Source organism: Peromyscus californicus, unplaced genomic scaffold, assembly GCF_007827085.1.
Source record: "Peromyscus californicus insignis strain IS unplaced genomic scaffold, ASM782708v3 Scaffold_7__1_contigs__length_154581171, whole genome shotgun sequence".
Lineage (NCBI taxonomy): Eukaryota > Metazoa > Chordata > Mammalia > Rodentia > Cricetidae > Peromyscus > Peromyscus californicus.
Window position 1 is genome coordinate 36,039,147 of NW_026294595.1, and position 72,089 is coordinate 36,111,235.

General features: G+C 42.7%; 2 protein-coding genes across 25 annotated transcripts in view; one reads left to right on the plus strand and one right to left on the minus strand.

Moving 5' to 3' along the window:
• Nucleotides 1-21,699: 21,699 nt before the first annotated feature.
• Nucleotides 21,700-50,751, plus strand: Upp2 (uridine phosphorylase 2). The gene is made up of 6 exons (XM_052725887.1): nucleotides 21,700-22,033; nucleotides 30,339-30,497; nucleotides 33,101-33,215; nucleotides 36,865-37,074; nucleotides 39,024-39,170; nucleotides 50,323-50,751. Exons 1-6 carry the CDS (start codon nucleotides 21,899-21,901, stop codon nucleotides 50,493-50,495), a joined length of 939 nt encoding a protein of 312 aa, XP_052581847.1. The 5' UTR covers nucleotides 21,700-21,898; the 3' UTR covers nucleotides 50,496-50,751.
• A 9,787-nt stretch (nucleotides 50,752-60,538) lies between these two features.
• The window catches only part of Ccdc148 (coiled-coil domain containing 148), a 310,826-nt gene continuing 299,275 nt past the window's right edge, over nucleotides 60,539-72,089 (minus strand). For 22 of the 24 annotated variants that reach the window (XM_052723811.1, XM_052723812.1, XM_052723810.1 and 19 more), the window contains one exon: nucleotides 71,978-72,089. This exon is cut by the window's right edge and continues 3,406 nt beyond it. Coding sequence is in view for 2 of the 24 variants with exons in the window: in XM_052723791.1 (XP_052579751.1) it covers nucleotides 61,184-61,222; nucleotides 63,396-63,500 (144 nt within the window). In the remaining 22 variants the exon portion in view is untranslated. Of the gene's footprint in view, nucleotides 61,223-63,395; nucleotides 63,501-71,977 lie in introns of those variants that run through there. The other 2 variants (XM_052723791.1, XM_052723800.1) reach the window with 2 other exon arrangements.

Here is a 72,089-nt window from a genome sequence, read left to right on the forward strand (position 1 = left end):
TCTGAAATACTTCTGCTTTCTAGACTTTGGGATAAGAGATACTCAATCTGCAGTCTGATATAAATGCTATATATAATATATAGTATACAGTAACATCTGTAATGCTGTCTAAAACATTATAGTTAATATATAATATGTACACATATATCTTCAACCTCGTCATAAGTTAAACGTAAATACTGACAAGTAATTTCCAGTCTCCTCTCATAAGGATGCTTACAAACCTCCCCTCTACGGAACAAGGGTCTTTTCAGGGAACGTGTAAAGTTCATGTTCAGTAGGGAATACCGTGAGAGCTGTGGAAAAAAAAAAATCTTTCTTTTTAAAAATAAATCTTTCATCACATAGGGCAGATTGTTAGCAGGATATAATCTGTGCGCTAACTACACAGATAACTATTAAATATCTATTTCTTTGTGTTTTAAATCTTTTAGAGCTGGACGTTCGCAATGTGGGAATGCATGATAGGAACACCAATAATTATCGAAAGAACAGAAAATAAAATGCAAACCAAGGTGAAGTACTAAAAAGCCAGCCGTGAAAGGTCATGGCATAACGAAGGCAGAGGGAGCACTGGGAGCAACCGGAGCTCAGCCATGGTTGGCTAACGAAGGGCTCTCCCTCCTTAGAAAAGAGTTAATGTTTAGCCAACATGTTGCTCTCACTAGTGCTGAGGGAATGCCATAAAACACGTTGTTCTCAAACCCAAACTAGAATCAATTGGCTTTGGAATGTCATAACCCCACAGTGTTAGCTGCAGTGGGCAGTAGCAGCGCAAATCTGAATTATGTGTTTGCGGTTACCGCCGACTTGAGTCCTAAGAAAATTCGCCCCCTGTCCTTGCAGAGGTCAGTTACCAGCCGTATGGACTCACCGGTTTCTTCCCAGCCTGAGGCTGACTGCCCAGGACACTGAATGTTCCTGCACGAATCGCTGAAAACAAACAGGGGCTCCGGTCTCTGGAAAGGTGAGGACAGCCAGCAAGCTCGTGAAGAGGTCACAGAAACAGCCTCTGGCTGTGTGTCTCCGACTCACCTGTCAGTGTCCCGCAGAGAACAGACCATGCCGCAGGTGGTGTATTGAACCAGGCCTGGCTTTTGACATAAAATCTCAGGAAGTGTGCTCCAGACACGAGTTAAACATCAGGTGCCCGGATTTTAAATCGAAGGTCGATTTAAAATCTGGCGATAAGCTGATTTTGAAGTCAGCTTTCCTACCGGGCCTTCCTTTTAACGGGACCGTTTGCTTTCTCCGTGCCTGGAGAACACATATCCACCATGACCCAGCCATGGCTTCTTTTTCTGTAAATGAGTTGAGTAAATTCTTGTGACTCCCCGGGTAAAATGTTGCAAAGACTAACCCAGAATTCAGATCCTTGTAAGCGAAATCCACGAGAGTCTGGGTATCAGGGTTTTATTAAGATATGAAATGGAGGAGTACTCTCACAAATATGGGATATGGTAAATCCAGATGCAGAGTCCCTGGAAAGCTGGGGACAATCACACAGTACTTCACCACCCATGAGAGCTCATCTCAGCTCTTAAAGGGCCACTTCGGCAGAGAGAAAGCCATGCCCTAGGGTTTGTACCCCCAAAGCCATCAGCAGAATGAGTTTCCGCAACAGATCCTACTTCACCGTGAGGACCCTGAATAAATTCCTGTCATTTGCAATGTCTTTGGCCTCCTGTCCTTGACAGATTGTTACTGACTGAGTGGGCGGGGCTTCTGTGGGTTTGTATTATTTCAGGAGTTCCATCGCCTCATTCAGCACCTCCTAGCTTCAACTTCCTATCTGAAAGCTGGAAAAATAGTAATAGTTATTTCACAGGGCTGTTATGAGGATTAAATGAGAGGTGGCATAGAAACTACCCAGGCCCCAGCCCAGCCCAGGCCCCAGCCCAGCCCAGGGGGATCTGAGGCAGGCACTCTCCCTAGTCCTTCAGATTTCCATTCTAGATTGAATGTGGTTATTATTTTTGAAAGTGGTTATTTTGAGCTTAGTAAAAAAGCTTTAAAATTCAATTCCCTACCGCTATTGATTTCAAATACCATGCTTGTTTCAGGCAGATTAACTTTTTTTTTTAATCTTTCATACCCTGTGCCTCATACTTCCTTTCTCAGAATGTGAGAACAGAACAGCTCTAAACACGAAAGACTTGCCTGTTCTGAAGGCCAGCATTTTCAGTCTTAAAAGGTCACTCTGTTGACCATGCTAGACGGGGTTCTGGTGATACCGCCTTTTGAGTTGTCTGCCAGTTTTCTGTGCTACTGTGTGTGCTTTAAAGTGGTCCATTAGAGCATAGGAATTTTTAAAAAGTATTTATTTATTTTTTTTATATTCTATGCATGAGTGTTTGCCTGAATGCAAATTAAGTGCCCTGTGCTCACAGAGGCCACCTGAGGGCGTCAGATCGTCTGGAAATGGAATTACAAATGGTTGTGAGCTACTATGTGTATGCTGGGAACTGAATCTGGGTCTTCTTCAAACACAGCAAGTGCTCTTAACTGCTAAGCTGTCTCTCCAGCCCTGAACACAGGGTGGGTGTTTCAAGTTTGGCCACACTCTGAACTCGTGATTCCTAGTAAGGAAAGCCAGTAAAGAAGCCAGGGTAGTTGTGAATCACACTATGTTCATTTGGATGTTGCTGGAACAAGCTTTTCCTCTACCTTCTCAACTCAACTCTAAGCATAATCGATTGTATTTTTCATCAGTCTGACCACAGTATCTGATATAAACAGCTTAAGAAAGGAAGTGCTTTAGTCTGCTCACAGTTTCCATGAATCATGGTAGGAAAAGCAAAGGCATCAGTTTTATTCACAATGGTGAAAGCACTGTGCACAGGTTGCTCAAAACGGTCCACGAAGAGGAAAGCAGAGCAGGACCTGGGCCAGGCTATGTGACCTTCAAAGGTCCATCCCCAGTGATCTGCTTCTACCAGCTAGGCCTCCCCAACTGAAGGCTCCATACCCCACCCCCACAAGAAAAAGCAGCACCAGTTGGAGACCAAGCATTTAAATCATGAGCCTGGGGAGGGGAGGCTGGAGAGATGGCTCAGTGGTTGAGAGCACTGACTGCTCTTCCAAAGGTCCTGAGTTCAATTCCCAGCAGCCACAAGGTAGCTCACAACCATCTGTAATGGAATCTGATGTCCTCTTCTGGCATGCAGGTATATATGAAGACAGAGCACTCATACTTGAAAAATTAATTAAAAAATACATGAGAACATTTTAGATTCAAAACAAAATATCCCATTCCTAGTCTTCAAAGACTCCCATAATATAAAGGACGACCCCAGCTGAGACTTCTAGCAACAGTGGATAGGTAGCCTGAACTGGCCATCACCTGTAATCAGATATTAACTACCCAATTACCATCAAAGAGCCTTTATCCAGCGACTGATGGAAGGATTGAACGAGTCAGGGGGGTCAAGGTCATCACAAGGGAACTCTCAGAAAAAAACTAACCTGGGCTCATAGGAACTCACAGACTCTGGACTGACAGCTGGGGAGCCTGCATGAGACTGACCTAGGCCCTCTACATACATGTGACAGTTGCCTAGCTTGATCTACTTGGGGGACTCCTGGGGGTGGAAGCAGAGCCTGTCCCTAACACTGTGGCTGGCTTTCAGGAACCTATTTCTCATACTGGGTTGCCTTGCCCAGCCTCATAGTACAGGGGGAGGAGCTTGGTCCTACCCAACTTGATATGCCATGCTTTGTGGATCCCCATGGGAGGCCTGCCCCTTTCTGAATGGAGACAGAGGAGGAGTGGGTGAGGGAGGGGCAGAAGGGAGGTGGGGGGAAGGAATGAGAAGAGAGGAGGGAGGGAAAACTTCAATCAGAATGTAAAATAAATGAATAAATTTAATAATAATAATAATAATTTTTAAAAAGCACTTAAATACAATGAGGGAGCCCACAGAGGTTTCTTCCTAGTGAGATCTGAGCCTGCTTTACCAGCAGGGCTGCATAAGAGGATGACTGGACCACAGGCCTGGGTACCAGGTGTTTGGAAGGCTCTGCACTTGGCTGTATCTAGCAGGGAGAGGTCTTTTGCCTCACCCCTTGGCATTGTTATAAAAAAAGCCCTTTTGAATAACGTTCAGTGCTGGTGAATTTTGACCTAGGTCCTCCCAAAGCTATCCTGTGTTTCCGTCTGTCTCATTTCTGCTGTCTTTCTATCTACTAATTCCTTATGCCTCTCTCCTCCTCATTGGAACCCTGTAAAATGTGGGGGCGGGCCCTTCACAATACAGCTTAAAGAGTCCCCATAATTTTAACAGTTTCAACACTGTTTAAATGTCAGAGTTCAGTTTTTTTCCTAAGGTTCAAGGCAAACGCTGGATCTGTGAGCCTGTGTAAACTAGAAAGACGTATTTTTCCAATATACAATGACATGGGGTGACCTTTTCTATTCTAAAATGAAGGAACAGGAGACTAGCAAGGAAAGGCTGGACCAACATAAGACCAAAACCTAAAAGGGAAGCGTTAAATCCTGGAGCTTTCCTGACTGTCATCCTGGGAATGTGAAGATGTGACATGAGCTCCAATAGGCTTGAATGACCCTCTAGTCCACACGGCCTTTCTGGTGGGCTGACTCCACCCAGTTTCTGGAGTTCTCCTCAGCAGATATTCTACCCTCCTGGCACCTCCAACTTACTGGTGTCTCCACTGCAGCCTGGGATTCACCCTCACATCTGTATGCAGCAGCAGCCTCCCAGGCTCTTCCTACTGGGAATCTGAGCTTGTGTGCATTGTCTGGAATAGACTTTCCTTAAAGATCTTGGTGCAAGCCTCCATGACCAAGTAATTCTCATTTCCGAATGTCTAAAAAACCAGTCCCATGTGGCCAACACCAAGTCACTACTAGCTGGAACAACAGCAGGACCCTCTTGAAGCATGGCTGCAGTGGTCACTGAATGCCTGGGTGGCTGGGTCTCTCAAGAGTCTTGCCACTTCCTTAAGTGTGCTTAGAGCATCTTTCCTATCATTTCAGTGCAGATCACCTGGATTGTCGCTCATGACGTTCATCTAACCCCTGACTCTTTTAAAACATATTTTTCTCCTCCACATTTTGTTCCAAAGTTTCCCCTTAAATTTACTTAAAAGCAGTCACAAATACCTAGGTCATAGATTGCACTCTGTGCTGCCTTGAGATCGCCTTCACCAAAGTATTTACCTTTGAGTTCAGCCTCACTCAAAATGTTAGAATATAGACAATATGGACAAATAGTTTCCAGAATGGAATGCAAATGTCCACCAGTCGAGTTCCCAGCAGAGTCCTTTGCATCTGAAGTCTTTTGAACCTGGCCCTGACTGCTCACATTTTCAGCAATCTGATGCTATGAGCTCCAATAACTGCCCGTTAATCTTTGCTTACGGCATTCTAAGGGTTCCCTAGTTTGCATCCCCAGACTTCAGATTCTCACGTGTTAGTTCTAGAGGTCTAAAATCCACATGGTCAGGCTTGCTCACGACAATAGGAGCCACTTCTTTGGTCCCAAATTTCTATATTTGTCTCTTTTGTGTCACTGTGATCACAGTGCCAGACGAAAATAACAAAAGGGACAAAGATCTGTGTGGGCTCATGGTTTCCAAGAGTTTTGGGTTGTCGTGGCAGCAATGGCATGGAGCGGCAACTCAGTTTATGGTTGTGGGAGAGAGAAGCAACAAAAATAATTTTATGGTTGGGGGTCAAGGGTTGCAGCATTAGAAAGGTTGGGAACCACTGCACTAAGGCTAGACAGCCTAGCTGTCTCTCAGAACCCATAGACTACATCCAAGTAGCCCCAGATTCCTCACAAAAGCCACAAACAACCTTTGACATGCCACCTGACCACAAAGAAATCGAAGAGCCCTCTTCCTCACTGTCGAGAAAACAAGGAAACTCCTTCACACCCACATCACTCAATTATTGTCATCTTGAAGTGACTTTAATAGTGTGTGGGAGACCAGCTCCCATTCCCTCTTCCCTCAGGATACTCTTGAGGAGTGAGGGATAAGAGATTTAGATAGGAATATGGAGGCGAGAGAGATAGAAACACAGGATAGCCTCGGGAGGGCCTGGATCCCAATCCACTGCTGCCTTCTGTCTCTGCTAAAGGACTTTTAAAGGAATGCCCAGGGGTGGGACAAAAGACCTCCCCCTAGCACAGCCAAATGCAGACCCTTCCAAACACCTGGTAACTATTGACCACCTGGTGGTCAATCATTCCCCGTATGCAGCCCTGCTGGGAAAAGCAAGCTCTGCTTTCACTAGGAAACATCTATGGACCCCAACAATAGTGGAGTAGTGTCAGGGGGAAGCCAGATGTACTAGCATTTCTCTTAAAGAAAGTGAACAGGAAGTTGAAAGTCACTTCCCTGACTTCCAGGAGGATGGAAAATGGCGAGAAAGACTAAATGGGTAGTAGAAGATAAGGGATCTTCGGGAGGCTTTGTGTCCAGCACAGATAAAATGCATTAATAAAGGAGTTAAGGCATCCATTCATTAAGTGTGACTATTGCAAGTGTATTATAATCAGTGAAACCTTGTTTTGGCATTTAATTTTTGAAATTCGATTTTTCAAAAAGGTCACAGTGCTGTTCTGTAGCAAATGGCTTGGGCATGAAAACCGTGTAGCACTATTAATGGGGTTTCTGGAGTTTTTAAGGCAAAATAATGTCATGGCATTAAGCTGCAATGCATCTACGATATATGGGAGAGAACCATGGATGAAGTAGGAAAGGAAGATCCAAAGATCAAGAAAGCTTTACCACTTGACACAAGGAGGAGCTGCTGCAGATACAGCCACCACATGTGCTGTGACACTAGGAAGGCCAGCTCGAGAAAGGTGGAAATGCCTGTCTTCTCTGTTCACGGAATGCAGCTGTTTTTGCCAAAGAAACCAGAGAAGTAAGAACCGCCTTACTCATGCCTTTATCTGCAGCATTTCCTGGGCATCTTGGGCACAGTATGTACTCAGTTACTATTACTGAATGAAAGGGGGAAAGTGTAAATAAACTGCACAGCCCCAGAGCGAAGAGACTAGGACATTTTTAGAGCTCCTTTAACCATTCACGATCAGTTGGGGAATCTGGTTTGAAAGGGGACGTTTTCACTGCTGCCCCATGCCTGCTCTTAGCCACTTGTCCTGAAGAAGGAAAGCAGGATTGGAGTACTGTACATTGCCATTATGAGGGCAAGCATTCAAGCTTATTCGTGCACGTCAGGGGTGTTATTTCTAAGACAGGGGTAACTTGCTGAAGCCTACCATCTACCTGCACAACCAAGCTGAGCACCTTGAGAAGCATCATGACAATTGTGACTCATAGCACAGTAAAAACGTATTACTAAAAGAGTTAAGGTGGCCATTATTAGGTGTGATTATTGAAAGTGGATTATAGTCAGTGGCATATAATTTGGCACTTGATTTTTAAAATACTAGAACTCCCCCCCCCAACACACACACACACAGTCACTAGAGCTGTTCTGTTGCAAATACTTAGATATAAAAACCTTATAGCACTAACAGTGTTACCAGAGTTTGGAAAGCAAACTCCTTTTCAGGGTGACAGAACACTGCCTTAGGAGGTGGGTAGGCAGGATTTTAACTCCACATGTATAAGTTTCCTAGACTCAGTAGAAGCTGCAGTTGCTGAGGAGAGACCTAAAGTCAGCCAGCTGAATATCAGGGGTCCAGAGGCTGAACTAAGCCTGGGAGGAAACAGTCTAGGATGGAGGATTTCCAGGTTCTGGCATAGCACTGTGGAGGAAGACTGGAAGAAGTGTCCGCTGCAGCTCAGACACCACAGAGCAGACTCTGGTGGAGCTAATGCAGGACCTTCCTGATCCATGCTGTAAGGCGTCATAAGGCTTTGCTGGAACATGGTCTGTGTTTGCACAACACCAGGGCTGTGCCCGAGTTGACCTCTTGCATGCTTTCCAAAAACAAAACTTTTCCCCTTCCTGTTAGACTGACAGGCCTTCAGGTAACAGCGCACTATAAGAGTGTGAATTAGTCTATAGAAGACTGAAATCAGGAGAGAATAACTTCCACTTTCTCAAAAGACATCAGTTGATACTGTCCTTTCACAGACTCTCCAAGTCTGTTCTAAACCCCCTTACATGATGACTACTGATCTCAACGACCAGGCGCAGAGGAGAGTTGTTATAATGGAGCACGTATACTTTAGCTTGTTCTATCTGACATTATTAGTGACCAGGATCACTGGTTGACAGAATCTGCACTGGAGATAGACATGTTAATTACTCTAATTGGTTCACAGAGGTAATTAATTACATAATGGCTAATTAGCTAATGCTTTCACCTGTCAGAAGCAGTGGTAAATGCCAAGTGTAATTTGGTGGTCTTTCTCGTTATCCCCTAAAGATAAATGAAGAGATATGGTATATGTAAAACTAAATGAAGGGCTGGGTGGCAATCAGTGGACATTAGAGTCTCAATGTTGTCAACGACTGTTGGGAAAGAGCAGCTGGTATACTAGGTTGCAGTGTCAAGAGGCTTGAGATGTACAAATAATTATAAGCTACAGCAAGGAGCTAAGGTCCCAAGTTCCAAGACAACGGGTTTATTTTGTCTCATAGCTATCATTACCTTTTCTAAGATAACTTTCATAATGGTTCTTGGAAAATTTGGGTAAAATTGTAAATGCCTGGTGGGCAGTGGCCATGGCAGAGCTTATGTTACTTTGGTTATTCCCCAACATGCATTTGCCTTCCCATTCTGAAAACTTTGTTGGCTGTCTACCGTGAACTAAAAGAAGCAACAAAAAAAAAGTTTTGAGGGCTTTCACAAAATAGTTTGCACCTTAAGTTAAGATCCCGGATATTCAAAATTAATCAAGACCAGATAAACAATTTAAATAGACCAATAACCCCTAAAGAAATAGAAGCAGTTATTAAAAGTCTCCCAACCAAAAAAAAAAAAAAAAAAAAGCCCAGGGCCAGAGGGTTTCAGTGCAGAATTCTACCAGAATTTCAAAGAAGAGCTAATACCAATACTCTTCAAATTGTTCCACACAACAGAAATAGAAAGAACATTGTCAAATTCTTTTTATGAGGCTACACTTAGCCTGATACACAAACCACACAAAGATGCAACAAAGAAAGAGAATTACAGACCAATCTCACTCATAAACATTGATGCAAAAGTACTCAATAAAATACTGACAAACCAAATCCAAGAACACATTAAAAAAAATCAACCACCATGATCGTGTAGGCTTCATCCCAGAAATACAGGGATGGTTCAATATACAAAAATCTGTCAATATAATCCATCATATAAATAAACTAAAAGAAAAAGACCACATGATCATCTCATTTGATACTGAAAAAGCCTTTAACAAAAACCACACCCCTTCATGAAAAAGGACTTGGAGAGATCAGGGATACAAAGAATATACCTAAACATAATAAGGGCAATTTACAGCAAGCCAACAGCCAACATCAAATGAAATGGAGAGAAACTCAAAGTGATTCTACTAAAATCAGGAACAAGACAAGGCTGTCCACTCTCCCCATATCTATCCAATATAGTACTCGAAGTTCTAGCTACAGCAATAAGACAACAAAGGGAGATCAAGTGGATAAACCTGGGAAGGAAGAAGTCAAACTTCTCTATTTGTAGATGTTATGATGATATACATAAGTGACCCCAAAAATTCTACCAAAGAACTCCTACAGCTGATAAACACCTTCATTAATGTGGCAGGATATAAGATAACTAAAAAAAAAAATCAGTAGCTCTCCTATATACAAATGATAAATGGACCAAGAAAGAAATCAGAGAAACATCACCCTTTACAACAGCCACAAATAATATAAAATATCTTGGGGTAACTCTAACCAAACAAGTGAAAGACCTGTATGACAAGAACTTTAAGTCTTTGAAGAAAGAAATTGAAGAAGATATCAGAAAATTGAAAGATCTCCCATGTTCATGGGTAGGTAGGATTAAATGGCAATCTTATCAAAAGAAATCTTCAGATTCAAAAATGCAATTCCCATCAAAATCCCAACACAATTCTTCACAGACCTCAAAAGAATAATACTCAACTACATATGGAAAAATTAAAAAACCAGGTTAGTCAAAATCATCCTGTACAATAAAAGAACTTCTGGAGGTATCACCACCCATGACTTCAAGCTCTACTACAGAGCTATAGTATAATAAAAACAGCTTGGTATTGGCATAAAACAGACATGCGGATCAATGGAATCAAATTGAAGACCCTGATATAAATCCATACACCTCTGAACACCTGATTTTTGACAAAGAAGCCAAAATTATACAATGGAAAAAAGAAAACATCTTTAACAAATGGTGCTGGCATAACTGGATATCTACATGTAGAAGAATGCAAATAGATCCATATCTATTCCCTGCACAAAACTCAAGTCCAAATTGATCAAAGACCACAATATAAATCCAGTTACATTAAACCTAATAGAAGAGAAAGTGGGAAGTAGCCTTGAACACATTGGCACAGGAGACTACTTCCTGAATATAGCATCAATAGCATAGACACTGAGATCAACAATTAATAAGTGGGACCTCCTGAAACTGAAAAGTTTCTGTAAGGCTAAGGATACTGTCAATAAGACAAAATGGCAGCCTACAGAATGGGAAAAAAATCTTCACCAATCCCACATCCAACAGAGGGCTTATCTCCAAAATATATAAAGAACTCAAGAAACTAAACACCAAAATTTCAACTAATCCAATTTTAAAAATGGGGTACAGATCTAAACAAATAATTCTCAACAGAAGAATCTCAAATGGCCGAAAAGCATTTAAGGAATTGTTCAACATCCTTAGTCATCAGGGAAATGCAAATCAAAACAACTCTGAAATACCATCTTAGCACCTGTCAGGATGGCTAAGATCAAAAATACTGAAGACAGCTCATGCTGGAGAGGATGTGGAGAAAGGGGAACACTTCTCCACTGCTGGTAGGAGTACAAACTTGTACAGCCACTTTGGAAATCAATATGGTGGTTTCTCAGAAAATTGGGAATCAATCTACGTCAAGACCCAGCTATACCAATCTTGGGCATATACCCAAAGGATGCTCAATCATACCACAAGGACACATGCTCAACTATGTTCATAACAGCATTGTTTGTAATAGCCAGAACACCTAGATGCCCCTCAACCAAAGAATGGATAAGGAAAATGTGGTACATTCACACGATGGAGTATTACTTAGCTGTAAAAAACAACGACCTCATGAAATTTGCAGGCAAATGGATGGAACTAGAAAAAATCATTCTGAGTGAAATAACCCAGACCCAGAAAGACAAACACAGTATGTATTCACTCATAAGTGGATATTAGGAGTAAACTAAAGGATAACCAGACTACAATCCACAGCTCCAGAGAGGCTAGATAACAAGGAGAGCCCAAAGAGGTACGCATGGATTTCCCTGGGAAGGGGAAATAGATCTCCTGGGTAAACTGGGGGTAGCAGTAAAGGAATGGGGCCTTGAGGGAGTGGGTTGGGGGCAGGGCAGAGGGGGGAAGTAAGGAAAGATGTGTTGATGGGAGGTGCATTTCAGGGTTAGGGAGAAACCTGGTGCCAGGGAAACTTCCAGGAATCCAGAAAGATGACCCCAGCTAACACCCCTAGCAATAGTGGGGAGGGTGCCTGAACTGGCCATCTACTATAATCAGATTGGTGGCTATCCTAATTGCCATTAAAGAGCTGAAACTGGAACTGATGGAAGCAGATGCAGAGATCCACAGCCAAACACTGGGCTGAGCTCTGGGAGTCATGCTGAAAAAAAGGAGGAGGAATTGTAGGAGCCAGGGGATTTAAGGTCATGATGGGGAAACCCACAGAGACGGCTGACCTGAGCTCGTGAGAGCTCATGGACTCTGGATCAACAGTTAGGGAGCCTGCAGGTGACAGTTGTGTAACTTGGTGTGTTTGCAAGGCTCCTAGCAGTGAGATCAGGACCTGTCCTTGGTGCTTAGCTGGCTTTTGGAAACCTTTCCCCCATGCTGGATTACCTTGCCCAGCCTTGATGCAGTGGGGAGGAGCTTGGTCCTGCCTCAACTTGATGTGCCCTGCTTTGTTCAAGTCCGTGGGAGGCCTGCCCCTTTCCAATGAAGATGAGGAGAAGTGGATGGGGAGTGGGTAGATGGGAGGTGGAGGGGGGACTAAGAGGAGAGGAGGGAGGAGAAACTGTAGTTGGTATGTAAAATAAATGAAAAAAATATTAATTAAATTTTAAAAAGAAGAAGAAAAAAGAAAGAAAGATCCAGGCTACTTGCTTCTTGGCTGTAATACACATTCTTAAAGAGAAATCCACACACATCAGGAAATGCCACATATCTTCTACTTGGCTCTTATGAATATTTTAAGTTCTGATTTGCTGAAAACCCACGATACTCATGTTCTTGAAGCTCTGCTCCATACAGAATGTCAGCTGGTTCCCATAGGAACCGTGAGAGGAAAGGGTCATGAAGTGGATTTCCTCACTCCTGAATGAAATGCACCAGCAACCAGTGAATCCATTCTTTCTCTCCCCCATTTCCTCCCTGCCTCTTTCCCTCCCTCCCCTTTTCCTTCTCTCCTTCCCTTCCTTCTTTTCACTCCTTCTTCTTTATGAAGCAGGGATTGCTTCATACCCACACATGTTGTGGAACTCTGTAGACCAGGCTGCCACCAAGCTTCTAGCAATCCTCCTGTCCGGACTCCTAAGTGCTGGGAGTATAGGTCCGCACAATCGTAGCAGGCTACCTATTAACAGATTTCTTTAAAAACAAAAGGACACTATCTTTTCTGAAAATATTAAGCTATAATTCTTTATTCTACCTGCATTGACACTGAGAGGCACGGTTTAGTGGACATTGGCATCAACCTAGTATTTAGTTCAATGAAGAGGCCCTAGGAAAGCAGCTTTGTTTAATCATCAGACCTCCTGTATGAACTCAGAGGGCAAAGTCCCTACAAAGGGGCTTTTGAGGTCCTGACTTTGGATGTTTTCCTAACTAGTAACTACAAAGAACAAAAACAAACTGGCAAGTAGTAGGAAATGATGGGAAAACGAAGTATTTGAGAACTGAAAGTTCTCACGTGTACTGGACACATTTCTGATGAGGTTGGCATGGAAGCCCAAAGCAGGCTTGTGTTCCTATACAGTTGTCTCAAAGCAAATAAGTCGGTGTGTCATGCCAGCCCTACGTTGGGCCCAAGGTCAGATGCCATGGAGAGGTGAAGTGATCAAAGGTAACGAGTTAACCAACCTAGTCAAAGAGAAAGGATGCCACACCCTCCCAAGGAGCCTATCTTCTTGGGGAATGATGGGCTGAGAGCGAGGGTATCATATAAAAGGCCATCCAGGGATGGTGTTTTGAAATGGGCAGAGAAGTTTGGGATGCTAAGGGAAGATTTTAGAGGAAAATTTCAAAAGAAAACCTAAGCTTGAAGGGAAGCTGCTAATCTGACTTGGAGCTGTGCTGCTGTGATTAGATCTGTAATTTAACAGCGGTCCCTAATATTGCTATTTCCTGATATCTGTGCATCGCAGAGTATGGCTTCCATTTTACCTGCTTCTAATAGACCCATGAGACCGGACAAGAATGCCTATGAGGGGTGAGTAATTTTGATCTTTTCTTGTTTCGGTCAGGTAAGTGTCCCTTGGGTTTTATTTTAAGTGCCCGGAGTTTTATACATCTTTTCACAGTGGGCATTAAATAATTGGAAAACTGTCCATAATACAAACCCATACAAAAGCACTGCAAATTTTTATTCTTTGATTCTCGCGGAGTTGGCAAGTTGGTTCATGTAAGAACATAGAGTGGAGGCTGGTGGGATGGCTTAGTGGATAAAAGTAAGTGGACAAGAACAAGCCTGGACACCTGAGTTCACTCCCCAGCATTGTGGAAGAAAAGAAATGATTCCACCAAGTTATCCTCTGACCTCCACATGTGCCTCCTGGCATGCCCACCTCCACATAATTTTATAAAAAATATATAATGAATAATATACATAGTAATAATAAATAAAAAAGAAAATAGGTCAAAAGAACATACAAAAACCCACAGGAGCAGACAAATTCAAAGTATAGCCTGGAATTCACTGTGCAGTGAACTCAGCATTTAATTCCAGGACCATAGGCTATTCCTGAGAAATAACGAAAGGGTCCCACAGTGCCTACGGCATTTTAACTGTGTTGAGTGTGTCATGGGGTAATTTCATACGCTTTGTGATGGACAGACTTGACGTAGAATCAACTTCTGAAATACCATTGATATTATTCATCTCAAAAGTGGACATAAATCTGCCTAAGCTGCCTACAAAAATTAAGCTCTAACTTCTGTCTCAGGTTAACAGGACACAATAGAGCATTAGTCTTAGTGAGGCTTAAGGAATTTTTGTAAGTTCCCTCTGATTTGCTAAGAATTGTGGGAAATGTCTTGTCGTGATGTCAGCATACCCACAGTGCTCCATTCCCAGGCTCACACAGACTGCTCCTGCCACCTTCTTTCCTTCAGGAATGAGAGAGAGATGCAAATGAAGGCAAAGGAAAAGGAAAACCTCCCAGCTAGCATTTTGCTTTGGTGACCAATATTTAGAGCACAAGTTAGGAAAAAGTGTGAAAATAGGTTTTAAAAAAAGTTTTGGGGAGGAAACACTGCATATGGGACTATTTAGTAGCAGCTAGAGATTTTAGAAAGAGCGACACATTGGAAAAGCCAGCTTCATACAGGTTTGAACTTGGCACAAAGTCTCAGGCAAGCCTTTCCTCAATTTTGTAAAAATTTTGTAAACATTTGTTTATTTGTTTTTAGTTGAAAATGATAATTGACATATATTTGTGGGCACAATGTGTTGGTGGGCTTTTGTTTGTGTGTTTGTGTGTTCGGTTGGCTTGCAGTGTTAGGGACTGAACTCAAGGCCTCATGACTACTACATAAGAACTCTGCTAATGACTGTATCCTCAGTCCAGCCAGAGGTTTCCAGCTATGCATGCATTGTAGAAAATCCTATTGATCTAGCTAATATATCCATCCCCTCACCAGTTTCTCATTGTTTGGTAGTAAGAATGATCAAAATTTATTTCTCAGCAATTTAGAAATCTTTATGTGTTCCCTGTGGTTACCAGGCAAGGCGGTGTAGATTACTAAGCTTTCTTAGTGATTAGGCACAGTGTCTTCCCATGTAACTGTGTCTGTGCTCCCTTTAACCATCTCTTTCCCATACCTCCCTAGTCCCCAGCCTTTGATGTCCACCCCCTTCTCTCTGTTTTAGTGAGATCAACATTTAGAGTCCACGTAGGAGAGAGGTGGCACAGTGTTTGTCTTTCTGGGCTGATTTTATGCTTAGCATACTTCCAGTTCTATCCATGTCAGAAATGACAGGATGTTCTTCTTTATAAAAGCTGAGAGTCCAGTGAGATGGCTCAGGGGATAAGTAACACTCGACACCAAGCCTGGTGAGCTGAGTTGGGTCTCTAGGACCCACATCATGGAAAGAGAGAAATGACTCCCACAAGTTGTCCTGGGACTTCCTACATGTGCTGTCATATTGGTGAAATTATTAAGGCCACTCCACGTAGTTAAAAGGGAGGTTTATTTTGTGGGGTAACTTACAAGTGAATGGATAGTTTACAGAATCTGGGAAAGGCGTAGTGCACTCCGGCGGTGTTCTCTGGAGAATTCTGCTTGGTCTACTTCCAGTGTCCAGGGACCAGGAACCAAGAAAGCCGGTGCATCCAGATCTCAGGTCTTCAGGGTCCTCTCTTGGCCCCGCCTTGTAGGCATGACAGTTACCAAAGCCTCAATGGGGGTTGGAACTTCCAGATCAAAGCTGGAATGGCTACCCACTACATTGTCATGCATACACATTCACACCCACACCCACAAATAAATAACTGTGAGAAAATCTGAATAGTATTACATTTTGAATATATTATAAATATATTTATAAACATATGCATTATAAATATATTTATATAATATAAAATTTATTTATAGACATATATTCACAATATATATATAAAAATGTAAGTAACTATGTATCTATCACTATTAGAAATAGTGCTATAATAAACATGGAGTATAGGTATTACTCTGACACACCAATCTCAATTCTTTTGGATACATAACAAAAAGTGAAATTTCTGTACCATATGACAGTTCTATTTTAGTTTGCCCCCATAATTTTTTCCCAGACTAGCCATATTAATTTACACTTCCGCCAATAGTATACAAAGTTTCTCTTGTCTCTAGACCTTGCCAGCATCTGTTATCAGTGGACGTTGATAATAATTCCAATGAATGTGAAGAGACTGCTCATTGTTTTTAATTTTCATTTCCCTAATGATTATCAATATTGGAAACTTTAAAATATACTTGTCGACTCTTTGAATCTTCGAGAATGTCCAAATCTTTGGGCTATGCTTAGCCATATTTTGCTCCCTTGCTATTAAGTTATTGAACTTGGATAAAGGGCTCCTGTCAGATGTTTAGTTTGCAAATACTTTCTCCCAGCCCATGGGTTGTGTCTTCACTATGGTTGTTTCCTTTGCTAGGCAGGAGGCTTTAGTTAGGTACAACCCTATTTGTTTATTTGTTTGTTTGTTTTGTTTGCCTTTTATTGTGAGTCATACCTCATTTGGAAAAAAAAAAAAGAGTGACCACTTTCCAAACTACCTGAGTGACCACTTCCCAAACAAACATGGAGTTTCTGTGGTTTTCTGTGACACAGCTTCAGGTCTTAACATGTGCAGCTGGCTATTCTGAGTTGACATTTGGACATGGTCCATGATCAGGTTCAGTTTCATTCTTTTGCAGGTGGAGATCAGGTTTTTTCAACATCACTTACTGAAAAGCTTTTCCTTTCTTCATTGTGTGTTCTTGGCGGCCTTGTCAATACCAGCTGTCCATCAATAACTGGCTCTGTTTATGGGTCTACCATCTTAGCTCCTTCACTGATGTCCCCATGTCACACCGATTTGATTGCAATCATTTGTGGGGTTTTTTTTTTTTTTTTTTGGCATAGGCTGGCTTGAAACCTTCTATATAGCCTAAGCTGGCCTCAAACTTAGGATCATTCTCTCTCACCTTCCCTAATGAGCAACCAGACCTCAAGGAAATCTAAAGGATACCTCCAAAGTGTGTTAAGACAGTGGTCCTCAGTCTTCCTAATGCTGTGACCCTTTAATACAGCTCCTCATGTTGTTGTGACCCCCAACCATAAAATCATTTCATTACCACTTCATAGCTGTAATTTTGCTACTGTTATGAATCATAATGCAAATATCTGCTATGCAACCCTATGGGGGTCACAACTCACAAGTTGAGAACCACTGGTTAAGGGACTATTATAACAAATATCATACAAGAGAATGTAATTAATGACTATGCTTTCTTGAGATTTTCTTCTTGAATACAGAAAAGGTGGAGGTCAGTAGTTTTAGTTCCAAGGCCAGGTGTTCTTGACAAATTGAATCAGAAATCCCAAGAAGGGACCAAGGTATCAGCACTCTTTAAAGTCCGGCTAGTGATTCCAATGTGTAGTTAGAATTTAGCTCCATGTTATAGGTGCACACTGCCTCATGCTTTGTATTTCCATTCAAGACTGTGATGTCTCTAGCTTTGTTATTCTAAAGACACTAAGATAACACACACACACACACACACACACACACACCAAAAATCCAAACACCTATTAGAACTGATAAATTTGGTGAAGGTGTAGGTTATAAACTCAGCAAGGGAAGATTAACATTGTTTCCATATACTAACATGAAACTACCTGGAAATGAACTTAATGAAACAATCTCAACTAAGCAGAGTAAAAGATTGTATACTGAAAAGATTTGTTTACTGAAAACCATAGACTGTTGGTGAAAGAAGTTCAAGACAACATAGAAGGCATAAATAGGTGAATGGATATCTCACATTTGTAGACATGATTATTGATACTGGTGAATTATTCATACTACACAAAGTGGTCTATAAATTCAACATAATTCGAATCGAGATTCTAATGCCCTTCTTCACAAAATAAGAACAATCCTAAACAATCCAGAAAAGATTGTTGTATCTGGTTGTATGCAACCAGAAAAGATTCAAATGGCCAAAAAGCCTTCTTTGGTTGCTGACAGAATGATCATCTTATACGTGCTTTTCTGTGGGCCAGGAGACAAGAATCTCCATCAATATCAGACTCCAGTAGGCTTTAAAATTCCCCCGGTGGTTCTGATGAGCAGTTAAAGAGTCGCTGGAGATGAATGAGTGTGTCTCTTAGTGTTATGGTCTATAGACTCTGTAGGAAATCCAAAGGAAAATCTCATGATCATGAAATCAGCTTTGGCAGAATGAAATAAAAACTAAAATTGAATTTGGAAGAGAAAGTGAGTGGTGGTGTTTCTCGTACTCTAGTGTGCATATGAATTACTAGGGGTTATTAAAATGCAGGTTTTGAGTCAATGGTTCTAGGGTGGAAACGTGGTTTGCCTTTCTAACCAGCTTCCTGAGCTAGGCTGTGATGCTGCTGCTGAAGCTTGACTCAGCACATTCTGCATAGCACAGAGGAGTGGGGTGGGGGTTGGGCTTGGGGTTGGGGTGGGGGAGTGGGGGGATGGAACTTTCTCCTCCTAGCTGCAGCAAGGAGGTTATCTGTCCTGCTTCAGATGCAGGAGCTTGTTCTGAAGTGACAGTACAGCAACACCATGAAGTACTCTATTCCCCCACCCCAAACGAGATATGACTCACAAGCTAATTAAGAACCTGTTACTTCTAATGTTTTTAAGGAGGAAAAAAAAACTAGTAATATTTTGTTCCACCTTCTGAACAGTTAAATTTAGGTTAACAAACAGGATTTGTTAAGTCTTAGAGATGAAAGAAAGATGCATTAGACAGCTCGCTTCAAGGAATTTACAATCTTTCTGAGGAGACAGAAAATTAACTCCATTTTAACAGCATTAGCACAAAATAGATGTGTTAGGAACATGGCAAGGGGAAAGATATTGATTAGGAATAAAGACTCCTCAGAACACTCCCCCGGAAGATGTGTTCGAGCTGGCCTTGAGGAATGAATGGGATTCTGATAAGTGAAAAATGAAAGGGAAGTGGAAGGAACAGTTCACGAGCAAAGGCTTACAGCAGGAGCTTCCACCATCGCAGCACATTAATTGGCTACATTGAAAAAAAAAAAAAAAAAAAAAAGAGCTTTCCGAGCATCCAATTAATTTTGGCCCGGTCACCAGTGTTTTCCCCTTAGTGGTTTTTAAAGCACAACTCGGATCAGATTAGAGTCACTGGAGATGTATGAGGTTATGAGGCTTGCTGAGAATTTTTAAAGTGTTTAGAGGGCAGCGGGAAGACCAAAGAATTTCCAGATGATTCTGGATAAGATGTCTTGATCCACTGTGGCATGGGACAGATACTTTGTTATCACTGATAACCGAAGGAGCATATTATGATAAAGTAACTGAAGCTGTAAAGAGTGTGCTTTCTAAGCATAAGTTAGAGTGAATTAAGGGCCCAGCCGCAGGGGCAGCTTACTGCCTTGTATTACATAGATTTGTCAAATGAGAAAGGAAGGCCTGCCTGGTGACCCAGCCAGTGATGGGGGCTAGGTCAGTGGCCTTAGGTAGAAAGGAAGTCATACATACATCATGGCAGGTTGTCTTCTCAAAGGCAAAGATACTCAAAGTGATTCCATAGACCAGTGTCAAAAAGAAGTGGACACACACAGGGAGCGAGGGGGAAGAGAGAGAGAGAGAGAGAGAGAGAGAGAGAGAGAGAGAGAGAGAGAGAGAGAGAGAGACAGAGAGACAGAGAGAGAGAGAGAGACAGAGAGAGACAGAGAGAGAGAGAGACAGAGACAGAGACAGAGAGAGGGAGGGAGGGAGGGAGGGAGGGAGGGAGGGAGGGAGGGAGGGAGGGAGGGAGAGAGAGAGAGAGCGAGAGAGAGAGAGAAGCGGGGGATTTTTGAAAGAAGATCCATCCAGGCAATTCTTCATGGTTACTTGTAAGAAATGCTGGCCCGTGGGCTGGAGAGATGGCTCAGCCATTAAAGGCTAGGCTCACAACCAAAAATATTGGTGAAATTATTAAGGCCATTCCACGTAGTTAAAAAGAGATTTATTTAATGGCGTAACTTACAAATTAAGGGATAGGTAGGTCGCGGGGTCTGGGGAAGGTGTTCTCTGGAGCTCTGCTTGGCCCACCTTCACCGTCCAAGGTCCCGGAACCGAGTCAGAGCACTGGCGCATCCAGATCTCAGGTCTCCAGGCGCCTCCCTTGGCCCCGCCTTGTAGGCGTGACAGTTGCCGAAGTCTCAATGGGGGTTGGAACTTCCAGATCAAAGCTGGAATGGCTACCCACTACACAAAAATATAAGAAATGCTGGCCCGTGAAAGAGACCACAGGATTTTGTTTACCTAAGTCCACCCAGACACAAACATACACACCAGGGAAGTTGGGAGGGAAGCCAAGAAGTGTGCAGAGACGGAGATGCAGTGCTGAGAGATGTCTCCTCATTGGAGCGTGTGGGACACGGCTAGGGAAACATGCAGTTGCTGTGTGTGTGTGCAGGATGCAGTGCGAGAAGGGGCGGGGGCCTGGCAGCCGTGCATGACTAGGATGGGTGTTACGTGTAAGCCTCACAGTATAATGACGAGGGCTTGTGTGTGTGTGTGTGTGTGTGTGTGTGTCTGGTTAAGTATTTGTCACTGTACATTTCAATGCCTCATAAGGAGGAAATTCAGGGCTCACCAATTTGCCAAGTGGCAGTTTTCACCATTCCTACTTCACAGACGAGGAAATGGAAGGACACAGTTAGCTTGCTTATACAAGAAATGTATGTCCAGCTGATCTGGCATGAGAACCAAGGTGATCTGAGAGCCACACCCCTATGTTATGGAGCCTCAAAGTAAGAGGATGACAATTAGGGACAGAGTAAACTGAGTAGAGATGCCTGTAGATTTTCTGGTTACATGCGAGTGCTCAACAGTCTCGGTGTCTTCATATGTAAGTTGGGTTATTAATGTTACTCATCTTGTAGGCAGATTTTTCTGTCCCACCAACCAGCTCCCAAATCACAACAAGGAGACTTATTAATTATGAAAGCTCAGCTGATAGCTTAGGCTTATTTCTAACTAGTTCTTACAACTTAAATTAACCCATTTCTTCAGTCTAACGCTCTCCCAACTGAGCTATTTCGGCGGCTAAATTAACCCATTTCTATTCATCTAGCTGTTGCCCTGTGATCCAGGCCATTTACCTCTCCTCCTGCATGTCTTGCTCCCTCTCCTTCTGCCTGGCAACTCTCCTTTTTCTTCTTGTTCTTGTTATTGTTCTTGTTCTTGTTCTTGTTCTTGTTCTTGTTCTTGTTCTTGTTCTTGTTCTTGTTCTTGTTCTTGTTCTTGTTCTTGTTCTTGTTCTTGTTCTAGTTCTAGTTCTTGTTGTTGTTGTTGTTCTTCTTCTTCTTCTTCTTGTTCTTCTTGTTCTTCTTTTTCTCCTCCTCCTCCTCCTCCTCCTCCTCCTCCTCCTCCTCCTCCTCCTCCTCCTTCTTCTTCCCAGCATCCTGTGTGCCTGAAAACCCTGCCTAGCTTTTTACTAAATCCTGCCTGGCCTTTCAGCTTTTTATTAAACCAACCAGAGTGACAAATCTTTACAGTGTACAAAAAGATTATTCCACAACACGGTTATGATATTACATGAGTTAATGTATTTATCGCATCAGTTTCCTGGTATGGGATAGTTTTCATGCTTAGTTCTAAGTGTGGTACACAGTAATTGTAAAACGAATATTAACCATAGTGTGCCGGATTTAATTATGAGAGGTTTGTGTGCAGTTGTTGTGTTAGTGGTGATCACAGATGTAGCCTGTTAGCCCATCTCAGGGGTGCTGACATCTTCTTTGTGTGTATATGTGTTTTTTCCCTAGAAAACGGTCTGTATATGTTAAGAATCCTTACCTGGATGCTATGGATGAAGATATTCTCTATCACTTGGATTTAGGAACCAAAACACACAACCTTCCAGCAATGTTTGGGGATGTAAAGGTAAAAATATTTTGAATGTCAGGAAAATGACTGTATTTCCTTTGCCATTTTTTCTTTCTTATCTTCTCCTTAATAAACTTCACAGCCTTGATTAGAGACAAGTCAGAGGTCCCAAGAGCATATGAAGTCACTCTAGTTTAGAACAACCATTTTCAACCTAACAAGATGTAAAGGTTTCCAAACTAAATCCAGTGCCAACATGATTACTTGGCCGCTCTGGTCCCTAGAGATAAATATAATTTTATTGACGATGCTGTTGGATATTCAGAATTCATCATGTCTTAACAGATTCAGTTCATAACTTAACATCTACATTTATTGCTGAACCTCACTAATTCTCATCTTAAAATCATAACAGAATTCAAGACTAACAATGCTCTATTATTCTTGTCTCAAAAAAATGACCATTGTCCATATTTTGTATCATTAAGATTTTTCTTATCTTATAAGCAATATTTCATGAGAAAGTTGTTTATAGAATAATAATGGGAGAATCATATTACTATGTTACTTATTTTATCTTATAAATAAATTGTAAAAGCAATTCTTGCTCCTTATTTAAAATTAGGAAGGCATAGAAAAGAACATTCTGCTTTTAAAAATATAACTTATAGTCCTACTTCCTAGACCAGGACACCATCTGGCCTCTTTCTTTTCTTTAATTTCACTTATTCATTCCTTCACTTTTTCTATTGGCGTATCTTTATTACACGAGGTACTAGGTTACATAAGGACACTTTCTTACAAAGACATAATGTGTTTTGAGCATATTAACTTCACATTGCCTCTTCCATTCCTTTTTAATGAAAAAATATTAAAATGTTTATAATGAGACTGAGGGTGTGGACTGGTGTAGTGGTGAAAGCCTGTATTCCCAGAATTTAGGAGGTTCAGGCAGGAGAATCAGACGTTCACACTCAAGGTCATCTTTGGTTACTTAGTAAGTTCAGGGCCAGCCTGGGATAAATGAGACTCTGTCTTTGCCATCCTGTATCCTCTTGTTTAACATTATATTATTACTATTTTCCATATTATTATAATATAATAATTAATATAATATTTTCCATATTATTCCATTTTGTTTGAAATCTACTGTTCGTGGGTTCAAGAGGTGTGTCATAAATTATATAAACTATTCCTAACTTCTGTAGTAAATGTTTCCGATTAGAAACAGGAGTCAAGTGGATATTATATCTTGTAAGGATTTTTCACATGTAGGTACATTAGTTTACGATAATTCACAGATACGGTCAATGGGAATGAACTCACAGAAATCAGAGGAAGTTAAAGTTACTCCTGAGTGGAGGTGCTGGTGTTTAGACCAAGTTCTTCTGCAAGTTCCCAGGGATTTTATTCATTGGACCAGGTGGATTCTGAGTTACAGGAAATCAGAATTCCCAAAAATTAAATGGGGAGGGATGTGAAAAATGAGGATAAAGAGGGTGAGTGTAGGTAGAAGAAGAAAGGAAGGTGGAAGAAGGGAAGGAAGGAAGGGAGGGAGGGAGAGAGGGAGGGAGGGAGAGAGGACGTCTCTGATATCCATTGTCAGTTTGTGCTCAGCGGCTTCCTCCCTCCATCTTTAACGGAGCATGTGAGCGTGGGTGGGTTTCCAGGCAGCAGCTCAGCCTGTGTCCCCACTCCTTTCCAGACTACAGCTCCCTGCCTTTGTGCAGCCTACCTCCTTTTGCTGCTTCATCTTTTTAATGTAACCTCTGTCGCTTCTACCGAGTCTGATATTGAGGCTCCAGGAATCTTTGATCAAGTCAACTTTGGTACTCATTAACTGGATTGTACATGGATTACAGTGTTAGGTGTGAGGTTTATGCCTCACAGTGATTTTTCCCAAGACCTTTATTTAAGAATGATTGGAATAGGAGGATTGCTATAATCAACCAAAGAAGGTACACTGTATTTAATACATTAAAAAGATAAGAGATGTTTCGATACAGAGTAGCCTATTGTATTTGTGTGTGTGTGTGTGTGTGTGTGTGTGTGTGTGTGTGTGTGTGTGTGTGTCTAAGTGTCTGTCTCTCCCCTAGTATTCATGGACTGCCTTCTTTGTATATGATCCTACCCAGTCCCCACCATGGAGACTCTTCCTTCCTTTCTTCTACCTATGTGCCTGTAATCAAAGCACATGGGATGTGTAGGCAGAAGGGTCAGGAGTTAAAGTCTGGCTTTGGTTACATTAGAAACTAGATATTACCTTCCCCATACAGAGGAGTACACTAGAACTCAATGTATATGTGGTGTTAAAACACACCTGTTGTCTCTGTGAGTTTGAGGCCAGCCTGATCTAAAGAGTGAGTTCCAGGACAGCCAGGACTGTCACACAGAGAAACCCTGTCTCTGGGGAAAACCAAACCAAACCAAAAACAAACAACAACAAAAAACACACCTGTTATATTTATCTATCTGTGGAAGGCATAACACAGCCAGTGAGTTGAACAAGCTGAGGGTAAATCCAGGTTCCCCTGATGAAATAGTTTCTGGTTCTTGCTATATATATTTTTAACACTGCATTTGTTACTCTCCTCATTATTGGTATATCATGGGATTGATGACTTTGTTTTAGAGATGAGAATCACACATGTTATGTGTGCAAACACGTGAGTACATATGGTCTTATCTCTGTTGGTCTCAAAATTGGGCCTTCATGTTCCCACTTCTCTACCTGGCTGGGTTTCAATCAGCACTTTCTCCACACTCTGCTTCTCAGAACCACTTAGCTACTTCCCCCCACCAGTACAGTCAGCTGGATCACAGACATGCTCCATTTCAAATGGTTTTGTCTCTTTAGAGAGCAACCCCAAGCATAGGCCCATTTTGAAGGATAGGAGGCAAAAATGTGTTTAGATTTAGGATCAGAACAGAATCATAATCATAACCAAACCAGAATGTTGGGAGCAGAAGATAAAATCAGCTATCTTGTTATAGATTCTGTCCTCAGAAATGTACCTTCATCTAACGCTCTCTTATCTCAGAGTGAGAACATTGTAGGTTTGATTTCTTGACTCCCTTAAGTCTCAAGTCAGCAATTTTGACTACAAAGCAGGGACATAACCCACCAATACCTAAAAATTCACAAAATATGGTGATAATTATTATCAATAGTAACTTCAGTGGGAAAGAAGATGGTAGGGTATACCATTTAAATCTGAATAAACTGGGTATGGTGGTGCATGCCTTCAACCAAAGCACATGGGAGATGTAAGCATGTGGGTCAAGAGTTCAGGTCAACCTTGCCTTCATAGTGAGTTCAAAACCAACCTGGATTACACGAATCCTGTCTTAAACAAACAAACAAATGGACAGAAAACACAAATCTGAATGACTCTGACAGTCCCCCATATTCCTTCAGATCTTTCCTATATTTTGAAGGATTTTCCTACATGGTACTACATATTCTCAGTGGCCTAATACAATGTAAGTTGGCCTTTAATTCATAACAAGCATCAAGCAGGTGCATCTGGCTGATGGCTGGCCAGGTGGAGTGGAGGTCTGGAGGCCCAGTCCCTGGGTGTGGACCTCCATCTAGCAGATGGTAGAAGCTAAGTACAATATATCCTCCTTGTGGGATGGGGGTGGGGTACATCTGTGCTCTAGGCCGGAAGTGGGATACTTCCCTTTTGCTCACATTCTAGTGGCTGGAACTCAGGCATATGGCCTTGTCCACCTGGAAAAGAGCCTGGGAAGTCAACATGAACTGTGAACCCAGAAAGAAGAGGAAAGAGTCTTGGCATGTATCTTGTCCATCTCTGCCATATTCACTGGAGATGGAAACAATTGAAAAATGTGGTAGAGGTGCTAGAAAGATGTTTTTCAAATTCAATATCCAAATAGATATTTTATCATGTCTTTACAGATATCTTTTATAAAATCACTAGCTGGCACCCTCTAATTCATCCAAGCATTTTACATTTATTTTTAGTTTTGAGATTATAATGTAATTACATTTCTCCCTTTCTTTTCCTCTCTCCAAATCCTCCCATATGCCCTCTCTACTCTCCTTCAAATTCATTGCCTCAGTTTTTCATTAATTGATATTGCATGCATATATGTATATGTAGAGACATATACATTTCTAATATTATCTGGTTTAGTTCATATAATGTTGATTGTATATGTATTTTTAGGACTGATTATTTGCACTGGCAACCATTTGGTACTCTTCTCTGAGAAAAAACACCTCTCCTGCTCCTAGCTTTCCTTGGTTGCCTATTGTTTGTGTAGGACTGAGGCCTCATGGGCTTTTCTCCATCCATTTTACATGCCCATTGGTGTTGTTCTTGCTCACCTCACATTTGGGTGGCCATGTCAGTGAGACTTTATGAGTGCAACTTTTGATGTTACTGGGAGATACAGTCTCCCGACAAACTCCCTGGTCCTCTGGCTCTTGCGATCTTTCCACCATCTACTCTGCAATGTTCCCTGAGCCTTAGGTGCAGGAATGCTTTGTAGATGTATCCACTGGGACTTGGTTCTACAACTCTGCCTTTTGACTGATTGTGGTTTTCTGTAGTGTTCTCCATCTATTGCAAAGAGAAGTTTTCTTGATGATGGGTAAAGACTACATTTATCGGTGGCTATAAGGACAAATGTTTGCAGATTGTTGTTAGGGATTTTGCTAGTTTAGTAAATTAGTGGGCATAGATTCTCCTCCAATAACTATGACTTTCCAAGCTCTGAGTAGTTAGCTGGGTTTCCAGTAGCACAAATGTTTTCACTCTTGTTCAGTGGGCCTTAAGTCCAATCAGAGAGCTGTTGGTAACTGCCAAGGCACGTGTACCACTACTGCACCCTTAATACCATGCCATGCTGGTCACTGATATGGTTCACAGGCATCACAGCTAGGTAGGATTGTTGGTCACCCCCCTCCTTTAGAAGTTTGCATGGTGCCTTCTGGGACTATGAACGCCCATCTTCAGATAGGGGCCATTCAGATCAGCCCCAGCTCAGGAAGCTCTGGGCCATGCTTTTGAAATGCATGATGTCTTCAGAATTTTAAGTAACATAGAAAACCATTGCTTCATAAGACTTTACAATATGCATTCAAAATGTTTACAGTCCTTTTTAATACACAAAAGACATAAACTGCATTTATGCTCTACATTAATGTAACATAGCAAAATCTTTTAAGCTACTGAGGACGTTGGAAAGTGAGTTTGTTCTGGAAATCATTAGGCAAAGTCCTGAACATACTTTTATAATGCTTCTTATTCCTGCCCAATGTATTTCTACCTTCTTTGATAAATCCTGGATGAAGATCATTTTGTTTGGAACATAAGTCACAATCACTGACACTGGAGGCCGAGGCTGGCCGGTGGTCTTCAGCAGGATGTTACTTCTTATTAAAGCAGCCAAACTGGTCATTGTATCTGCAGCAGATGCTCAGTGAGTCTGACTTAGGAGTAAGCGTCAGGAACCAAACTGCTCCTGTCCACACCTGTCATCTTTATGACTTCAGAAATATGTTGAAGTTCCTGTTGATTACTGCAACATCCACAGTTCAAAGGAGAACACAAACCGCAAACTATTCTAACATCTGTTTTGGTTTTATGGTCAGTCCGAATCGTTGTAATTTAGATGTACTGGCACCACACAGTGAAGTTATTTTCAAACTACTGTATTTTGTATATAAAAAAAGGGACCTCCTTGTACTTAGAGTTTGGCTTACTCATAGCAAGAAAGTGCTTAACTACTTATAACAAGAAAGGAGGAAAGTCCATAAATAATCAATAGTAATCGAAGCTCACTTTAAACAATGGTCTGCCTTGCTCTCTTGTCCATATCCTTGGTGGCTGACTCCCATGCACTGTTCAAAAAAACTCCCAGGACATTCCAGAAAAGACAACGACACACAGAGTACCCAGACAAAATGAGTAATTATGTCCTGTGATTGAGAGTGATTATGCTGCCCAGGAATTATTGTTAAGTGAAAACAGGAGGCATCATGCAGTCAGACCACCCAATACTTCTGTTGATCTCGTAAGTGAAGGATGCCCACTCTACAGCCTCAGGAATTCTTCAGATGTCCTGTGAAGGTCCTTGCTAGCCTTCCTTGGATCCTCTGCCCAATGCTGCCCACATCAGTCAGGCACCACTAAATGTCTTTTCCCTCCCAGAAAACTCAGTCAACTTCGTTTTTACTGAATTCTGCAGTAGAGACTGTGATCTGAAAAGGCAGGTCGGGGCAGTGTCGCCTGATATTAAAAGCAGAAGTCCACATTTGTGATCACTGAGAAGGTGCCTGCATCCATGCATGCTCCTTTTTAATATTCAATCCCACTTCATCCTGATTAAACCTGAGAGCACCGATGACGATGGCCTGAGGAATACAGTGGTTTCATGTCTCACTGAGCAAGTTACTTAATCAACGATGAGCCAAGTTTGCCTACTACATCCACCTTGTGGCTTTCCAGCATTCCTTGGCATTTGCTTTCTGGGCTTCACTCCATAAGCCATACTGTATATGCCACATCGCATATACCACACCACATACACCACACCTCGTAACCATACTACATACACCACACCACACACACCACACCTCTTATACTACACCACATACACCACACCTCTTAACCATACTACATACACCACACCACATACACCACACCTCTTAACCATATCACATACACCACACCACATACACCACACCTCTTAACCATACTACATACACCACACCACACACACCACACTTCTTACACCATACTACATACGCCATACCATATACACCACACCTCTTATACTACACCACATACACCACACCACACACACCACACCTCGTAACCATACTACAAACACCACACCACATACACCACACCTCTTATACTACACCACATACACCACACCACATACACCACACCTCTTAACCATACTACATACACCATACCACATACACCACACCTCTTAACCATACCACATGCACCACACCACATACACCACACCTCTTAACCATACCACATACACCACACCACATACACCACACCTCTTAACCATACTACATACACCACACCTCTTAACCATATCACATACACCACACCACATACACCATACCTCTTAACCATACTACATACACCACACCTCTTAACCATATCACATACACCACACCACATACACCATACCTCTTAACCATACTACATACACCATACCACACACACCACACTTCTTACACCATACTACATACCATACCTCTTATACCACACCATATATATACCACACCACATACTCCACACTGTATACACCACAACACACACCACATCTCTTACACTACATCCCACCACACTTGGACCACACCGTGTGGCTTTTATTGCTGAGCAGTCGTATGGCTGACCACCTTCTGTGTGCTCTGCTTCGTCCTGGCTTCACTCACTCACTCATCCTCTGTTTCTGACACCTGCCTGGTGCTCACTTGGTTGCCTACTCATGTAGGCCAGCAACAGGCCACTCTCTCCCCTCTCTCTAGCATATTCTCCTATCCTTGGGGTTGATATATCTCCAACATGTTGTGACATGAGCAATTATAATTTTCTTTTGAGACAGAGTCTTACTATGTAGTCCAGTCCAAATGTACTATGTAGTCAAGGCTGTTCTCAAACTCATAATTCTCTAACCCTCAGAATGCTGGTTGTAGGCATGTATTACCTTGCCTAACTGCCAAAGAATGCCATATTTTATTAGATATGACAACCTTTGATTGCAACATCTACCTTAAAATCAGCTAATAAGATAAACACAAAACAAATTAGTGGGGTGGATGAAATACCACAGTCAAGTTCTGAACTTATAATATCAAGCCCTGCCCCTGGCGAGTTTTTCTCAGTCAAGAGCAGAAAAGTCTTGAGATGAGTCCTGTCAAGCTTGAAGTGATCACAGTACATTTCAAGTAAAAGCTTATGGTCAGGGTGGACAATCAGAACACACAGTGAAACTGGGAGCTGCCCCTTTGCTTTCCCCTCACTTACGTTCCACATCCTCAGTACTTGGCACTAAACATCTGTAGTGTGAGTGCCCACCACAAGGGTAATTATATCGATGAAGATGCCAGCCACCAGGAAAGACCTCCTTGAACAATGTCCACACGTATGGTTTTCTTCACTAGGTTAGTACATAACTCATTGGACTTAGCTACCTTCTTTCAGGTTAATGATGTGAATGAGCCAAATTTGAACACAATCCAGGATGTCTACACATGCTGAAAAGTAAACTAACTGTACAATGAAATAAAAGCTTTAGAACGGAGTGCTGATCCTTGCTCTTATCATAGTGATGATGGTAGGCACCTGTTTCTCTTCCTTGACAGTTTGTCTGTGTTGGTGGGAGCCCCAACAGAATGAAAGCATTTGCACAGTTTATGCACAAGGAACTCCAGTTGGAGGGGGATGGAGAAGACATTGAAGACATCTGTGCAGGGACAGACAGATATTGCATGTTCAAAACAGGCCCTGTGCTCTCCATCAGTGTAAGTATGGGAAAGCTGCAGGCCGACCAGCCTTTGCAGGCTGAACCCCAAACTGGGACCATCCCAACATAGTTCTCCCCCGACCTCTGCCTTGCTTTCTTACACAAGGAATGCAAGTGAAGAGGTCGACCCAACCGGAAAAGGTTTCAGGGCAAGACCAAACATGCAGGGTCACCCCCTGCCTTTACACTTGCTGCTTAACTATTTGAGGCAAGGACAAAGGTCTTCAAGGCCCACCCATCTTTCTATTCTTGATGGATTAACATGCTTCTTTTCCCAGCCGTTTTCTTTCTTCTGTCCTTTACCCAGCTTTAGGAACATTGAGCTTTTCATAGAGGCCAGTTCTCAGTATCGTTAGAATTTGTCATGAGTAAGCTTGCTAAAAGGCTGCAAGTGCGTTTCCACGGAGCTCTTGTGACGTGCTCTCCTCACTTTTCTGATAGCTGTTCTGGACACCGTCTGTCTAAAGACGAATTGAAAGCAGAATGATTCTCAGAGCAGTTCCCATCAGTGGCAAACATTTAGAAGGGTGTCTGTACACAGCCACTCACTCTGCCTGAGGTAGTCAGGCACACGCTGGGGACAGTGAGTAAGCCCTGCATAGATGTGACAATTCTGAAGACCTCAGTTGTAAATGCCCTTTATATTGGGGAGCAGTCATGATTCATTGATCCCTCATATTACTCAGTGATGGAATGTAATGAGAGCTGGGAACGTTGGGTAACAAAAGAAAACATATAATACCATTGTGGTGGTGAAGTTGATCTTCCCTCTAGGCCAAGAGTGACTGAGACCTTCTTTGGTTTCTAATGGCAGAATCTATTAATTTATTAGTTTCTTAATTCAGTAAAAAAATTATAGACTATCTGCCTTAGAAGAAGCTAAATAGACTGGGCGGTGGTGGCGCACGCCTTTAATCCCAGCACTTGGGAGGCAGAGGCAGGTGAATCTTTGTGAGTTCGAGGCCAGCCTGGTCTACAGAGCAAGATTCAGGAAAGGCACAAAGCTACACAGAGAAACCCTGTCTTGAAAAACAAAAAAAACCATCACCACCATCACCAACAAAAAAAAAACCCAAAAAAGAAGAAGCTAAATATTCTCTGATGTTGTTCTGTTAATTTTTCAGTTAAAATCCTTTGAACTATAATTATTTGTTCTATTTTGTACAGTAAATGGAAAAAGAAAAAAATAAAATTTATCCAAAAAGTGAAACTACTCTAAATAATCAGAAAAAGCTTCATCAAAGGCAAAGCCAGAGGTAACCTGGTGTCGTATCTGGGAACATGGCCCAAATGGTCAAGGCTAGCTACTTAGAATACTCGGTAGGCATGGGGTTCCCAACAGAGACCTCTCCGCAAATCTCCTGTGGCTACTGGGGGAGATAGAGGAGAGAGAGAGAGCAAGATTCTATTTATAATGTTATCATCATAGTGAAAAATAAATACTGATCCTAAAGTTAACAAATGACTGCCTTACAAGGAACCTAATAGATGAAATAATAGCTCAGCCTCTAATTTCCAGTTAAAGCAAATGTTAGTTTATTAAATCATTGCAGAGCCAGCGCCAAGGCCCCAAACTTGTTAATCTTGAGCACACAAATCAATACAGACTTGATTCCTGGATCCAGGAGGCTCACGAGCTTTCCGAAATCAGGGCATATTGAATGGGGAAGCAACGGTGACCCCAGAGGCCTTCAGTTTCCACAGTTTAATATTCTTGGTAATAGGATGGAGAGGGAGTCCAGGTTGAGAACATCATGATCACAGCTCCAGTGGTCTTCCAAAGTCTCTATGGTCATGGATCAATACCCCGCCATCATGTTAGAAGTACAGTAGCCACCACTAAAACTCAGTTCCAGTTTCTACAAGCTATAGCATGGAAGATCTTTCTGAAGATTTGTTAGACATAACGGAACCACCAGAAATGGCTAAATCCTCTAGCCTGTGTTGATTGACCCTTAGTCTGGTGACTGTGATTGTTTTGATGTAAATAATGAATTAAACCAGGCTGTAGTCAGGATCTACAGCAATTTAAACCGATTCACGTGTTCAGCATAAGCTTCAAACTCCTGAGTGGGAATTGAAGCCGCATTCTCCCTTAGAGTCCTTCTGAACTCACATGGAATTAACAGCAAACGAGCGAGGCTACATTTGAACAACAAAGTTCGTCTCTATTTCCCTCACTAGGGTGAAGTAAGACGGGTGGAATGGCCACCAAAACTGTTTCCTCAGCTTCATGACAATTGTGTATGGGGGGAGGCACCCTCTTCACATAAGTTCACTGGAAAGAACCCACAGGGAGATGAGAGCTGACATCGCTCCGGCACACCTGTGCTCTCCACCACCCCACCTCTGCTCTTGACAGTGAGGGGCTCAGTTTAACTGGCAGTAGAGGCCTCTCTCTAGTCCTCACAGATGGACATATCCATCAGCATGCCATGTAGGCATCACTTAGAGATGACTTATGTTTTCCCAAGCATTGGCACAGTCTTAATGATTATGTAAATTTATACAAAAGCTGTTAACTTGTAAAGAAGAAAAAAAATGTGTCCTGTTCACTTATGCATGTGTGAGATGTATAATGACTCTCCCCTCCCTCAACAGCATGGGATGGGCATCCCCTCCATTTCTATCATGCTCCATGAACTCATCAAGTTGCTCCACCATGCACACTGCTGTGACGTTACCATCATCAGAATCGGAACGTCAGGGGGAATTGGTGAGATGGATTGTTTTCTACCATTAAAGCTGAGATTCTTCATGCATTCCTGTGTTAATGCAAAGCACACTGACATATTTAGAGCCCAACAGAAATCCAGATGGGCTGCAAAGTGCTGGGAGGCTGGACTTGAGGATTTAACTCCTCCTCCTCCTCCTCCTCCTCCTCCTCCTCCTCCTCCTCCTCCTCCTCCTCCTCTCTCTCTCTCTCTCTCTCTCTCTCTCTCTCTCTCTCTCTCTCTCTCTCTCATGTGTATGTATAATTCTACTTTTGTTCATATAAGCGAGAGTAGAATTATTAGAAAGTATGGTTTTATGGTATGTTCTAGAAGTTTGTTTCTTTGTTGCTGTGATAAAAGACTTTGACCACAATCAACATTCAGAGGACAGGGCTTATACGGCTTACAGCTCACAGTCCATCATTCAGGAAAGCCCAGACAAGAACTCCAGGCAGGAACCTGGAGACAGGACCTGAAGCAGAGGCCATGGTGGAATGCTGCTAGGCCATTCTTATGGAAGCCGTTCCTCGATTGAGGTTCCCTTTTCCCAGGTGACTTCAGTTTGAGTCAAGTTGACAAAAACTTGTTAGCACATGCTAAGAGCAGGTTTTGAGCCTGAGGAATTTATGTGACAGGAATAAGGGTGTTCAGGTAAAGAAAATGACAAGAATTCACCTGTTTCATCTACCAAGTGTCAGGCCTTATAGTAACTAGGAAAATGTCACTTTTGGCTCTTCTTAGTGGCTACTGCTCTTTTCTTGGTTGTGTCTTTTACTCAACTGCATAGCAAAAAGGACCATGTGGGCTTTTAGAGAAGGTCTGTGGCTACTTAAGTTCATCCAAGAGCCTCCCTGCCTCACTTCTGTCATTCCTTAAGAATCAGTTCTTGTCAGGATGTCATTTTACCATGTCAGGATATGCAGATGCAGACACACCATTCTAAGTAGAAAGGTTTGGTTGACAAAGTGGCAGGACTGCATGGTTACATAATAGGGAGGGAGCTTTTAAAAGACAAACCCCTTAGCATTACTCTAGTAAGCATTTTGGAACGAGAGGAGATCTCAAAAATCCTCAAAGGACTAGAGAAGTGGCATGCTTCACAGATGCCTCTCACTAAGATCAAGCAAGTTAAAAAGGACCACAGCCCTTCCAGAGCTATAATCTCAGAACAAAGTCAGCCAAGGCCCCTCATATGTGGACAAAAAAACCATTTATGGTGCTCTTGAGAATGGAAATGGAGAATGTAAGCAATCAGTGTTGATTAAACATCCTTCTAGACAGTGGTTTATCCAACAGCATCCCAAATAATCAGTTTTAGGGAACAGCATGCCTGGCAAAGACATAGATACCATTATTAAGGCTGCTTGTAATTCTTGGTTTGTGGGATACAGCGATTTGCCTTCTGAGCTCACAGCTACACATTCTGTCCTCCTAACTACTGCAGCTGTCACTTGACATGAATGAGTCTCCAGCAAGTCACTCCAGTGACCATCCAAATCATGATCATGGTCTCGTGTTTCATGATAACTTGGTACAGACTACAACAAGATGGTACCAACAGCGTGATAGAGGCCTGGAAACAGAGCCAAATTAAACCATTGTACAGATGCAATCAGCTTCATTTCAGAGTTCCATGTTCATTACTAATGCTCTAACTAAGGTTCATCTGCTTTATTTGAAGCAACACCTTATTTGAAGACGGAAAATGCAGTATTACTTATTCTTTTGCTGACACAATAATTCCTTAAGTGAGAAATACTTTGATAAGGGAAAGATACACCATTGAAAAGCATTTTGGGACAAAATTGCTATAAATGCTTCTTCAATACATCTATGTGTTAAGACAGTGTGAGGAAACTCATTTTCAACTTCCTTTTCAATGTCTCAGGGCATTCTAAACAATGTAAAGAGTCCCCTTGCTTGGCTTACTTAAAATGCATATGACCAATCAGAGCTGTATCTTCAAGGCTACTGTGATGTTCAGCTTCAACTGTCAACTTGACACAACCCAGCATCCCCTGGGAAGAGTCTCAGAGAGGGATTGTCCCCCTTGGCTTGGCCTGGGGGTGTATCTGTTTGGAGAATGTCTTGATCAACGTCATTGGTGGGTTGTGACCTTAGGTAGGGGTCCTGAATTGTGTAAGAGTAGGGGAATGGGATTGAGCACAGCAAGCAGGTCCATGTGCATTCAATTTTCCCCCTGCTTTGACTGGGGATGAGATTGGCTGCTGATTCTTCCTGCCTTAACTTCCTCACAATTGTGGATTCTAACCTGCAATTGTAAACCTTATAAACCCGGTCTCTCTGCTTTTGTCAGGGTATCTTTATTATTCTATAGATAGAAATTTAAAGTGTTCTGTAATTAACTCTAGTTTGGCATATTGGGATTTATACTGAACTAGTATGGGTCTGTACTCCATATCCAGAGTGGTTAAAACATTTCCTGTAAAGTGCCAGATAATAAAAGTACTGGGCTTTGCAAACTGTGCACTTCCTGTTGCTACTTCTTAATGCCCCGTCATAGCTCAGATACAGCAAGGACGGTATGTAAATGAATGTGGGATCACGGTGCAACAAAGCTTCCTTTACTAAGACAGGTGGCATGTGGCCTGTGGACCAGAGTTTGCAGGTCTGTGTTGTATGCCATCTTTACAGAAGCGTGTCCTCACTGACCACATTCCTACTGAATACTCACGCTGGGAAAGAGAGGAACAGCACCAGACCTGGGGAGAGAGCGATGAACCGACACTGTTCTTAACTAGATACAGCTGGTATTCCATTAGAGAACGAGACAAACAAATGACTGTAAAAAGTGTGATGAGTGTTCAGAGGCTGCCCAGGGTACGATCTAGAGACACCTTCTTCCTCAGGTTGTCAGGGCAAATCAAAAGCTGGCTCCTGGAAGGCCCCGGGAAAGTCACGTCGCCTGTGCTTGTTCCCTTTTACTTATTTATGCTTATTTCATTGATTCTCCCTCCGTGGCTCAGCCTTTCAGAAGGGAGTGACCCCAGAGGACAGCTGAGGAACACTGGCATCAGTGTAATGAAAGAGAGTTGGGAGAACAGGAATGTCCCCAGGCAGGGAGAGGAGAAGTGGATAGCAAATGGCATCTCAGCGGGCCCAGGCCCCTTGAGCAAGCCAGACTTGCAGGCAATGGAAGGTCAGCCAAGAGACCTAATTTGCATAGAGTCGGGGAGAAAAAGGAGGGTCTGTGATGAGAATCTGAAGGGAAAGAGGAGAGAGCTGCCAAGAGATGATAGTAATCGAGGAGTCTGCAGGAAGATTAAATATCAAGAAGTCACGTCACTTTAGGAAAGCTACTTGCTGGCAGGCTCATTGACTTTATTCCTGGCCTGATTTATTCAAATTTGAGCCCGAAGCCTGGCACTAATTTGCATGTCCAAGAGTCATGTTTGTCTTGAAATCTAAACCCCACCACACTGTAAATGCGAATCTGGACAGAGAGCCAATGAAAATGCCTGTCCTAATGGTTATTTGATTGCACTCAGAAAAAAAAATGTTTTGAAAGATGAAAGCAGGGGAGCCATTAACAAGCAGCATTAATTACTGTTGACAGAACAGGTTACATTCTACATGTCACAGAAGTCAACTCTGAGCAATCTTCTGGGGTCCCTTTATTCTGTGTTGCAGGGATTGCCCCAGGGTCTGTCGTAATAACAGATACGGCTGTAGACTCTTTCTTCAAGCCTCGGTTTGAGCAGATCATCTTGGACAACGTGGTGACCCGAAGCACTGAACTTGACAAGGAACTGGCTGCTGATTTGCTCAACTGTAGCAAAGAGATCCCCAACTTCCCAACCCTCATCGGACACACGATGTGTACCTACGATTTCTATGAAGGTGAGAATCCTTTCCACACCACGAAGGCAGTAGAAAAACACCAGCAGCTTGTTACACAAACCCACAATTTATATTAAAACTGCAGACTAGGAAATTAATAGTGTGGATTTTCAAGGGGGAAGCAAAAAGGCTTTTTGCTTCCTAAAGCGTAGCAACATGAGGGCTTAATAAGCAGCTGAGAAACATGCAGATGAGTTTATATCGAGAATGGGTTTAATCCTCTATCAGTTTGAATTCTAAAAGGCAACTAGTGATATCGACAGCATCTTCTCTCCGCTTGTGACTTTTACTTAAATTGCTGAATCTAAGACAGAAGAATATGCTAGTTCTATGCTTCTATCCTTCACCTGAACCTCAGGCAAGAAGTAAGACCAGGAAATGAGGAGAAAGGTTCAATTAAACAGATCCTACAAGGAGGTTGTTCTCTCCGAGTGGAACCTTTATCCCACAGCCAAGAGTAAAGGGTCTCCACACCTAGTTTAGAGTTCAGCTAAAGGTCATTGCCAAATAGCAGCTCTTGTTCCAAGGGATGAGGGGCAAGGCAAAAGAGAAGCAAGACACCACAACCTCCAAGGACAGACTGTTCATTGCAGAAGAATCTACATTGCCCTGATTATCATAGCACACTGGGCTTTCAGCAAATCTTGCGCTATAGTTTCATTCATAGAATAATCAAAGTTAATCTCAAGATTACACTAGCAATTTCTTTTACTTTTCTCTAGATCACAGTTTATATATTTAAGAATCTAAAAGCCATGCATGGGGATAGGTTGTATTCTGTCTGCATTTACTCAGGTTAGTAAAGGTATTTGAGGTGTTTATACACTAGACAGGGTGGTAGATGGATAGCTCGAGACTGTTCTAGGACATTGATTCTCAGACCCTTCATTTAGAGGGTCACTCACCCATGTGTTCGAGTCACAGATCATAAGCAGAAGCCAGGCAGGGTTGGTGTTTCCATTGGCCCATGAGGTACTGTTTCAAATGTGAATTATTTTGCCAACGTTTGTAATTTCTAGAGCTTCTCATATGAAAATTCGATGTTTTGCTTCTTGACATGACATAAAGTAGCATTAAGAAGTACAAAATGCTATGTGTGTGACAGCCCTGGACAACCTTGGCCCTCATCTGGGGTTACTTATGGTAGGTGAAGTGAGGCAACTCCGATTTGCCTAGGCAGACCCTCGCATTGGCATTACCCATGGCTTCTGGGCCATGTGGGTTTGGCTCAGCCTAAACAACACAGTTAGAAGTGTTGACAGGCAGCACCAACGAGAAGAGAAGGGACAGGGAAGAGCTGCCTGCCGGGAGAGAAGCCACAGAGAACAGGAGCAAAGGAGAGAAAAGGCTTCAGGCAGGACAGTCAAGTGATGGATGGCAGCTGGCTTCCATCCGGGTACTGCTGGGTGGGAACAGTTGGGATGCACACACAGTGGCAGGGGTAGGCGGTAGGTAACATCAGACTGAGAGGTGTGTCAGGGACAAAGACAAACCATTTGGCTGTGACTGGCCATGGTGGTCCTATGGAGAGTGGCAGGGTCCAAATCATTTGCCTGAGGAGTGTCACTGAGGTATGAAGGCCCCACCATCACCACCCCATGTCTCCACTTGGCCTGTTTCCCCTATTACTGGGGAAACATGAGTTTCTCCTCAGAGGACAACTTCCTCTGTGACCCCCTCACCCCATTCCTGATGTCCCCACTGTCCTTCAGAACTAGGGCACTCCTTCCTGTACAGACATTCCACCCTTTCTGTGAGATTTGAGCCAGGTACAGCCATGCTCTACAGTCCTTTGGAAGAAAGATTCAGCAGCCAGGTTAATTCCCCAGAGGACCACCACTCAAGAGGTGGGGACAGATGCAGAGCACTGCACCCTTGGACAGTCTCCTGTTGATGCCACTGCTGCTGAGGTGAGACATCAGCCACTAAGTCACTCCATCCTTTTTCAGGCCAGGGCCGCCTAGATGGAGCATTATGTTCCTTTTCGCGAGAAAAAAAGCTAGACTACTTGAGAAGAGCGTGCAAAGCTGGCGTCAGGAACATCGAAATGGAGTCGACGGTGTTCGCAGCCATGTGTGGACTGTGTGGTCTGAGAGGTAAGCTTCTTGTGAATGCCAAGGACCCCTCTCCTCTTTCACAAAGGCATCTTATGTTCATTCTTCAGAAGGAAAGGGGGCCCAGAGATATTTTATTTTGTGTTGAATGCATGCCTTAAAATTATTCATGCTATACATTATCTCATAGTGCATTGTGAGCAGGTAGGACGTTGCTCCCATCATGAGGAAACAAAGCTCAAGAATCAGAAATCTGAGGGCACGCGCTGGGTGATGATGTAGCTAAGGACTCAACTGCAAGTTCATTGTTCTCTATCTTGGTAGTGGCTGCTATTTTCTATCATAACTGAATTTGTTAGGACAGGATGCAAATGAGAGGTGCCTAAAATAGTCAATCAGTCATAATTTTAATTAGCATGGTCAGGAAAAGGTAGGAGGAGAAGGTACCGTTTGGGAAAGGCCACACGGGAACCTGGGAAGCTCACTCGGAAAGTGTAAATGGAAAGCTAAATATAGCAGGAGCACGCAGGTGTGCTGCAGAACAGGTGGAGGCAAGTGCCGGGAGGGATGATGGGAGGTGGGAGATGTGGGGGGGATTGGCCAGGTTGTATGGATCACTGCTGAAACTTTGACTTTCTGTCTGGAAGCGGGGAGGTGCCGGGGAACTCTGAACAGAGAAGTTTCGATAGACTTTCTCTGGATTCTGAGTTGGGAAGAAGCTAGTGAGGCCAGAGCAGAAGCAAGGTGAGGAGTAAAAAGGCCAGAGCAGCTTCCTGCAAAGCTTCAGGGCCAAGGTGACAGCGCAGGGCAGTGAGATGCAGTCAGGCTCTGCCCGGGTTCAAAAGAGAAACCCAGCAAGAGCGGCTGACAGTTCAGTGTGGGTTTCAGGAGAGAGGCCAACCCTAGGGATAATCAGAAGAGTGAGCTTGTCTCAATGGGGACAGAACATGGAGTGAACGTCTATGTTGATGGTATAAAGATGGCATTTGAAGCGAATACAGTTGATGAGATGCAAGAAGCATAGACACAGCCAGGATGAGACCTAAGTTAACAGTTCGGGACATGAGGAAGACTCCGAAGAGGATCAGTAATGTCACAGATCACCGGAGAATAGTCTCTGCTGTCCAGATGTTAAGAACTTCACAAAAAAAACCCTGAATTCAAACATTTGTTCTTATAGCCAATACATTTTCATATTCATGTTATAAACACTGTACATGTGGTAACATTTCTGACAATGGACTTTGGGAGAAGAGAGATTCTATAAGGAGATTAAGAGAGTCTCTCCCTAACTACTCTTACCTCAGATACATGTACATGACAATCCCTGTACTACATGGGTAAAGAACCACAGTTCTTCCTTGTGCTGTTCATTGTTCCACTTTCATGTGAATGTGTGTAATGTGCATGTATGTATGCATGGTAGCATGTGTGTGTGCACATGTGTGAGAGTGTGCAGGCCACATGGAAGCTGGAGATCAGGAACCATCCTCAGTTGCCTCTCTACCTCAATCAAACCTTGAGCTCAGTGACATGGCTAGTTCTGTTGACCCATTGCTCTGGGGAAAACCCTTTCTCTGCTTTCTGAGGCTAGAATTACAGGCAGATCTACACACTTACCAGGCATTAGTCGGGTTCGCACAGCAAGGGCTTTAACCACTGAGCCATCTTCCCAGATGCCAGCCCACCCGATTTACGCTCATCAAGAAAGCTCATTTTCAGAGAAACCATTGCCTCTGCTTTCCCCTAAACAAATTAGCAAGAGCAGGGCAGTTTGACCTCACTTGAGAAGCAATGCAGAAGATTTCTACCTCCGGAGAGGCCTTCTGGGGTTTCTTTATTATGGAAACAAGTGACCACTTAACTCATATCTCTGCAAATATGTAAATGAGCAGATTTTGGTAACCAATATAGTAAAACATAAAATGCTAAGCCAACAAGCTGCCAGTGTGGTGAAGACCCTGAATTCTTTTTGCAAAAGCTGTCTACTGGTCCCCAGGGAACACTGTCGTGTTGTGAATCCCAGGCATCTGTCTTTGTCTTTTGAGAATCCTGCAGAGACCTGAGGGAAGCTCTTCTCTCAAGAGCCTTTTTGTCCTCGCTGCCGATCTCATGAGCTTGCTCTCCCTCCACCCGCAGGTAACCCTCCTTCATAACCTGCCTCCCTCTCTCTTTCTGCATCGTTCTGTTATCTCTGCTGCTGCTGAAGTTTCTGGCTTCTGGTGTCAGTGTCCCTGCAGGTCTCCCTCTTCCTAGACCCTGCTGCAGCCTCCTTTTCATCATGCAGACCTCTTCTGGCTGTCAACATGCTCCATCCGCAGCTCTGCAGCTCTTCAATTCTGTAGTTCATCCAGGGATTACTGTCCAAATTTCTTCACGGTCGTGGGGGCTGCTCATCTCCCCAAGACATCACTGTTTGAAAAAGTGGATTTCTGGTATGTTGGTTGTGGAAGATCAACTATCAAGGGCCGGATGAAAGGCCCATGCACAGGTTGCTACCATGTCCCCACATTTCATGGCCACTTCATAACGTTTCCTCCCTCACCCCTTCCCAGGGATGAAGCTTCGATACTGTCATGCAGCGCTTTTTTACTTTGGCGCGTTTACCAACCCACTCTGTGAGCCAGGAAAGCTTTGGGGGAAGGGCTGCGGGTGCATTCACAGGCTGCTGCTCTAGCAGAAAATCAGGAAGAACATGAATGGCAAGCAGCATGGAGAAGTCTCACCTGACCCCAGAGCCCAGAACCCATGGGCTTCTGGCTCTCAAGACATTGACTCTGCTCCACAGTTACTACCAGCCCATCCCACTCTAGTCTCCTGGTTGCCTTCTCTGTCTTTTTACATGGCCCTTTCTGTCTTTGTATTCACAAGCCAACTGAACAACCAACGAGAATTCACAACCATGTGAGAACTGATACAGAGTTTCTTCCTTGGGGTAACACGATGCATTAACACGGCTCTTAATTTAGGAGCCACAGTTCTAACTCAGAGGATTCAGTGGCAGAGTTGGAACCCCAGCAGAAACAGATCATTTCTGCATCTGCCTGGCCCAGGGAGGGCTTGTGTCCCTGTAACTCACCACTTATCTTCACAGTGAATGTGAGACTTGGCCTCTCAGGGGACCATTGTATGAATACCCAAGCCCAATGAATCACATTTATATCATTTCTTTCACTTCTCTGTTGCATATTCAACACTATTAGCTATATTTCTGGCTTGCTTATATACTAACTTATGCATTGCTTTAGATTAATGCATGCTCTAATTTGCTTTCTGTTGCTGTGATACACATTCTAATGAAAAGCAACTTGGGGAGGAAAAGGTTTATTTGGTTTATACTTCCACATCACAGTCCATCACGGAGGCAAGTCAAAGCCCTATGATGCTTACTGGCTGGCTCGCCATGGCTTGCTCAGCCTGCTTTCTTATACAACCCAGGACCACCTGCTTATGGATGGTACTGCCCGCAGTGAGCTGGATCCTCCCACATCAATAGTTAATCAAGAAAATGCCACACAGGCCTACCATAGGCCAATGGGATGGAGACGATTCCTCGACAGAGTGTCCCTCTTCCCAGTTGACTTTAGTTTGTTTCAAGTGACAAAAACAAATCCGTACCGTGCATAAAGGTGACATTCATTCTCTCGCCGCTGTGACGCAGCACCAGAAGAACAAGGACTTTGTCATTGCTCTGTTGCCCCACACCTAGAATAATGTCTGCCACCTGGGAACTGGATAAATATCTGCTGAGTGAGTGAATATAAAGAATGACAATGAGACTCTACTTGACCTTGGAGAACGGCCATGGGAAGCCAGACCCTCCGTTCATGAGTCACATCAGCAGTGCAGAACTGTTTGAAGGACGGGTGCCGAGAGTTCCCTTTGCTGTTAGATTTATGTAAACCTGCAGTCCCGGAATCCGCTGTCATTTGTAGGTGGCCTGGAACAGGGCCACCAAAACCCATCTGTCACTGCTGCTCTTTTGTTCATTGTCCCAGACAAGTGGAATAGGGATCCAGGGCCACCTTAACAAAGATCCAGGTAAGGAGACAGTGGACTTCAAATCACCCAGTATCAGAAAGCTGTACCTTCAGAATAATGCAAAAGCGGGCAACAGAAAATCAACAGGATGCTGAGTCGATGCATCCGTGGCATATCTGTCCCTCTCTTAAAGGGAAATTTACGTCACCCTCTTAGGCTGTGAACTTGTGATAAATATATTCAGCCTGCCTCCAGTTTTTTAAAGACAGAACTGCCTTTTGACACAAGCTTGCACAGCAATATATAAAACCTAATATTTGTCTAAGATTAGGCTCTGCTCAAGTTCTTCTCAATGCCTTTAGTTGTCTGCAATTCACAGTGGCTTTTCTTTAGAGTAAAGGAATAATTCCATGTTATTTCTTTTGACAGCTGCTTGTAACTTAGGGAGGTCTTCATTCTTTAGAGAATTGCTTTGAAACTGTTCAATAAAAGGAAACAGAAACTATACTTCAGTTTTTAAATTCTTCGGTGGGTGTTCCCAGCAATGAAGAATCTTGGTGTCTGGGACCTGCACGGTGACCATGGATAAAGCCCAAAAGATGTTACCACAAAATTAATGGTTATTTTAGATTTGCAGCTGTAGTATTTCTTAATCCCCAAATAGAAGTGTTGTTAGAGTTTTCCTGCCTGGCCCATAGTCAGGACAAATCTCTCTTACCCGTCAGTCCCAAGCCGCTCAAACCCGATCAAGTAAACAGAGACATTTATATTGGTTTTAAACTGTATGGCCGTGGCAGGCTTTTTGTTAACTGTTTTTATAGCTTAAATTAATCTATTTTTATTAATCTATACCTTGTCATGTGGCTTGTGGCTTATCGGTACTTTATATCTTTTTTTTTTTTAAGGCGGCTGGCAGTGTCTCCCATTTCAGCTTTTTGTTTTTTCAGTTTTTTTTTTTTGTTAGTTTTGCCTATACTTCCTGCCTGGCCACGGACCAATCAGTGATTTATTTACTGACCAATCAGCAACACATTTGACATACAGACCATCCCACAGCACCTCCCCTTTTCTTTTCTTAAAAAGGAAAGTTTTAACCTTTACACATCTCCAAAGTCAGCTTGGAGTATTTGGGAATTTGGGCATAGCTTTTCTTATTACTTCCTGTTGGAGGGGGGCGCTGTATCTTTTGGGGAAACAAAGAAAATTTTAGGATCATGGAGCAGTCCGTGAGGCTGTATCATCTGAGCCAGTTGCCTTGAAACGGTTCTGGATGTTGGATCATCTGGGCCATGGTGTCATCGAAGACCTTTCAGGTGGTCTTGGCTGGTCAAACCTGATGTGTCTTAATCTTGAGCAAATCCATAGCCTCTGGCTTTCTGTGGAAACAAAAGAGACTCTTTTTTAAAGCAACATATCCTTACATCTAAATTTTGAAGTCAAAGTATCTTTAAAATATACATACTGGTTTAACTCAGCTTCCTTTACAATCAAACATCTCTCTGTAGTTAAGAATCCCAAAGACAACACAATCCAGACTCTCTGTGTAATAGTCATCTCTACGTGGCTTATTTTTTATATTAATTTTATTGTCTCTTTAAAGACTTTATTTTTTAAAACCATGTATTTGTTTTTATATGGACGCCATTTGTTGTTAGAGTTTTCCTGCCTGGCCCATAGTCAGGACAAATCTCTCTTACCCGTCAGTCCCAAGCCGCTCAAACCCGATCAAGTAAACAGAGACATTTATATTGGTTTTAAACTGTATGGCCGTGGCAGGCTTTTTGTTAACTGTTTTTATAGCTTAAATTAATCTATTTTTATTAATCTATACCTTGTCATGTGGCTTATGGCTTATCGGTACTTTATATCTTTTTTTTTTTGATGGCGACTGGCAATGTCTCCCATTTCAGCTTTTTGTTTTTTCAGTTTTTTTTTTGTTAGTTTTGCCTATACTTCCTGCCTGGCCACGGACCAATCAGTGATTTATTTACTGACCAATCAACAACACATTTGACATACAGACCATCCCACAGCATAGAAGTAAATCAGGCTTTTGAAAAATTATTCCACAAGGGTATTTGGCAACCACTTGCGACCCTCCATACCTTCACAAGAGGAGTGGCGCGGGGTTTGTTAACGTTCCCGCCTTCTCTGGAATTTACCCTCAGCTCTGTGTGACTCAGGCCGTTTGCTCCAGGAACACTGCTGCTTCTGGCAGCAGCCTTTCCATAAAAACACAAGGCTGGGGGTCTCTGGACCAGAGAACCCAAACGTGCACCGTTCAAAAATCAGAGACCAGTTTTGTGCTGCAGACACAGTGAACAGATGATTGTCTTACTTCAGCCAGCGAACCATAAGGACTGGGTGGTCCCAAGAGTTAGTGCTGGAATCAAATGAGAACTCACTCAGGCACTGAGCAGTATGGCATAGCCATGATTTTGCCACGACAATTCAACTTTCAAATCCGAAAAATCAGGTATAAATGAGTAGATAATTCATCACTTTGTTTGCCTGGGGTGATGGTGAGGTGTTGTCATATGGCTCAGGCTGGTCTTGATGGCTTGCCTCAACCTCCAGAATTCTGTGGCTTCAGATGTGTGTCACCACACCACACCTTGCAGTACTTTTCTCCTTGAATAATCACTGCAAATTTCAATATGTGTATGGCCCGTACAGCGATCAAATTGGGCTAATTAGCATATCCATCATCTCAGACATTTTTCTTTTCTTTGAGATGAAACATTTTAAATGATAACATTTAGCTGGAGTTTTTTGTGGCTTGTAAATTTGACAAAGACAAGATTAAGAAAGAATAACTTACTCAGAAACACTTGGACATATTTTGAATTAAAGCCAGTATACTTTTGATGGACTGACTTTAATTCTAATCCTAACGTCTCAACATTGCCAACATACCCTCTCTGTTGTGACCCCAGTACCAGGGACCAGGACTAGCATTAGACTCCATTGCCTGTCTTCCCAATTCATCTTTGTTTCATGGTCCAGCACCCAGCAGATCAAGGCCCCAGCATCCCTGCTAGGCCTCCTCAGGGATGACAACCTGGTCTTCCTGCTGACAAGATGATGTGAGGCCTACGGTAGAAACCGGGAGACCTGGGAGACCCCAAAAGACATCCTTTTCTGAGAGGATGAAGTCAGCTCTAGAGGGAATAGTTGAGCAGCCTGTGGAAACATAGCTAAGCAAGAACAAGGAAGGAATCGGTCTGACGTCACCGCCTCCTGGCTCTTGCTTTCTTCATACGTGTCACGAACCGCAGTTACTACTGAAAAAGGATGTGTGCACACCAGTACTAGAGAAAACACTAGTGACCGCTCCCAATGGACCAGGGAGGTTCCAACAGTATTTAAAACAAGGCGAAAAGAGTAAGAGGTGGTTATGTAAGTGAGTGGACGTACTCCATATCAAAGACGCTACCCGGGAATCCAGTGCTAAATGGAAATACCTGGACTGAGCTCTGGGCTTCTTAGGCGGAAATGAAAACAAGCCGTGTTTTCCCACTCCCATTATATAATGAAAGAAAGCATTTGAGGTGTTTTCCTCTTTTGGTTTGTTCTGGCAAAACTTGATTCAAATGTTAAACTTTATCCAAATACTAAGTAAGTGAACTCGTCAGCTATGCTGCCACAGGAAGTATCGCTAATAACACTTTTGTAAGAGATACAGGACAATCAAAGATACTGTGGAAGCTTACTTCCAGTAAATTCAGCATGCCTTTGTTGAGCTAAAGAATTAAGGTATGTGCCTTCGTGATAACTCGGTTTGATTCAGGAATGGAGTTGAAAGTCTTTAAAGTCGTTTTCACAGAGTTCATTGAAAAAGACCTGCTTTCTACAAATATTTACTCTCTCCCCCCACCCCTCATTCCACCCCCACTCTGGTTCCGGGTGTCTGGGGTGTAGCATGAGAACCTGAATTATCCACGGTCTCTGGATACAGGTGGCAGGTAGCCCAAGTTTTGAGAAACACGACCCTACAGGAATTGGTTATTTGTATACCCCGGTCCTTCTGGCCCCTCTGAATGTGAACTTCTCCATTTGCTTTGTGATAGGCCACCAACAGCCTGAGATCAAGGTCTCAAAGACGACATAGGAGGTGAAAAGTCTTAGGTCAATGATGACGTGATTCTAGTGCCTTCCACAGCAGGCAGACCAGGACAGGAGTGTTGGCTTTATAGACTCAAACACTGCACAACAGAAGATTGAGTGGCAGAAAGCAGGGGTGGTGGTGGGTGGTTTGCAGTCGGGGTAAGGAGAAGGGATAAGAGGAGCAGACAGATAGGCCAGGCAGGGAGCTGTAACACTAAACTTTGCTGTTCTCCAACAGCCAGCTCCTTTGGTTTCTGCTGTGTACACGGGTGTTGGCTCCCAGCCCTGTTAGCTTTGCCCCCGATTAATGCAAAAACCTTGCTGGAGGTTTGATCCGAACCAGGGAAAGGCTGCGAACATGGCAGACCAGAGAGCTTCATGGAATCTAAAGGATTTACTGTGTGAGCTCTAGATGCATGGCTCCCTAAAATTTCCACAGATATTTTGTGTGCATAGAAATACATGTCATTTTTTTTGTGTGTGTGAAAAAGACACAGTGGCAACTTTCATCAGCTTCTCTAGGCAGCCATAAATGATACCAAAGGGCTGAGAAGTGCTAGGCATTATGACAAGGCTCAGGATACAGTAAGCTCTGCCTTCGACCTGTGTGTTCCCGCTACACTCTGCCTGGGTCAGGTGGCTGGCAACGTTCTTGGTGACAGCTAGGTCATTAAGTGTCCCTCCGGCCCCAGGAGCTCCCCTTCATGCCGAATCTAAGGATCATGGCAGCAAAGCTACAAGCTTCATTTTGACAGGTTGTTCTGGGTAATTAGTCCCTTTTATTTGTTCATGGAAATAGTTAAGTGACAAGATCATAATGTGAAGCTTGTTAGGGCTCTCCAGGGTGGAGAAAGCAAAGCCAAAATTGCTGTTACTTGCTCTCTCTGGATTTGACCTTACCCTTGAAATCCAAGGGAAGCAGTCCGCTCAGTGCCCGCTCTGTGGAGAGTACAGAGCACCAGTTTCCTTTCATCCTTCTGCCAAGTGAGGGATTGGAGCTGGGCTTTCAATGTCCCCTGCATCTGCCAGCTGCATCACATTCACAGACCGGCAGCTCATTAACTTGAAAAGCTGGGAAGATGTTTGTTCTCCCACTTCATTTACCTGTCCAGCCAGGTTGCTTTACAACCAAGTGAGTGAGTTTTGAGTAAATAGGGTCCTAGGTGATGAAATATCCAACTCTTCTCAGGTTGAATATTTCCATTGCTTTTTACATGAATGTAAGCGTCATCTTGATGGGCAGGCCAGGGCAAGTAGTAACAGTTCACTAGGTAGCAGGTCAGGAGAGGAGCAGCCCAATGATCATTGATCACCTATTACAAGGGCTATGGAAAGGGAAACAATTACACGTGTTGGTAAAGAGGTTTTTAAAAAAAGGACCCCTAGTATGCTGGTGATAGAGAGATGAATCAGCATCACCATCTTGGGAAACTAGATAAAGATCTCAGACTGAAAACAGAGCTAACACGGTGTCTGAAAATCTCACCTCTGAACATATAAGTTAAGAAATTGAAATCAGTATGTGGAAGAGATGCCATCACTAGTATTCACTACAGCATCACTCCCAACAGTGACCATTATAAAAGCAACTGAAGTGTTTGCTAGTGATGACTGGATGAACAAAATACTATGTATACATATAAAATGGGACACTTCTGTCTTATGAAGAAGGAGATTCGGGTGTTTGTGACAGTGCAGATAAACACTGCAGACATCATGCTAAGTGAAATAAGCCAAGCATGGAAAGTGATTCTGTACGATCCCATTCCTACTCATAGGAAGAGAGATTAGAATCAGGGCTACAAGAGGCTGGGGAGTGGAGAGTTGGTGGGGTGGGAAGTGTGGACATGTTAGCCAAAGGGCACAAGGTTGTAGTTAGGTAGAGGAATAAATTTTAATGTCCTAATGAGTATTGTTGATAATAATGTATATGTCTAAATATCTAAATGAGTAGATTTTAATTGTTATTATGAAAAATAAGTGTGTGAGAGGATGCATATTTTAATTAGATTGACTAAGTCTTTCTATAATGCATATACCTATTAAAATATTTCACTGTACCTCTAAATATATATAAGTATCATTTATCAATGAAAAGTGAAAATTTAAAGGATAGCATGAACTCTGTGATTACAGTATACTTCTTCCTAAATACACATCTCCCAATGACGCCTGAAGCAGAGAGTCAAGAACCATGTATTTCCCAGCTCTGTTTTCGTGCCCACCCAGGTTGCCAGTGTCCACAGAGTTGACCCCCTTTGCAGTAATGCACTTTTCGATGCTGACGGAGATTACTGCACTGTTTGTGGTCACTCCTAAGGGACGCTGATTCCAGCATAAGTAAGCTCATTCCTTGGAATCAGAGACTTGATATGAAATTGATAACAAAGAATGGATAGAGTATCCATTTTTTCCTGTCTGGATCTTCCTAATAGGACAAATCAAAGATACTTCCCCTGGGTTGAAAAATGAGGACTTTGCCTTCTAAAGCATATTGTGTTCTTTCCCACACATTGTTGTTGTTTTGTTTTCCAACACAAGATTTCCCTCATCCTTTGAAAATTAAATGTTAATGTGTTTAAGATCTCAAAGTTCATCAGAATCTGTGTTTACCTTTGTGGGTATTTTCTGCCAGCATCCCATAGTTAGTTCATTGTACTTGCCTCAAGCACATTCATATACTGCACCCAGGAACAAAGGTCATTTCAGACGTATCCTCGAAGGGGAGGAGTCTCCTCTCAGCACTGACTGGCAAGTGCAATTGAAAGTCCAGAGGTTTGTGTGCCTTGGATACAAAGATCTTTTTTCTTGTTCTTTTCTGAATATAATGCTTTCCTTAATCTAGCACACACACAGAGGAAAGAGGGTTTTCAATATTTTCAATTAGCTGATTTAGATGAGTCTTTGAATGAAGGAAGGAAGGAAGGAAGGAAGGGAGGAAGGAAGAAAGGAAGGATAGAGAAAACTAGAGGCTACAGCAGATTATGTCTACATTACAGGGGAGCAATTTGAACTGTACATGTTGTGAATGTTAGCGCTTTAGGCTAATATCCTGTAGAACAGACAAGCCCGTTTGCATCACTAACCATGTGGCTTGCTTTACTAGCTGCCGTGGTCTGCGTGACACTTCTTGACAGACTCGAGAGTGACCAAATCAATTTGTCCCATGATGTCCTGGTGGAGTACCAGCAACGGCCACAGCTCCTAATCTCCAATTTCATCAAAAAACAGCTTGGACTTGGTAGCCAGGTGTCCCACCCGTCTCCTGTGAGTTGGTAGATAGAGCTGCAATGTCGAAGCCATGTGTTGTCTGTAACATTCTTACGTAATCCTCATCCTTGGGCTAAAATCGTAAAAGATTTTGTGAACTCCTTTATCTTAAAGTTGAACTTACTGTAAGAGAATTTAATACCCGTGTGAAGTTAAGTTCAAATTCCATTTTAGAACCAGTTAACTAAAGCAGTCTAATAATTAGTGTTTTAAACTCATGAATTGTGACATTTGGAATTTCATATGTAGCATTAATCAAGCTTACATCAAAACAGAGCAGCCATTTGGAGATGGTTACCAGTTGCTTGCTGAAGCGGATCCAGAAGTGTGTGTTAGGATGTTGTCAGCACGTCTAGGTGTTGGACAAGTGACAAAAACTGATCATACACATTCCAAATATTTACAAAAATGTGTCATTGTAATATTAGTCTGTATGGAAGAATTATTCTCAGGGAAATATGGCCATGCTTTTTTTCTATCCCTGCACAACTTCGGGGCACACAGAATGGAATTACAAGTTTTTGAATGCTTCCATTTGTGATTTTCACAGAACGCAACAGCTTGAGATCACACTTTTTTTTTTTTCAAATGCAAAGCCCCTTTCTCTTCAGAAATCAGAAGTGACTAAATTACCTTCTAGCAATCTTTTTTTTTTCCTATAAGGAAATATGTCATGGGAAAGCTGTATTTATTGTTGTTGTTTCAGTAAGAACTGGATAACTGAAGAATTCATTAACCAAATTGAAACTTCAAGTCAAGATGGTGAAAGAATCCCTCTCCCTAACTTCGAGGCAGGTTTTGTTCAGAGCCTGCACATACGCCTCCCCTGGTTGACCCCAAGAGGTCATATAGCAGAGGCTCCACGAATCCATCCCCCCTCCAAAGTTCTTCTGAACATTTAGGAACCGGAGAGACTGGTGGAGTAAGAGTGGAGGACGCCTTGCAAACTTGTATATAGTATGTAATGTTGTGTATATATATTTATATGGCTCTGGAACAAATACAATTTAACTCCCACCATGCATGCAGTATTTGGATCCTGGACCACACAAGGCAGGATTCCCTGCTGGAATCAGCAGGCTCCAGGCTAGCTGAGTCTGAACTGGCCAGTGCCTGAGACAAGAATGGATTTCTCTTTTAAGCAGCAGCAATAAAGGATCCCCTAAAAGGTGCTTTGGTTGTGAACTTCTTTTGGAAGCAGAAATGCTTGGAACGCAACTTTCCAGGTCTCCCAATAATTGACCATCAAACACAAACATCTGAACTACAAAAACGAAGGGCGAGGCAGGAGAGTATCTCCTTGCTAGCCAGATTTTTACTTTACTTCCTATTTCCTTAAGTGGAAACCACTTGAAAGCGGTTCAATAAGCTGTTTTTGGTTTGAACTTTTATCTGGCTGCCCTTGAAAATCTTGTTTGCTTTCTGCCTTGCTTTGAGAAGGGGAGATGCCGAGAAATAGATGAATGAAACCGTTACTACCCAATCTTCCTGTCGCTTCCTGACCAAGGCTGTACGAATGTTCTCCTCACCGGTAGTTCCTATGTCAGCAAATAGTGTCCGGTCAGATATCTGCAAAACTACTTTAAGGAGTCTGCCTTCCTTATTCTGTGGTTCAAACAGTCAAGGAGTCAGATGAATGGACTCTCCTGCATCATTCCTCAATCTGGCCCCCTTTCCACCCCGCCCCCACTGCTCGAAGTCCGGATACCACTTTCTGCCTTGGGTGTGCTGGGGTCTGCTGTGGGATGTCCTGTATGCTGTGAATGTGTTGCTATGATTGATTGATAAGTAAAAATGCCGATTGGCCAGTAGCCAGGCAGGAAGGATAGTGTAGGCGGGACAAGGAGAGAGGAGAAGGCTGGGTGGAAGGCTGAGTCAGGAGATGCTGCCAGCTGCCGGGATGAGTAGCAAGATGTAAGTTACCGGTAAGCCACGAGCCACGTGGCAAGGTATAGATTAATAGAAATGGGCTGAGTTTAAGTGTAAGAGCTAGACAGAGGTGGGCCTGAGCTAACGGCCAAGCAGTTTAATTAATATGAGCTTCTGAGTGATTATTTTATAAGCGGTTGTGGGGTCCATGGGGCTGGGGAGGGCTGGAGAAAACTCCAGCTACAGGGGTCTCACTCTCAATAGCCACGCCTCTATTCTGGAAGCTCAGTTGCATACTCACAACGGATAGGCCCCACTTCAACTCCTGCTCCTGGATGAAATCAGAACTCAAGGTTCCCTTCCTCCTGAGCCTCTAGGCAAGTCCGCACAGCACTCTTTTCCACAGCACCCTCTACTACTTCAAAGTCCTCATCCTAGCTGGAGATTTTGTTGTGGTTTAGCTCGCTGTTTAATGAATACTTAGTGCCTAGACAGTTAAGACTCTTGAGGGCAAAGACCACATCTGCTTTATTTACTGTCCTACCGTCTGTCTCCACACACCTGAACAGTGCCTGTCAATGCTAGGTGCGCAAATGAATGTTGGTCAAATGAGGAATGCATTTCTGCCAGAGTACTACCCTTAAAAATTCCCGCTGCACTGAGCAGGGTGTGGGCATCCATCGGTTTGCTCCAGAACACCATCACGTGGTTCTCAACACTGGGGCATATTAGGATTGCCAGGAAAACCCTTCAAAAGCACTGCCTGAGGCCTCACTTCAGATCAACTCAATAGGACTCACTGAGAGCAGGACTGGGCAGGCCTGCAGTAAAGTGTGGCTGGGAAGACAGCCCCTGATTTAGGATAGTGTGTCCTGCAGGTGCCCCTCCAGCTGAACTGCTAAATGCCTTTGACCATTCTCCCCTAGAATAGTTGCCAGAAAAGCAACTCCTCAATGCCAGGAATAGTATCTTAATCATTTTATCTTCTAGCCACTAACTGGTACACAGGAAATCTGGGTGTTAAGCATATATATGTGTTATTTTCTGTACATAATATATTAATAATATAAGAATCATACATATCTTTAAGTCAATGGCTTTTAAATAACTGGACTACCTAAAGAGATAACCCTTTCTAGAAGAATATATGCCTGCATTTAAGAAGTCTCATGACCTGTACAAGGCTGCAGCTGTAGAAACATGGTGCTCAACTCATTTTGCTAACAGGCACCACATGTCGGGTAGAAATGAAAATTTGAGTGAAAGATAAATGGACTCCATTGCTTGCCTCCAAGCCATAGGTCCTGTCTTTTGACATGGAAAGAGATTAAAATTGTTCAACACATACTGAGTTTCATAAAGCCACACTGTTCCTCTCCAGGATCTAGCATGCCTCTGGACATAGCACAAGTAGTTTGAGGATCTGGTCTACAATCCTTATATCAAGTTAGAGCTAAACAAACTACTCTTGCTGATCAGGTTTCCTTTAGTTCCCTTTAAAAATGATATTTATGTTTATACACATATACACACATGTACACACACACACACACACAAGCACACAAACACATCTTTCAGTCCTTTAGGGCTTTCTCCATCTTTTAAGAATCCTAAAATAATAACAGGATCCTCATCAGAATGTCTCCTAAAATGAATTATCTGGAAAAATTTATAATTTGCAATATGTTTCATTATTTACTTCCTAGTGATTCCCCCATTCTGATGTACTCCTCCTAATAGATGTCATTCAATATAGAATTGATTTAACATTTATTTTTCTACAAACTGAGCATAGCAATTTTCCCTTGAGAACAAACCCCACCATTTAACTGCTTTTCCTTCTGCAACATTAAATGTGATATTAATAATATCTTATGAGCATAAAGTAATTTTAAAATTCATTAGATGAACAACCTTGAAACCAAGATCATATATTTTGTGGAGAATTGGCCTAGAATTACCCTGCCAAAAGGTAGTAATTTAGGGTTGTGCCTGATTTTTTTTAGAATTTAAATTTTCTAGGAAAATGTGTTGTCTTCTATAGCAGCCTAATTGTCAACATTTTGAAGCACTATAGCTATGCCAGAGTTATAAAAATTATCTAAATCCTCCAATTTTAACCCATCTCCCATTAGACCAGAATGAACAGATCTTTAAAAATATAGGTTACACTTTTATCTCAAAAATCACTTTATTTTTCACCTAAGAGAAAAGCCTTTCTGGAGTTACATTCCACCCTCACCTGACTCCCCACCACCATTACAACCCCAAAAGCAAGAATAAAATAAAAGCAACGGGACTGTTAGGCAGGGCTCGCTTGTGGTAAATAGTCAGCAGTGAGCACTGCCCACCTGCTCAGACCTGTTGCCTGCACCTCACGGGTGGGTCCGCTGTCAGTGCTATCTGCCTTCCTTCCATTGAGATCCCAGAAGGCTCGTGCCAATAGAACGGTTTCTATGACTGTTCTAAGGTTTCAGGGGTGTGGACTCCAAGCAAGCAATGGGCAGAACAAGCAAACACATTTATAAAGAACCCACTTCATGTAAGTCACCAGGCTAGGTATCACGAGACAAGAAGATGATCAACAATTGCTTCCTTAAGCACTTAACAGCCCCATATGCTTGAAGCACCAAGACTGGCACGTGAGTTACTGTAATTCAGAGGGAAGTAGCATAGACTCCAAAGGAGAAACAGAAACAAACATGTTTGAGAGGGCAACAAGAGGGGTGACCACGTAGAGTAGGGAGACTTGAGAGGGCTTCCTGGACAAAGTGGACATCTGAGGTGAACTTTACTTAAGGGTGAATTTTGGTGAGAACTCTGTGCAAGATGTTGTCAGCAGCTGGCAAGCATGAAACAGGAAAAAGGCTATGCCTAATGTGATGAAGACTTCTTCCTGGCTGGATCTGGGCAGGTAATTTGTGTTGTATGCTCTACATGGACAAGGAGACTGGACCTACTGTGCTGGCAAAGGGAGGCTACTGACAGATGTGTAGAAGAAGCAGTCAGATGTCTGTTAGGGGGAAGAAGGAGGAAGGCGCTTGAGAGTGAGCTAGGGACCTGCAGCAAGAAAATATGCCTGAGTTCAGGGGACTAAGACTGGGCCGCCTACATCACATAATACCCAAAGGGAGAGAAGAATAGGCGAGAACTCCAAATTCACTATTGTTGCTGGTATTGCATTAGTCACACACACACACACACACACACACACACACACACACACACACACACATACACACACACACACTCTTGAAAGGGCAAATGCCTTCAAATTTTCACTTTATAAGGCAGTTTCTAGGACTTGAGAGGTGGCTCAGAGGTCAAGAACACTGGCTGTTGTTCCAAATGTCATGAGTTCAGTTCCCAGCAACCACATGGTAGCTCACAACCATCTATAATGAGATCTGGTGCCCTCTTCTGGCATGCAGGCAGAACATTTTTTTGTAGTAAATAAATTTTTAAAAATGTCTTTTAAAAAGTAAGTCAGTTTCTATATGTCAGAATAAAAATTTCTTTTTCATGCGAAGTTGATTCATTTCCAAAGTCTCCTTCTGCCGAAAGGCTCAGGGGGGTTCATAGGTGACAGACTAGCAGTTGTGGGAGAGAGTGGCCTTTAAAGGGCTGATGAGTGAGAGATGCCAGGGATGACATCAGCATCGAGGTGATGGAAAGTCCAACAGCAATTTGGCTGACACGAAGCTAGATTCCCAAAAGATGTATGTATAAAGCTCAGCTCACTAAAAAGTGAAGTCTCAATGAACTTCTGATATGTGCTGTAACATGGCTGGACCTCTAGGACATTATGCTAAGTGAAATAAGCCAGTCACCAAAAAATGAATAGTTTATGATTCCATTGATATATGAAATTCCTAGAGTAATAAATTCAGAGAAAAAGGAGGTAGAATGGTGGTGTCGGGGTCTGAGGGAAAGAGGAAAGGGAAATTCTTGTTGAACGAATACATATTTTTCATTTTGAAGTCATATAAACAAGTTCTAGCGGTGGTGATGATGGTTGGAAATGAACGTGAATGTCCATGCAGAAAGAGTTGAATGGTGAATGCTTTATACACACATATATGCACATGTACATAATGGAAATATATATTACTAAGAGTAAAAGGTTCAATCTGTTTGGTGGTTTTTGTTTGTTTGTTTGTTTGTTTTTTGTTTTGGGGTGTTTTTTTTTGTTGTTGTTATAATACTAACCACTAGCTTTACCCATTTCTAGGGAGGAATTTCACGTTAGTGGCCTGATTTTCACACCTAGGGGTTGGCATTTCTGCGTGGCAAACAAACGGCTCTGAGAAGGTTGCTTGGGGTGGAACCAGAGCAAACAGGCTGAGTCCCAGCAGGGACAGTGGGCCAGTGTCTACATCTGATACGGGAAGATGTCTGAAAAGAGTCTCAAGCTTTGCATCAGCCAGCCCCGGCACCCTGGCTTAATAGAATGTATCTGACCAAAGTCATTTTTCAAGGCACAATTCATCAGAGTCAGGGATTCTGTGAGACAATATGACTAACTCGTCAGCAGCTATCAGAGGGGATGATTAAATCTAAATGACTCACAGAGAAAACAGAAAAAGAAAAGCATCGGAGAAGATTTCTACAGGATCAAAGTCTTCAGGTTTAAAATGAAATTTCCCCGCACCAGCCCAATATGTATTGTCCTTGGTATAAATGCTTTCGGTCTCAATGACGGTAGAAAGCCACCTGATAATGCTACTTCTCTTCTTTGGTTGTCATTTTATGTGAGAGTCAGTAGGACTAAACGCACCAGCAGAGGAGGAAAGAAACCAGTATGAAGAAAAAGAAGGGGCAGGGCGGGGATGTTGAGAGGAAGGGAGAGTCACCATGGAAGAAGACAGGTATGAAATGGCATCATAAGAAGGACAAAGTTCACAGGAGTCCTGCAAGGTGGATCCTAAGAACATGGACAAAAGCCACAGGAAATGTTTTTGGATGTGCATCAAAGTATGCAAGATGCATGGGGGAGATTTAAAGACAGTACTGAGGCCTGAGGGCATTTTTGTTAGTGGTCTGTCTCTGCCCAGTGAGCAGAAGGGAGACAGAATTCCCTCAGAAAACTCAGCTCAGTGTCCTAAGTTAGGCTTGGGGTTTGAATTTATACTTCAGGGGCTCCCACTGTAAAACATAGTCAGAAAAATGTAGTTTTAAGGCAGAAACACCCTTGACTTACCTGGTATGATAAATGCAAAGGCATTATGGGGGGCAGATACACTGAAGTGGAAGGAGATCCCCACAATACAAGAGGCTTCACTGGACGTGAGACAGGCCTAGGGTTCTAAAACGGGACCCAGAAATCGACTGCCAGGGAAAAGCTTTCAAATGGCTAAAGCAACTGAAACACAGAATAGGAAGTGGAAAAGCCCCAGGCGGCCACATATGACATTGGTGGACCCCACAGCCCAGCACCGTGGGCTGAAGAGCCTTCTATACCACTGAACGGATAACACATTTAGTCTCCACACCCACATGGTTCTTGGTGTACGTGAGATTGTCTTCCCATGTGTAGATGAAGAAATGGGACCAGAGAGGTCAAGTAACTGACCTCTAGTCACAGAATTATTCCTGGCACAAAGGTTTTTTTTGTTCTTTTTGTTTGTTTGTTTGATTTCTGTTTGTGTTTCCCCATCGTAGAGGGTCTTAAGTATCACACCAATCCAAGGACCGAACTTCATTTCTAAATGAAATTTCAAAATTATCAAATTTGTAGTCTTAAAGACTAATTGACAAGTAAGTTAAAAATCATAGTAGACACAACCGAAACAGGAATTGGTAACAGGTAGAACAGAGCTGGGAAAGTCTGAGGTACAGGGAGAAGAGGACAAAGGCAAATCTCAAGAAGCAGCAGAGAAGGAAAAGAGCCAGCCCTTTCTGAAGGAGTCACAGAGACGGGGTTCGAGTGCTGCTGGGTGTCCCTCTGAGAGCCGTTCATTTTCACTTCCAAGTCAGGTATTATTTCATTTTAATCAGCCACAAAAGGAGAGTGATTTGAAAATAGTCCTTACACACTACGTTTGGAATAGTTCAATAATGAGGCAGTTTTGGCAAGGCTTTGCTTTAAATATACTGTGAAGGTAAGCATTACAGATTAACACAGTGTTTAGAAAATGTCAAAGAAGTGAATGCAAATTGTTTTTGAAATTGTTTATAAATATTAAGAATTTTAAGCATATGTGGTGCTAAGCAATATTGGCATATCAGGGGAAATGTGTAAAATGGAAGGGAAATAAGACAACTAAACTTTCCTACATATAAAATCATAAATTCTCTGGGAAAAAAGGTATTTGATAAACTTAGCGAGGGCTATGGTATCATTATAAATATGGGTTTATCGCAGTGGAGTAACTTTAGACCCTGACTTTGGACTATATGTTTCAAAGAAGCAAGAAAGGAAAAAATACTTTTAATGTTTTCATGACCAAGTTGACCATGTCTGAGGAGATAGCAATGCTTACCCTAATTTGAACATTGCACGATGTCATTGCGCATTGAAACACCAATGACGGCCACAGAGAGCTGCAATATTGGTCACTAAAAAGCTGGGGTATGGCTTAGTGGGTGAAGTGTTCGCCGTGTAAGCCTGAGAAACTGAGTTCAGGTCCCCCGCATCCATGAGAATCCAGCCTTAGTGACGTGCACTTAATCCCAGTTCTTGGGAGTCAGAGACAGGGCCATGCTTGGAGCTCATTGGCCAGGCTGGCTAGTCAAATCCCTGAGCTCCAGACTCAGTGAGAGAGCCTGTCTCAAAAACTAAGGTGGAGAGTGATTACAGAAGATACCTAACATTGATTCTCCATACACAAATGCACACTTGCCCATGCATACCTACACACGCACATACACAAGCCCACATGAATATGTACACACAGCACACACACACACAGACTCACAGACACACAGCCACTGCATGCAGGGAAAGATAGCTAATGAAAAATTTCCCTAAGAAATCTAATCTTAAAGAAAAGTTGTATTGGGTGGGGGAACTTTCTGGAAAGCTGATAGCCTGGATGCTGACTCTGTGTGCTGTGGTAGAGTTGAAGAGTCAGAACCAAACAAAATAGACTCTTCCAAAATCAAGATCAGAGGAAGTGTTTCAGAAAGTCACAATGGCAATGATAACAGAAAAGTGGGGGGAAACAGATGGGTTTAACAGCGTGCGCAGGAAACTAAAATGAACTGCTACACACAGTTCCCTCTGTGTAGCACCCTAGTGGGGAAGGGAACCAAGAGTCCTCCTGGAAGTAATCCAGGAGACCCTGGTGCAAAGAGACTGGCAGTCCTACCCACAAGAGAAGCCGCCAGCCTCCACAAGCCTTAAAACCAGCTGCAAGTTTTGCCCAGACAACGCTTCTTCCAGCAGCTGAGTCAGCCAGCAGTGGAGAGTAATTCCATTCTGTCTCTCTCTGACTTGACATGCAGAGATTGGGTGCCACCTTGAAAGATAAGCTATTGTCTGAACTGTCCTGGGGGCCTAAGAAGAGGGCACAATCACAAAACTGGAAGCCTGAATTCAATCTTCCAAAGCTCCAGGCTATAATAGGCAGTCCTGGGAGACAGCTGTGAAGACTGGGCAGGCCCACAGATGCTGGCAGGTGGCCAGTGGTTTGTCCCAGGCACTAGAGTGCATCAGTAAAATTTACCCCATTGGTGCACATCTGGGACAGATACCACCAATTGAGATGAACTGAATTTGGTGGCTCTGGCCCCTTCTGAGTGGACAGATCAACTTCTGAATACACTCCCAGAGTTAAATGTTGTAGAGCTTGAAACTAGTAGCAGTGGTCACATGGCATTCTTAGCTGCATCCCTCTAGCAGGGCGATTAATATTTCCAATGTCTTGAAAGGATTTGGACCAGTCTTCTGCCTGTGCAGATAGGTATCAGTGCTCTGGTTGCTTCCCACAGTTACAACACAATTGGGAGGGACCAACAGCTATGACACTGGACAGTCCAGAGGGTACAATCTGGGGAGTATGTGAGGACAAGAGAAATTGCCAAGCCCACAGGCTGCAAAGCTAAGCATGGCCAGAAGGCCCTGGTACTCAGAGAAGAGAAACATGAAGTATAGATAGCACTGGTTTGCCCTTGATATAGCATGTAACTTGCAGTCTCAAATTTTCAAGGATTCAGAAAGAAATAATGCCCACAAAGTGACATAAAATCAGAACTTATAATTGATAAAACCAGATAGTGACAAATAGCTGAAGAAACACATTATAATTTTAAACAGAAAAAATGCCTAACTTCAATAAACTATAAACAAAATGATTAAAATGAAAGCATTTAAATAGAATTATGAATCTGCTTGGACAGAAGTACTGTTGAAAGTAAATGCAGGCATTTATTAGTTTATGAAGAATTGATGTAAAAGTTTCAGATCATCTTCCTGGAGATTAAAAAGTATAAAAGCAGAATAGAGTTGATGTTCTGTTTTCCCTGAGGACTGGAAGATGCCTCTGATTCTACAGAGTCCGGCAGCATGCAGACACACTATCGGCCCGTGTGAAGATCAAAGTGGACTGGTCACTCAGCACCTGCCGTCTTAGTTCCTGTGAGTTGCTCCCTCGGGACCTCTACAGAGTTTGTGGGCCATCTATTCAGTGTCCATCCTCAAATGCATCCACAACCGCGCAGCCATTCTCCCACACAAACACATCAGGGAGCAGAAACAGCAGAATTCTGTGTATTTTTCTCTTAGTTGATCAAATATCATTATTTCTGGGGTTTGACTGAGGTCTTTTCAAATGTCATTTCTTAAATTTTCTTCCATCGCTTCTTTGGCAAAATGTTTCCAGTTTTTCTCAAATTTCCTTAAAGTTTTCTTTATTTTCATAATTTGCCTTTGAGGAAAAGAAATGATGGGACTGTTTTAGTGAGGCTGGTATAAGACCAAGGAAGTATGAATCCATGAGAGAAAATGATACAAACACATGCCAGACAGAAGTCACATTGGTTTTATGATTGTTACTGCAGTAGTACTATATACCAATAATAGAACTTTGGATAATGGAAAGTGAGCTGTGCTCTTTAGTGGGGAATAAAATAATCTTATAGTTGGTTCTTCTTATAGTGGAAATTATTGCTATGAAAATCAATACTCAGCAATTATGGTGATCCCAGAAAAACTGGAATGTTCCCTTCTATTTTGTGAAGAGTGGAAATGGCAGTTGAGTAGATAAGCTATCAAGATGGAGAGATTATCTACAGAGGTCCCAGGCTGTGGTTGGCACATTAGAAAAGCTGGAAAAGGACCCTGGGCCATTGCAGCAATGGCAGCAAACAGTGAAGCCCACTTGAGTTTCTTTAAGCAAGAAGACAAGCTTTAAAGGGTGTGAACATTTCTAGAATTTCTGTGAAGGTCACAGAATCAGTGTTTAGGGCTCAACCTGCATCAGGAGACTGCTCCAGCGTAGACTCAACTGGTCCCCTGTTAGTCCTACAAACCTTTGCTTACACCCCCTGACCTGAGTACTAGGAACCACAGACTGGAGAATTATCACCCCCCAAAGCTGAAAGCCTACATCACCACACCTATCAAAAGACATCCTCACTTTGTCATGTAGGTCTTTAATGAAGTCCTCAATTAGTGTCTCTGAAAATCAGACACTGTGTTACAAGCCACTGTGGAAACTGAGCCTCTTGTTCTGAGACACGGATGTGTGATGTAGGATATTTATTGATTGAATGGTTTGGCTAGGCAGACAAATACCATCTATCAGTGGGATGCTTCCTGTGTAAATGTAGAGTTGGGGAAAGAGAAGGGCATGGATGTAGAGTAAGAGGAGGGAATGGATGTAGAGCAGGAGGAGGGAATGGATGTAGAGTGGGAGGAGGGCATGGAGGTAGAGTGGGAAGAGGGCATGGATGTAAAGTGGGAGGAGGGCATGGATGTAGAGTGGGAGGAGGGAATGGATGTAGAGTGGGAGGAGGGCCACCTGCAAGTAGTCTGCTATAAGACAAATTGCTAAACAGTCTTATTAATAAAAAATCCGGAACTAGATATTGGTGTTAAAACCAAGAGGTCAGAAAAGCAGAAAGAAGTCAGCTACATTCTTACCACTTTGATATCTTCAGCCAAAGAGAGCTACTCCTGCATACCCATGCCTGTATGCCTTTCTGTTCTGCATCTCACTCCCTCTCTCCGCCCAGCTACATCACTTCCTATCTGTCTATGCAGACCTCCAGACCTCTATGGTTAGTGCTGGGATTAAAGGCAAGTGACATCATGCTTGGCTCCGTTCCCAGTGTGGACTTGAACTCACAGAAATCCAGATGGATCTCTGCCTCCTGAGTGATAAGATTAAAGGCGTATGCTACCATTGCCTGACCTCCATGTTTACTATAGTGGCTGGCTTTTTCTTCTGATCCTCAGATAAACTTTATTAGGGTGCACAATATATTGGGGGACACTTTATCACCACAGTCTGCTACAGGGCTTAGGGTAAGACAAGTGAGGTAGTGACAGGGGACAGGAACAAAAGAGAAAATCACCCACCTGAGTGGAAATCCCAGCCCAGTGTGGCCACTGGGGGTCCCAGGTGGAAAGCATTTCTAGGTATGGGGGCTGACAAAAAGGAATAGGGTGGGCTAGGAGGGAGAGCTGAGAAGGTCCACGGGAAGGAGCAAAGCTGGGTCCCCAACAAGGTTCTGGTGGAGGCTCCAGGTAAGAGGGCAGAACCAAAAAAAGAAAATTCAAAATAAAAAATGAACATTCCCCCCAACAAAATGGACAATTTAAAAATGATAGTCCCCGTTTGTTTTTTTTAAAAAACAGCAAACTGAATTCATCAGTATATTAAAAGTGCAAGCCATCAAAAGTAGAATTTCTTCTTGGATATAAAAAACGATCAATGTAATACAGCATATTTTAGAACAAAAAAGAAAAATACATAACTAAATTGATACAGAAATGGCATTTGACAAAGTTCAACATTGTTTCATAATTAAAAAAAACAAAGTAAGATTAGAAGGAAACTTCTACGATACGATAAAGGCTCTAAGTGGAAAACTCACCACTAGTAAGTAGTCAAAACAACCGAGAAAATGAACAGTGTTGGAAGTCTCACAATTCCTGATCTCGAAACACAAAGTGAGAGCAATCCAACAATGTGATGCTGCCTACAGAGCGATACATGAAACAAGTGAAAAAGAACGCGTAATTAGCCTACAAAAAACCACCCTCACATACACGAGAAATGATTTTTGACAAGGGAGCTAAGAGACATCAATGGAATAAGGACAGCATTCGCAACAAACAATTCTGGGAAAACTGGGCAGTCACCTGTAAAACAATGCACTCTCATCTTACAGCATATAAAAAATAACCAACTCTAAATGGACTAAAGATATAAACGTGCTGAAACTATAAAACCCTTAGAAGAAAATAGGGAGACGGTATTGTGACATTGAATTTGGTAAGGATTTCTTACATGTGACACAAAAATACACAAGCAACAAAGAAGGAAGGAAGGGAGGGAGGGAGGGAGGGAGGGAGGAAGGAAGGAAGGAAGGAAGGAAGGAAGGAAGGAAGGAAGGAAAGGAACAACTTGAACATCATCAAAAAACAGCTAAACCACAAGATACTACCAGGAAGGTAAAAATCTAAAACACAAGGAACTGGACAAAATATTTGCAGACCATTTATCTGATAAAGGATTCATGTCTAGAAAATGGAAATGTCTCCTACTACTTTAGGACAACAATGCCAGACAAATGGCCTAATTTACAAATGCGTAAATGACTTGAATATGTATTTCTTCAATGGAGATTTACAAATGAACAGGAAGTACCTGAAAAGATTCTCGGTGTTATTAATGAAGGAAACGCAAGTTGAAATCACAATGAAGCATCAATACACCAATGCACCCCCATCAGGATGGCTATTGTTTAAAAAAGGGGCAGGGGGGAAGAGGGTAGAATAACATGTGGTGTGAAGGATGTGAAGAAAATGGAACTTGTGAGCATTGTTGCTGGGACTGAAAAATGTTGAGGGTGCGGTGGGAAAGAAACATGTTAATTTCTCAAACATTAAATGTAAAAGTAGTACATCGTCTATCAACACTCATGGGTATAGTCTCAAAAGAACTGAAAGCCAGGGATTCAAACAGACAACTAGCTATGTATCAATATTTGTAATAGCTCTATGCAAAATGTAATATACATGCAATAGAATATTATTCAGCCTTCAAAAATAATACAGTTCTGATTCATGCATGATACAGATGAACTATGAGAGCATTATGGTAAATAAAATAAGCCTGCCAAATACCCTCCTCACACAAATAAATTATGCATGATTCACTTATATGATGTACTTACAGTACACAGATTCACAGGGCTAAAAACTAGAGTATTGGTTGCCAGTGGCTGTAGCACGAATCTTAAAAGGTCTTATTGATAAATTCAAACCTGAGGCCAGGTATTGGGGTGAATGCTGAAAGATCAGAGAAGCAGAACAAGCCACAGCCACCTCACCTTGCCAATTCCTCAGCTGATCCTGTTTCCTCAGACTGGATGCCTCTCAGCTGAACTGTGCTGCTCAAAAGCCTAAAAGATTAACCAGGCTCTGGTTCCTGGTCCTCACGCCTTATATACCTTCCTGCCATTACTCCCTGGGATTTAAGGCGTGAGTCACCATGCCTGGCTGTTTCCAGTGTGGCTTTGAACTCAGAGATCCAAATGGATCTCTGCTTCTGGAATGCTAGGATTAAAGGCATGTGTGCCACCATTTTCTGGCCTCTGTATCTAGTGGCTGTTCTGTTCTCTGACTCCAGATAAGTTTATTAGGGTGCACAATATTTTGGGAAACACAATATCACCACAAGTAGCTGAAGTGGGCACAGAGTTTCAGGATGAAATGACACAGTTCTAGAGATGGGTGGCAGTGGTGTTTGAGTAGTAATGTGAATAAGCCCAATGCCCTCAAGTGCACATTTATAACTGGCTAACACAGTAACCCTCACATTGCATATATTTACCACAAATAAAAAGCCAATGTCGCCAGGCGGTGGTGGTGCACGCCTTTAATCCCAGCACTCGGGAGGCAGAGCCAGGCGGATCTCTGTGAGTTCTAGGCCAGCCTGGACTATCAAGTGAGTTCCAGGAAAGGCGCAAAGCTACACAGAGAAACCCTGTCTCGGAAAAAAAAAAAAAAAAAAAAAAAGCCAATGTCATGAAAGACAAAGCTACAGCGATGGACCAGATTAAAGGAGCTGGCTTAAAAAACAACGGTGCAGGGTTGGAGAGATGGCTCAGAGGTTAAGAGTACTGACTGCTCTTCCAGAGGTCCTGAGTTCAATTCCCAGCAACCACATGATGGCTCACAACCATCTGTAATGAGATCTGGTGCCCTCTTCTGGTCATACATGCTGTATACATAATAAATAAATCTTTAAAAAAAAAAAAAAAAAAAAAAAAAAAAAAACAACGGTGCAAATCAATGGCCAACTTCTAACTGGGTCCTGATGTGAGGGGGAGATGCTACAAAGGCTATAAATGGCTCAGAGGACAAAGCGGAAACACGGAGACTGGATTGAGAGGTATTGCAGCAGTGACACATTTCACTGTTCTTGGCTCCTCTGTGCTTGGAGAAACTAACATTCTTGCCCTTAGTAAGAAGACATAGACTGATAGGACAGAAAACTTACTCTCAAATGGTCAGGGAAAAAAATGTGTGTGTGTGTGTGTGTGTGTGTGTGAGAGAGAGAGAGAGAGAGAGAGAGAGAGAGAGAGAGAGAGAGAGAGAGAGAATATGTGTGTTCATGAATATATGTGCATATATGTGTCCATGAGTACATGTGTGTATGTGTGTGCATGTGTGTGTATGTGTGTCCACACGTATGTGTAGAGCAGGAACACAAACATGATAGAGTACCTTGAATGTGAAACAGTGCATGAACTCTTAAAGGTATTACTTCCTGGTTTTCAGCTTTTTTTGTAGAGTTGACACTATTTTCAAGCAAAAAGTTTCTTAAACCCGAGAAAATATCAAGAAACGAGATCAAAGGACCTAGGAGACTAAGAGAAAACTGACCAGAATAGCATAATAAGAGGCCCTGGAGAAAACCGAAAATCTTAATAATGTGACAAATACTGAGGAAGTAGCATTTATAAGCAATTCCTGGAATAAATCTGAATCTGTGTCATAAGAGGGAACTGGTTTTGCTGACTGTGGCCAGCCAGGGTGACTGGCCTCAGCAGATTCCAGTGACTATTACATCATAAGGAAGGCAGGGAACTACTCTGTGCAGTCAGGCAGAGAAACGAAGTAAATTGTCAGGCAAAGAAAACCGTTTACAACTGGCCTCCTGACATTTATGCTTAGGGAAGAAAATGTAAATATGGCATTTTCTTCCTGGAAAAACCTATTTGCAACTATAAAGGCCTCCACCAGTGTTATTAACACACTCAAAATATGGTTTCCACAAGCAGCTCCAAAGGAATCTTCCCTAAAATGGGATACAGGCCACCAAAATGACAAGTGGAAAGCTGATACAAAGCCCTCGGACATCAGCAAAGCACACTGACTTACACAGTGAGAGGAAAGCGCAGTCTTCACCCGAGGTAGATTTACTCTCGCTGTGGTGTTAAATGGCCCTGTTGTCAACTGCCTTCTGAGTATCCATGTTTATACCTATAGACCTGGGCTGCTCTCAGCCTTCAGCACAGAAGCTCCTTTTTGCAGAGGGCAGCAGCCAGTGCTGAGATGCAGAACTGGTCATCGGGCTGAGACTGACTGTGAGCAGACAGCCTAAAAGGGACACCTCACCAACCTCTGTGCCAAAGCTCATGGGACACTGAAGAAGAGGTGGAGAAACTGTGAGGGCTGGAGACTAGAGAGGGCTGCTGTGGAAGGCTGCCATCATGACACGGCGATTGCACTCCTGAATCGCAGTTGCTATGGTGACCTGCACACGATCAAGTCAGCTAGAACTGTAGCTGGATTCTCCAGCCCTAACTGAGGAGCTCTGGGCAGTCAGGGGAGAATCACTCTTTTGGGGTGTATGGCCACTGATAGGTTGCTGCAGAGGATGGCCCTACACCCACACACATATGGTCAATACTAGTTGGACTGAGTTTTTTTTAATATAATTTTTAAAAATTGTATTCTATGTGTATGGATGTTTTGCCCGCATGTATATCTGTGCACCACTTGTGTATCTTGTGCCCTCAAAAGACAGAAAAGGGAATCAGAACCCCTGGAACATAAACAGTTGTAAGCTGCCATGTGGGAGCTGGGAATCAAACCTGGGTCTCCAGGCCCTTAGCAGGTTATTTAGTAAAAAGAGAGGACATGAAACTGGAAGAAGTATGTGGGGCTGGGAGAGTAGGAAGTGGAGTTGAAGGGGGAAATGGAGGTATATATGCTCATATTTCATTGTATCCACACATGAATTTGTAAAGACAAATTTTTAGAAAAGAAATTAGGGGCTAGTGAAAAATATATACTATTTACATCATCCCCGACAACAAAGATACAATGGATTTATAAGAAAAGGAGAAAGAGTGTGATGTACATAGCTAAAGAATTCATTGTTGTTTTTGTCATATTGGTATTTTATCTTGACTGTTACGGGCACAAATTGTGGGATAATACAATGAGTAATGGTGTCATATTTTGACTTCTTGTCGAGGAGCACCGGAATCCTCAGTAAGGAAAAAAGAAAATACAAATGAAAGGGAAGACATGAAGCAAATCCCCATGGAGTTTGAATGAGAGATAACAGAATGAACTAATATATGGGACTTTACGTATGGGCTGTGTGTGTGTGTGTGTGTGTGTGTGTGTGTGTGTGTGTGTGTACACATATATATATATATATATGCCTATGTGGATGTACATGTATGCACACAAAAGTATATTCTAGCAATGCTCACAGAAAAGGCCTAGAATAAAAGGCAAATCCACTAGCAATATGGAACCTGGGTATCCATACTGGGGTCTCGACATATAATTTCCATCCCTGGGACACTGGGATGCTGAGCTTGTTAGAGAAACTTCTGACTCCAGGCCTGAAGGGTAAGTGTGAAGGAGCCTAGCTTGTTCTGTTATGCCCAATGGCAAAAGTGACAGATTTTGAAAGATGGCAGTGAAATACCTCCTAATTCACACACCTCTTCTACAGTGGAGGCCAGCCATTACCACACATCACGGAGAAGGAGCTCATTTCTCAGCCCCGTTCCATCAGGGACGCTATGCCTGCTTTGAGGAGCACAGAGACAGACATCAGTTCCAGCAGCGCTTCCCAGGCCTCAGAGCTTTCACATGCTTGGCGTCTCTGTTTCTTCCGGAACCCATCTCCTACGGAAAGCATGTGTGTCTGGTTCAGTGTCGGGCTCGGCCGAGCTCCTAGCCAGTAGACAGCATCTTCTGCCAGCTGTCCGTGAGTGATCACCTAAGCGAGCTGAGCCTTGAGATGACCGTGGCCTCAATTAGCTACTGACTGCAGAGTATCAAACACCTTGTGGCAGGTAAAAAATGACTCTGGAGATCCTGTCTCCTAAGCCCCGAACCTGTGACTGGGTCACACAGCAAATGACATCAAGATTACCAATCATTCGACCTTAAAGTAGGCGTTTGGCCACACTAGTATGAGTTCATAGCCATTGCAAGACTCCTTACTAGTGGAAGAGAGGTAGGAGAGGCATGTAAAATATGCAGGGTGGGACAAACTACACCTGTCACCTCCTGTTTGAAGACAATTGAAGAGGACCCAAACCAAGGATGATGGGCAGGCTCTAGAAGTGCAAAAAGAAACTCTGCGCTCGAGCCCCAGAGAGCAGCGTTGCTCTGCTCACAGCTTGATTTTAGATTACAGATCCAATTCTGATTTCAGATATCCAAAACTATGACTACACTGGACGGCATGAACCTCTAACTTTACGGTAACTTGCTATAGAGTGATAAGGGATTAATACAGACTCTGGAGTCTGTAACAAGTCAAACCAGTGGGGCGATGGAAGATAAAAATCAACGTGTTTGTATGGAGCAGTAGAAACTGGAAGAGCACAGGGTATGGAGTCTGTCAGATTGTTTAGTCAGACCTACTGAGACACTGGTCAAGAAGGGGATAATTGGAACAGGAAAAAGAATGGCTCTGATAGATTATAAGGCTGAACACATTAAAATCCATGACCAGAAAGATACAATAAAATCAATCATCTTTGGAGATTGTCAGAAAACCAATTCACTATTTTAAAAAATTATTAAGAAGCAAACAAACAGTTTGGCTTCTTCTCTTACACCACTAAATACCAGGAGAAGAAAAAAAAAAGCCCTTTTCTTTAGCTAAGGTTCTTAGCAATAAAGGAAGGCCAGGTTATATCAGAGGATGTGCCCCCACTGTGTTTTTGGGGAAGGAAAGGATGTATTTCATCTTACAGCCAGTCCATCATCCAAGAACTCCAGGTAGGAGCCTGAAGCAGAAACCACAGAGGAATGCTGCCTACTGGCTTGCTCCCTTCTGGCCTTCTTAGCTACCGTTCTTACACAGACCAGGCCCACATATTGTCCACAGTGGGTGGGGACCCTTCTACGTCAACTACCAATCAATAAAATGCCCCACAGACATACTCACAGGCAAATCTGATGGAGGCAACTTCTCAGTTCGAGGTTCCGTCTTGCCAGGGGTGTCTAGATTTGTGTTAGGTTGACAGAAACTAACCTCACGGTGTATTAATCTGCAGCTCTTAGTTAATGGCTCTAAGAACAGAGAGTTAGCAGTAGGAAACACTTCCCAAAACATCCAAATGCTCAACCCACCAATGGATGGATGAGAATATTCCGCCAGGGGAAGCAGTGTGGGAGGGACATAAAGAAGAATCAGAATCTTACCTGATAAAGCTAGACTCAACTAACAATGCATAGCAAATACAAAGGACAGAAAGTGGAGAGGAGTTGGGAGTGTGAAGGGCAAAGTCTGGTATACAAAATACTATATATAGATGCTTGTTCTTCAATAAATAGATTGCAAGGGGTGAAGAAGAAAAGAAGGTAAAGGCTGTACATTAAAAGACACCCCCAAAACCAATTAAAAGTAAACCTGGAAGGTTTAAGAATGACCCCATGGGTGACAGTAAAGAGCAATAGGTCTAAAGGGCACAGTTCTGGAATAGTCCCACATGTAGAGCTGGATAGGAATGGGGGAATTGGCCAAGGAAACTGAGACGCAGCCAAAGGAGCAGAAGTAAAGTGGAAGGAGGACCAGCAGCCAGAAGAACGTGTTCCAAGGTGGGGCTGCTGTGCTTGGACCAAAAGCTGCTACCAAGTCAGCGGGACAGGGATTAAAGACCATCATTTGCCAGCATGGAACTTGTTGGTGATCTTGCTAAGAACAGTACGAGAACAGGACAAGGCTGAATCCGAATGAGAGAGAGAGAGAGAGAGAGAGAGAGAGAGAGAGAGAGAGAGAGAGAGAGAGAGAGAGAGAGAGAGAGAGAGAGAGAGAGAGAGAGATGGGAAGACAGGAGAGACATTGTCTACTGGCAACTCTTTAAAGATGTTCTTTTGAGAAGAGGCAAGAACCAGCTGGGTCATTAGAAGACAACATGGGTGGGGTTGACAGACATATATTCTAATGCTGGAATGTATTCCACCATATTTGTGTATTCAAGGAAGGCTTAAAGATAAAGAAAATGTGTAACAACAACAAAATTCTTGTAGCATTGAGAAGGAAGGGAACCCAAAACTCACGGGAGAGCAACTCCCTCCACAAGAGGAAGTAAAAGGGGAGCCTAGACTGTGGGTTCATGGGGGGAAAGGCTTCCTACAAGACAGACAACACAGTCTTCCTCCAGATGGAGGCAGTCCACTGCCTCAGAGACTGGGAGATGGCGCCATTTAGTAGCAATGGGATTGAAGGTACTTCTTTTTCTCTTTTTCTTTCTCTCTTTCTTTCTTTCTTTCTTTCTTTCTTTCTTTCTTTCAAGATTTATTTATTTTAAAGTAAGTGTGTGTGTGTGTGTGTGTGTGTGTGTGTGTGTGTGTGTGTGTGTGTGTGTGTGTTTATGCACCTGCTCGTGTTCAGGCACGAATTTGAGTATAGATGCCCACAGAGGCCAGAAGAGGACATCATTAGATCTCCTGGAGCTGGAGCTACAGATAGTTATGAGCTGCCTGGCGTGGGTGATGGGAACCGAACTCAGATCCTCTGCAAGAGCAGCACATGCTCTTAACTGCTGAGCCATCTCTCCAGCACAGTCTCAATTAGTTTTGGAACACTACCAAGAAATACATTTTTGTTATTGTTATAACCCACCACACACACATACACACACACACACACACACACACACACACACACACACAAATGCACACACAAACACACATGTATGAGTGAACATGAATATAATGCTTGGGGTTCTTGGTACATATTCCTTTTTTTTTCTTTTTCAAGCCATCCAGGAAAACTAGACCAGTAAGAACCAAAGTGTACCAAGGCACTGGACTGTGGAGCAAGAACATCAAGGGAATTCTATAATATGTCAAGAGAAGCAAGACTCCCAACAAGGGACAGATCTTCCTTACCTCAGAAATGTATGCAGATTGGGGCTATTATACCAGAACTTCACTGAAAAGACTACTGTTGATGCACAAGTACGTTAACAAATTATGCTTTTAATTATTTGCTTTCTTATATTCCTTTTTTATTTTGTGGAATTTATTTGGCATGTAACAGTATGTAAAATATGCACATGGACCTGAGAATG

What these genes read in the sequence shown, in the direction of transcription:
- Upp2 (XM_052725887.1), top strand. Translation starts at nt 21,899, where the DNA reads ATGTGTTTTTTCCCTAGAAAACGGTCTGTATATGTTAAGAATCCTTAC. An exon ending in CGGAACGTCAGGGGGAATTG is followed by an intron (nt 33,216 to 36,864) that starts GTGAGATGGATT and finishes TCTGTGTTGCAG; the next exon opens with GGATTGCCCCAGGGTCTGTC. An exon ending in TGGACTGTGTGGTCTGAGAG is followed by an intron (nt 39,171 to 50,322) that starts GTAAGCTTCTTG and finishes TTGCTTTACTAG; the next exon opens with CTGCCGTGGTCTGCGTGACA.